Consider the following 65,668-nt stretch of genomic DNA (forward strand, 5'->3'; position numbering starts at 1 on the left):
CCCCGTTTTCAGAAAACAGAAGCAAAAATGCATCACAGCACACCTCTAGAAATATACTTTCTTTAAGTGAACAAATAGAAAGCTTGCCCCCCTCCACCCCAACCCTGTGCCCAAAATGCATCCATGGTTACTACCTGCCCTTTTGGTTTTTGGGTTTCTTTTTTTTTTGGCTTTTTGGGTAACACCCAATGATGCTTGGGGGTTACTCCTGGTTCTGCACTCAGGAATTACTCCTGGTGGTGCTTGGGGGACCATATAGGGTGCTGGGGATTGAACCTGGATTGGCTGCGTGAAAGGCAAATGCCCTACCTGCTGTGCTATGGCTCTGGCCCCATTACCCTTTGGATCTTTTCAGCAGCATCCCCTCCCGGCCCCACCAAATCTGGGAGATATCGCCCACATTGGGAAACACTGGTTTACTTCTGCATTTCTCAACTGTAGGTCCCCAGGACATTCTAGATAGACAGACCATAGATGGAAATTTCATAAATAGGAAGCCACTGCATGAGACTAAGGACCAACGGTTAGTACAGAGAGGTGACAGAGAGGAAACAAGGTCAGAGGGCGTGATGGTGGGGAAAAAAAAGTTGAGAAACCCAATTTAGCCAGCACTCTCTCCTCCACTGTTGCTTGGGCACCTCTCACTGTGCACTTTCCTCAGTGTCCCCTCGGCACCTTCCTTCCCTTCCTATGACTGGAAACCTCCACTCCTCACAGGAACAAATGAATGAATGAAAAGTGAATCAATCAAATGTCTAAACCAAGTTATTTGGAATCTGTAGATTCTAGATAAGTAATATCAATGGTTTTTAAACATTTATGGAAGATTTTAAAATTGAAAACCTTTTCTTCATAGTCACTGGCATTTTGACCCAGAAAAGGTGACTGCCAAACTAAGTGCCTATGGGAAAAGGATCCTTTAAGTGAAAAGGGACTGAGAATGAACTCATCACATTGTGGGCAATGGAATGTGTTGGACATGGATAATTTGAAAGAAAACACTGGGCCAGAAATTTGTTTGTTTATTTATTTACTGGGTGGCTAGAGAAAGAGTCATCAACTTGGCAAACAAGTTGGCAGTCTCGTGTCCTCAAACAACCATACTCTGTGCACAGTCACAGGAAGTAATTTTTTAAAAGGTGGTTCTTCATTTTTTAATTTTTTGGCTTTTTGGGTCACATCTAGTGATGCACAGGGGCTACTCCTGGCTTTGCACTTGGGAATTACTCCTGGTGGTGGTCAGGGGACCATATGGGATCCTGAGAATCGAACTTGGGTCAGCCGCATGCAAGGCAAATACCCTACCTGCTGTGCTATCGCTCCATCCTCTAAAGGAGTTTCTTTGAAGGATAGGACAAACTTTCCAGCACGTGGCACTCAATATGGCACTCACTCATGGTGTTTACAAGTGCTCTCCACTAGATTAGAGTGACCTCTACTAGAAAGATATTTTATTTATTTATTTATTTATTTATTTATTTATTATTATTAGTGAAGCACCATGAGGTACAGTTGTAGATTTACAAATCTTTGTGCTTGGGTTTCGGTCATACAATGATCAAATACCCATCCCTCCACCAGTGCCCATTTTCCACCACCATGGATAATATCGCCCCCACCCCCCCTCCCACCCTGCCTCTGTGGCAGGGCATTCCCCTTTGTTCTCTCTCTCCTTTTGGGTGTTGTGGTCTGCAAAAGAGGCATTGAGTGGCAAACATGTTCAGTCCATAGTCTACTTTCAACATGCATTTCCCCTCCTGGGAGGATCCTCCAAACACCCTTTATTTGGTGCTCCCTTCTCTGTCTGAACTGCCCTTTCCCCTAGAATACCCGGCTGGCCTCTAAGCTATGGAGTAATCCTCCTGGTGTTGATCTCAGCTATTCTTAGGTATTAATCTCATATTTTGTTGCTTTATATCCCCCAGATGAATGCAATCTAGAAAGATATTTTAAAGCTTGCTATGGGATCTTACATATTTCCAATAATGAATTAATATATCATATATATAGAATGTTCTATGTCTGATCAAGTTTTTTACATCCATTGAGATAATTATAATCTTTAGCTTTTTAACACAGTTAAATAGTATCTATAATATTTTTCTAATATTCTCTTCTTAGGATAAAACATGTTATATCTTATAGACCTGTTCAGATTTCCCCTTTAAATCTTCTTAATTATCTTCTAAAATTTACATTTGTAGGATTTACAGATTTCGTAAAGGTAAAGGTAAAGGTAAAGGTAAAGGCCCTCCCGTTGATCATCGATTTGCTCGAGCGGGCCCAGTAACGTCTCCATTGGAGACTTTGTTGTTACTGTGTCTGGCATATCCAATACTCTCGGTAGCTTGCCGGGCTCTCCGAGAGGGGCGGAGGAATCGAACTCGGGTCGGCCATGTTGGCCACGTGCAAGGCGAACGCCCTACCCGCTGTGCTATCGCTCCAGCCCGTGTAAATGCTAAAATGTATTAGCACAGAATTGTCTATAATATATTCTTTTGCAAGGGGGGGCGGGGGCGGGCACATTTAGCAATGCTCAGGGGTTACTCCTGGCTCTGCACTTACTGTCAGTGCTCAAGGACCCATATGGGATGCTCGGGATTAAAATCCAGTTCGGTCATATGCAAGGCATGAGCCCTACTGTACTATGTCTCCAGCCCAAATTCTTTAAATGTGTATACCTATTTAAAAAAAAGATTTAATCTTTTTTAAAAAGTGTTCTTTATCAACCTGTCATTGATTTTCAATTTGGTAGAATTTCAGGAGATTAGCTCTATTCATTTATTTATTATTTTAAATTTTATTTTATTTTTATAAAGTTGTTCACAATAATTGATTACATTCAATGTTCAAACACCAATTCCACCACCAATACACCTTCCTACCACCATATTTAGAATATTTCCATCCCAAACCCCAGACCCTGCCCCCAAAGTAGAACCGAAGTAATTTATTTTGTATTGCTTGTTATGAATTGCTCTATTCATTTATTATATATGTGGGTGTCACCACTTCCACAAAAGAAAGAAATTAAAAACAGGAAACAGAGAAAGAAAGAAAGAAAGAAAGAAAGAAAGAAAGAGAAAAAAGAAAATGAAAGAAATCTCTTAAACATGGTAGGAGAACAACAAATGGTCAAAGTTATAGGGACTGATGATTTTGTCAGTAGAACTGAACATACATGGGGATACAGGGAATGTGAATTGGGGGGTGGGGTGGTCCTTGGGCACTTGTGGAGGGAAGCGAGCTCTCTGGTGATGGGTCTGTTTGTTGCATAGAAAAGTGTGATTAGCAGTATTGTAAATCCCAGTACCTCAATAAAAATGGTTTTTAAGAAAGAACAAAATAAGACTATAGTTTCTGTAAGGAAGTGGTCCTGGAATATTCAGAAAAGGAAGGAATCTCACTATTCATGGCTCCCCTGCTCCCTAACCAACTGGGATTAAACCAAGACAATTGCTGTTCCTTTCCATTAGATACAATGACTCATAAGGGAACAAAAACAATAGTTTAAATAAATAACACATCTGGGAAAGACATCAACATTTTTACTGTTGGAGTTGGTTTTTACTAAAATATTTATGAGGCACATAAGACATAAAAGGCTCATTGGTAGGTATAATGTCAGTGAAAGGTAAATATAACTGTCCACCCAATCTTCAACCAATAAACTTTAGTCTAGAATTGGGTCAGGGTTTTCTAGAGACACAGAACCAGTAAGGTGTGTGTGTGTGTGTGTGTGTGTGTGTGTGTGTGTGTGTGAGAGAGAGAGAGAGAGAGAGAGAGAGAAAGGTTTATGAGGTTTATTTTAAGAAACTGGGGTCCATGTGGGGATTGTGGACTAGAAAATCTGAAATCTGCAGGGCAGCCTCATAGACTGACATCCAACGAGGAAAGAGTTGGTACTGAAGCTGAAATCTTAAGGTCACTAGAGGCAGAATCCTCTCCTCTTTAGGGGATCTTAGCCTTTTCCTCTTAAGGCCATCAATTGATTGGATGACACACACTCAAATTATGGAGAATAGTAAGATTTACTCAGTATCCATTGGTTGAATATTAATCTCAACTGAAAAAGTACCCTCACCAATATCTAAACTAGGAATAGCCAATTAAATATCTGGGTACCATGACCTATCCAAGTTGACATATAAAATAAGGCATACCTTATTTTATTGCATTTCACTTTATTGCACTTTGCAGATATTGTGAGTTGTACAAATAAAAAATCACGGCACCCCTGCATAGTAAAAGTGCAAAAAATATATCACATACTTTTTCTTAATTTTTAATTTTTTTTTGCAGTAAGGGCATACCCAGTAGCCCTCGGGGCTTACTCCCAGCTCTGTGCTTAGGGATTACTTTTGGTGGAGACCATGTGGGGTGCTGGGGATCGTACCCAGGCTGGCCATATGCAAAGCAAGTGCCTTACACATTGCATTATCACTTCAACCCCTATCACATCATTTTTCTAATAAGTTTATGCTCACTTGTACCTCCCACTTTTTGACAATGTAAATATTTTAAACTTTCATATCAGCTTTATATCGGTACTCAATGTTCAGCGATCTTTGATGTTACTATTGTAATTATTTTGGAACACCACAAACTACTTGGGTCAGTGAACTTAACTGACAAATGTGACTAATCTGATTGCTCCACTGACAGCTGTTCGCCGTCTCCGCCCCTTAAAGCTTCCCTATTCCCTAGACACATCAACACTAAAATTCAACCAACTAATAACCCTGCAATGGTCTCTAAGAGTTCACACGAAAGAAGTCAAAGATCTCACTTAAATCAAAAGCTAAAAATGACGAGGCTAAGTGAGGAGGGCAAGTTGAGAGAGACTGAAAGCTAGGCCACTTGTGGACACCACTTAACCAAGAAGCCAATCAAAGGAAAATTCTTGAAGGAAATTTAAAGCGCTACTACTCCAGTGCAGCGGTAGGGCATTTGCCTTGCGCGCAGCCGGCCTGGCTGAGCCGGGTTCGATTCCTCCGCCCCTCTCGGAGAGCGCAGCAAGCTACCAAGAGTATCTCGCCCGCCCGGCAAAACCTGGCAAGCTACCCGTGACGAATTCAATATGCCAAACACAGTAACAACAAGTCTCACGATGGAGACGTTACTGGGCCTGCTCAAGCAAATCGATGAATAATGCGAGGATCGTGATCGTGACCGTGACTACTCCAGTGAACATACAAATGATAAGAAAATTGAAACCCAAGCACAAAAATTTGTAAGTCTACAACTGTACCTCATGGTGTCTCACTAATAAAAAAAAAAAAAAGTGAAACAGCATTAGTGCTTAAGTGGAGAGTTTCGGCAGTTTGGACAGAAGAACAAAGGAGTCATAAGATTCTCTGAAGCCTAAGCCTAACCCAGACAAGGCCCTGATTGCTTCCACTCAGTGGAGACTGAGGTTAGGAAGCTGTGGAAAAAATATTTGAAGCCACTAGAAATTGACTCGTGATGTTAAGGAAAGACGCTGTTTTCATTGTCTAAAAGGGAAAGGTGAAGAAGAAAATGCTGATTGAGATCCAGTAGCAACTTCTCCAGAAGATCTAGCTAAAATCATCATGAAAGTGACTACACCAAACAACAGATTTCCAATGTGTACGATGCTAGTTAGGACTTCTGAAGCTCATGAGATGCCAATGCCTGGGTTCAAAGCTTCAAAGGGTGGACTGTCTCTCTTCCTAGGCCTGATACAGCTTGTTACTCTAGCTGAAGCTGGTGCTTATTTACCATTCCCCAAATCTAAAGATTCTTAAGAATCATGGTAAATCTAGCCTGCCTATGTTCTATAAATGGAACAACAAAATCAGGATGACAGCCCATCTGTATACAAAATGGTTCACTGAATATTTTAAGCCCACTACTTGTACTTACTGCTAAAGAAAAAGATCCCTTTCATAATAATTCTGCTTATTAACAATGTACCTGATCACCAAGAGCTGATGGAAGTGGATAATTAGATTAATATTGTTTTCATGCCTGCTAACACAAAATTCATTCTGCAGCTGCTAAATCAAGAAGTAGATTCAGGGGCAAGAAAGATAGTACACTAAGATATTTACCTTGCATATGGCTGCCCCAGGTTTAATCCTGATCATCCCAAATCATCTGAGCACCACCAGGAGTAATTTCTGAGTGAAGAGCCAGGAGTAAGCCCTGAGCATCATTGGGTGTATAACACCACACACACCATAGCAAAAGAAGCCGGGGCCCAGGGGTAAAAAGAAAAGTAGGTTCAACACTCAAATCTTACTAAAAACTAAATTCATAAGACTATCATTGTATTAGATAATGAATCCTCTACTGGGTCTGGGTAGTATGCTGAAAACCTTAAGAAGGATTAATCATTCTAGCTGTCCATTTTCATGAATCATGGGACATGATCAAAATAACAACATCAACAGGAACTGGGAAGAAGTTGATTCCAGCCTTGATGACAATGACTTTAAGGGCTTTAGGACTTCAGTGGAGAAAGTAACTACAGATGTGGTGGAAATAACCAAGAAAACTAGAATGAGAAGTGAAGCCTGAATATAGGACTAAATTGCACAATCTCATGATACAACTTGAGTATATGAGGAGCTGCTTCTTATGTATGAGCAAAAGAAGTGGATTCTTGAGACAGAACCTACTTCTGGTGAAGATGGTGTGAATGCTGCTGAAATGACAACCCAGGCTTTAGAACACGACATAAATTGAGTAGACAATACATGTCTTCTCTTTCCATGTTTGAGAGGATTAACCTAACTCGGAAAGAACTTCAACTCTGAACAAAAATGTTATCACACCATTGTGTGCCACAGAGAAATCTGGAAGAGTCACCAACGCAGTAAATGTCTCTGTTTTTGTATTTTAAGATATAGTCACAGCCACCCCAACCTTCAGCCACCACTGTCTCATCAGCCACTAACAGACATTCAGGCAAGACCAACAAAAAGATTACTACTTGCTGAAAATTCAGATGAGGGTTAGCATTTTCAGCAATTAAGCAATTTTAAAATAAGATATACATACTTTTTAAAGAGATGGTTATTTCATATACTTTATGAAACTACAGTACAGAATATAGTATGTATAACACATGCACAGGAAAACCAAAAGTTTTGCATGACTCACTTTTTTTGCAGTATTTGCGTTATCACGGCAGCTGAACAGAACCCAGTGTCTCCGAGGTGTGTGTGTCACACAGCTTAAGTGGGAGTATGCTTGATGATTTTAGTGTCCTCAAGACTCATCCAGGCAGAGGCATTGCGTCCTCTCATTCTTTCCAGACAGCTCCAAGTCACGCTTTTCCTGCCTCCAAAGCACCCGACAAGGACCCCCATCTCCTGACAGAGAGATCCTGGCTCACAGCACTCTGACCTGTTAGCATTGCATCTTACTCCTGGGCTCCGGGTTCTTTTGCTATGAAGGGGAAACCCAGATATCCCTGGCTGGCAGAGCTGCCATGAGCACTAATGACATTATGTTTGGAAGGTGCCCGGCACTACTTTAGCACTGTCACTGAGCTGTCATGAAGTGCTAGTCTGCTCCCAAAGGGCAGGTGGAAAGGGTCCCTCTGGGGCAGACAGTGCAGGCTGTTGCCCCCAGGAGAAAGGCCCAATCTCAGGTATAAGTTTAACAAACAGGAAAGCAAAGAATCCCATCCTGGAGTTTTCAACTGAGTTTCTCTCCTTTTGAAAAAACGTGCTCTTTCCAAAGTTCCCCAAAATTTCAGAGCCCCAAGTCTAAGTCCCCCTTCTTGATCCACCCCTTCTCCAAAGGTGACAATGATTAATTCCTTGAAGCAAATCATTTCTCATTTGCTATTTTTCAAAAATTTGTTTGTTTCTTGGCCACACCCAGTGGTGCTCCTGACTTTGTTCTGAGGGATTAGTCCCGGCAGTGCTCAGGGAACCATATGTTGTGTCAGGGATCAAAACAAGACCACCACCTTTATCCCTATATTATCTTTCTGTGCCCTCCTCCTCCCCCAACAGGCAGAGGATTCAACTCTAGTTTTGTGATTTTGTTAACTTAGAATTTTGTTAACTTATGTTATGTCAAAATTTTACATTTTGCATAGCTTTTCCCAATTGACTTAAATAAAAAACACATAACTAAGGAAACTAAATAAATAAAATGCGATAGATATACATTGTTTACCCCCCTTCTCACTGGGAAGAGCCTGGCCTTCCTAACATAGGTGTTACCTTTGCTCTCCCAGACCCAATATGTGCCCAAGTCCCAACATCTCCCCACCCCCCCTCCCTGTCCCTACCCTTTCCTGTACCATTCTGTCCTGCCTTTCTCCTTCACTGGCTCTGTTCAGAGGTTCTAGCACCAAGACACAGCTATTGGCCCCCTGCCTCCCAAAACAAGCATTAAATGTCAGAGAAAGTGGTAACAGAGTGGACACAAATAATTAGGTTATTGTTTCTTAACCAAACCTCCCAAACAGGCGAGCAAGAAGACTGAGGGAATTAAACAAATGTATACTTTGGAGACCCCTCACTTTCAAGGTCTGATATTATCTTTGCAGGGACTTTTGCTGTGCAAACACCAGAAATTCTCATCTTTATCTCTAGTGAGCAGCTTCCTCCCCAGTTGTTATTAGGGGAGATATCAGTCACCAAGGCCTTGGTTGGATCCCTGAAAACAGACCTTGCAATACTCCACATCACAAAAGCTCAGGCCTTGGCCCCCTGTGTTCTCACTGGAAAGCTCCAAGCTGGGTCAGGGCTTGGGGTAGTGACTCATCTTCCTGATCCCGAGTGGGGGCAGCCCCATGGTTGGTGAACACGGAGTCTGTCAGCAGTTGGTATCCTGTGGGCCAGGAAAGCCAGGCCCCTTCTGCAGGAAAAGCTTTGTCTGCAGCTGGACAGAAGCATCTGCACATGGAGGCCACCGAGTCATGGAAGAATACCAGACTGAACTCAAGGCTGCTGTGTTTGCAGAGATGCTCTTTCCCTGGCCCACCCTATGACCCAAATGCATAAACAAGCCGCTGAAGGTCTTATGCCTACTGTTATAAGGACATCAACAACGGTAGCAGACGTGATGAACACCAAGAATGGCATACAGCCATGATTTTTTTTTTTTTTTTTTTTTTTTTTTTTTTTTTTTTTTTACTTTTTGAGTCACACATGGTGATGCTCAAGGGTTACTCCTGGCTCTGCACTCAGGAATTACTCCTGGAAGCGCTTGAGGAACCAACCATATGGGATGCTGGGAATTGAACCTGAATCAGCTGCGTGCAAGGCAAACACCCTACCCGCTGTACTATTGCTCCAGCCCCAATCACGATTTCAAAGAAGCACACTGGTGGCTTCCAGTCAGCTCTCCCTGTTCTAATTCATCAGAACCCTCTACTATCCGTCCCATGACTCCTTCACCCTCCTTTCTTCCAGCCCCTTAAGGTCTCTTAATGTTTACTTTGCTCAGTACTTCCTCCTTTCTTTGCTCCTTTAAAAAAAAAATCGAGAAAGCTTATAAAAGTACACAGAATAAAAGATGGACAAGTGACCAAGATAAGCAACAAAGAAGACAAGAAAAATAATGAATAGAGCCAGCAATAAAATGAGTAAATGGAAAGGCAGATCATGTGATGTTGTTCAGCCACCCAGTTGGCTGCAGATTTGGAACTAAGAGCCCTAAAAGCCAACAAAAGAGAAAAACAACGAGGCAGAAGGTACACATGGTGGAGCCGGGAAAGGGTTTATCTCGCTAGTGCAGAGACCAGAGGGAGGTGGGGATCATGGTGCTTGTTGCTGAGTCTGTACTGAATGCCCTTCGAACATTTTCTTTTTTGATCATGACGATCGTGAGCATACTATTGTGATGCTCATAAGAAAACTAAGAATTTGAGTGTAGGTTGGCAACTTCCCCCTTAGTATGAAACTCAGTGCTGGTGGTACGGTTTGTGGTAGAGCACGTGCCTTTCATATGTGAGGCCCTAGGTTCAATCCCAGGCACTGCTTCCCTCCCTGCTGCCACCCCCAATCTCCTAGTATTACCTGTGTAGCCCTGGTCACCCTGAAGCTATTAGGCCTGATATTCTTTTTATTACACAAAAGAGAAATGAGAAGGAATAAGATCCAAACAAAGCACTCGGGCATCCTGTCCAGAATAGGACACATGGAGGCCAACTAAATATTGAACCAGGTAGTTCATTCTGCAGGTCAGTGGGGGCACAATGGGATAGCTCTGCAGCCCATGTGATAGCAGTGTCGTTTCTCTTCTTTCAGGCAATCTCTAATACAGGCCCCAAAGTATAAACTCAGTTGAAATTCAGTGAAATCAATTCTTGACTTGAACTAAGAACTTTGAACTAAGGTTTTGAACCAAGCCCATGAGCTTGGTTTTTTCCTGAAAAAAAAAAAAATTTTTTTTCCTGTGTAGCTACATAAATAATGCAAATTCTACCAAATAGATCAAGAGATATTTTTCTGGCCAGTCAGAATGACTGGTCAGTCATTCCAATGCATTCTCAATCCATTCCAGTGTGATTTACTTACACCCTATGACAAACCTGAAACCGACGTCTCCCAGGCCTATCTATTTCTACACAAAAAACAGTCACTAAACTTCAGAACAATGAAACACACAAAAAGAACCCTCATTAAGAACACTTGAATGATAACTTTGCCTTTTGCTTTTCTTCCAACCCTTTCTTTGTGAAATATTTCAGGAATTGGGCATTGCCTCTATTCATGACCTTAAGCCATTCAGGCAAAATTTCTTAAACTGTTGGCATTTATAAGCTACATTCAGCTAATGCAGACTACATTAGCTGAAAATGAAATATTAAATATTTAGATTTAGGTAGATATTTTACCATGATTTTTAATTTAAAAAATTTAATTCTTAAAAAATTCTTTTAAAAAAATTGTTTCAAAAAATTTTTATCTTGGAGAAACCCAAAGACATATAAAACTAGAACAGTATAATGAATCTCTACAGATCCCTTGACTCAGTTTCCACAACTATTGAGTTATGGCCAATCTTGTTTCAACACTACCCCAATTCACCTCCTCTTTTTGATATTATCCTAATGCAGGTCCCAGATGACTCCACCCAGAAATATTTCAGTACGCATCTCTAAAAGATTCAAACTGTCTTTTAACAAGACTAATGTGACATCTAAAAGAAGGCAAAGGAGTTCCTAATTATCACCAAATAACAAATTTTCAATTGCCTTTTACATGTTTCATTTTTTGGGTGAGAATCAGAATTTATAAAGGCTCCACATTCATATTAGATAGAACATTATTTTAAATAATAATGATCATTCTGCTTATAAGGTGTTTGCTCTCTTCCTGACATGTCTATTCTATGTCATATTTCTGTGCTACGTACCCCATCCATTTCTTTCTTTCCCCTTTATTTTTACTAAATTAAAATTTTGCTAAATTCCAACTAAAATTATAGGTCACTGGAAACATGAAATGTCTTTTTCGTCTTTCCAGTGGCCACACATGTTGATATGATTCCTTACTGAAAACACTTTTGGTGCAGTTGTAAGACACACTTGAAATCTGGATGAACATATGCTTTCACTGAGAGATGGGGGCAAATTTGTTCCTCTCATCCACATGGACTCTCCCCAGCATTTCTCCAACATTACAAAGCGCTCTAAACCATGCCCACTAACATACTACACTCATGATCCGAAAGTGAAGACAAACATCAGGTACTAGGAATAACTCCACTCGACAGTTTGGACTTCAGTTTGTCTTGTGAAAACAATCTGATTACTCAACTAACTTCATCTGAAGGGCTGAGTTTATCCTTTGGATCCTACAGGCCGTTGCCCCAATTACAAGGAACTGAATGAATCACCAGTTAACTTTTTACGACAAAGTTCTCATCCAAAGTTGAAGAGAGGGTCTGAGAATTGCTGGGCTGGGCATGCATAGCAAGGGTTATTTCAGCACAAAATTACCTTCATCCTAAAAGTGGCAGAACTCATTACTGGAACTGTTCACAGCTTGACACTTAGTTTGGCTCAGCTTAGATCCGTTGTTTGGGGTGAGAGAAGTGACCCGACCTTCAGAATTCAAAGCTCCCTATAGGGAAAGAGGTTGGCATGCGGAGCCTGGCAGGAAGCCAGGAAAGAAGGAAACGAGGTGTCCAGAGCACGCACTTCTCCTCTGGCTGGGGAAGGCAGTGCTGCCCATGCCTTTGTAGGTCACAAGAGATCCTGATCAAATGCGGATGCCTGGGCCCCACTGCCAGCATCAGATCTAATGTGTGGTTTAGGAGTCAACATTTTCACAGACACAGGTGACCCTGTCAGGGTTCATGGCATACACCCCTAGCAAATCCAAGAGGCCAGAGGAACAGAAACCAGGGTTCCCCTTAGGGGACACATACCGAGTTTCATGTCAAGCCAGGCTCTGTAGAGGTCTGACTAGCCAGCACTTAGGGTGTGTCCTGCAGCTGTATCAGACATGACCTCCCTGCACCTTAGCCCCCAAGCCCCCGGACACACATGGGCACTAGGGGGCCTTCATGGAAAAGAAGTAGACCTGCCTCAAGTTTTCTTTGTGTAAGAGAAGGTAGAAGGAAAGCAGGAAGGACCCTGGGCTCACTCATTTCATTTCCAACAAAAGGGAGACAGCTGTTTTCCTGGGCTGCAGTGACAGTGGGGACCTGGGAAGCTTCTGGTCCTGTTGAGAACTTCCATGTCACAGTGTATTTCAAAGTAAGAACCCTTTGGAGAAACGCCAGTGTCACATGTTAGAAAAACAAGTTCCTGGGTCCCAGGACAGATTAGACAAATCAGACCCTTTGGGTACGGGGGCTCCCCTATGTCCCAGTAATACTCCAGGTGATTCTGACCGGACTCATGCTGGAGAAGCTCTGCATAGGATAATCCTCCACCTCTCCTGGCTGAAGCTCTTTCCCACCCTGCAGGGAGAGGAAGCTGTTCCCCAGCCCCGCTCCTGCTCTCACCTAGTTATTGGGGACATGCTGAGTGACAAAGAGACAAAAGGAAGCGAGGTTCCGGGCAGCTGCCATCTGCCTGGCAGGCTGCTCTCCCAGCTTTGTTTTGCTTTTTCTCTAAGTCCAGAGAGGGGTGCGGGAGGGGCTGTTCCCAGAAATGAAGGGGACTCGGGTGTCTAATCCCCCAAAGCAATGTCATGCCCTTGGGTCTGCTTTCCCATCCTCCCAAAGGCCAGAAATAGGGCTCAGAGAGGCTCAGGACCTAAGTCCACTCTCCATCTGGGCCAGGAGCTCTCCCTCCTCTGGTGGGAGGAAGAGGCAAACACAATGTTTCTGGAGGTGGCTTTGATTAGTGGAGCAGCTACTGATACCCAGACAAAGCCCTTCTCAGGAGGAGCATTGATGCTGGTATCGCCCCCCCCCCCCCCCCCTTTGAAAACCAGGCTGGCACTGGCGAGTCAGCAGTGCAGGCTGCTCTCAAAGAACTGTTTCAGGGCAGCTGACTTCAACATCGGGTGTGTGTGTGTGTGTGTGTGTGTGTGTGTGTGTGTGTGTGTGTCTTGGTTGTGGGAACATAGAAGACAGGCTGATTTGGAGCCGGAGACAGGGTGAGGACCAGTCCAATGTGACAAAATGAGTTACTCAGCTCTTTCTTCTTCAGCCCCAACTTTGGCCCTACGCCAAGCATTCTGACCAAAGAACATGGCCGGCCTGCTCTTGAAGAGGGAGGGAGTCATCGGGCTCGGGAATAATCCAGCCCTGCCTGAGGATTCACTGCTGTCTCTAATCATGTTATGAGAAGAGTCCGCAACTTTGAAGCAAAAGTTTGATGGACTAACTTGTGTTAAATTAAAAGCACAATTTCATATTTTCTTGTCAAACATCTTGAGGCAACAAATGAAACATAATTTAATTCAACAGGAAATATCACACTTGGAAGGAAAACACAGAAGGAATTAAAAAAAAGAAAAGAAAAGAAAAGAAAAACACACAGCCCTTAAATTAAAGCCAAACATTCTTTCCAAGGCACAGCACTGACATTTCCAGATTGACAGCAGAATGACTTTGTTTCCATGAAACAAAATCATGAGTCCAAAATCTGCCTTTGAAACAGTTTCCCACGTCATCTCCATTTCTTAAGGTTCAGGGAACGATGCTTGTGGCTTTTCTCAGGGCCAGGTAGCCAGTGACGACGTCCGATGGCAGCCTCCGAATATAGGAAAACTCTTCAATGGTGCTGAACCGCAGCTTGCTCTGGGGGTCGGTATAGTTGGCCTGGGTGGGAAATGAACACAGAGGAGAAAGTTGCTGGTGTTGGTGGTGATATTTTAAAATCAACTTTAAAGGTGGTTTTCTATTTTGCTGAGAGTGAAATATATCTTTATTATGTCTTACTCTGTCACCAAGAACACTAAATTGCTCAATTTGGCTATACCTCATTTATCTTCCTAGGTTTAAGAAATTCCTCAGGGTATGAACAGGAGGAAGAGAAATAACCACATCTTAGTCTATTCTTCTTGGTGCCTCAAGAGCTGCAATAGAGCCAAGATGAATTTATGATAACCATCCGTCCTTGGCTTCAAACTCCCACCTGCCTCAGAAATGTTCCAGCCACACCTTTGTAGGTACGGGACATACCCCTTTCTCCCGATTACCCCACCTGCACCAAGGGCACACACTCCTCTCTATGGCACTCATATGGGTCACTGGCTACACTGCAGAGCTAGACTGGGCAACTGGGCAATCACACCCCATTTCCACTGAAGGGCTGGCCACACCACAGTGGCATTTGTAAGGCTATATGCAATTCATCATGCCAGACACAGCATGTCTCACTGGCAAGTCCCTCATTCTGTTTACAAACTATGCTGGTTCTGGGTCCATCCTGCCCTGGCCCACTTCGATCAGTAGTCACCTGTTCATCCCCAAAGTCATATCCTTAAGGAGGTCTTCTTTACCTCTCTTCAAAGGATGTTAGGACCTTATTCTCACTTTTCTGTTACGACAGTACTTCCTGTGCATTGTGTATCTCTTATGTGCATAAGCTGCACGACTCTCTGATTAAGGCATAAGCCATATGTTCCATGACCCAGAAATTCTCCAGTCTTCATCTTCTTAGCACTATGCCCTCCCTCCTACTGCAATGCAGAGCACACAGCAGCCCTTCAGTCAGCGATAGCGTTGGTACAACGAACAATGCATGAAGGAATGCAGCAAATGGATGACCAAGACCACCACACAAATGACAACCTGCTTCCCACTGACATATCAAAATCTTCTTTTGATCTGTTTTCCCTACACAAGGCAGAGAAAACAATTCACTTATTATATGTTTCATGCCACCGGATTCCTCAGATTTCTGAGACAGAAAACATGAGGGTGAATCACTTTGAGCATCTTTAAAAACCATTAAAGTCTAGACAGATAATGTCCAATTACTTGAGTGTGGACTGTCTGCTCCAACGCGGTTCATCTCCATTTTTGTGGAGCCAGACTCCCAACAATGGTGTGGTCTAACAGGGAGGGGAGGCTCAGCGAACAGGCACTAAGCGGGCAGAACTTACTCATAGGTTTCTCATCCCCCACCCCCGCCCCAGTCTTCAATTCTGCTACTGGGAACTCCCTAAGGTACTTAACTTCTATGTCAGGAAAACGAAAATGTCCCTAAAAGCCAATGAAAGCCCCCTATGATATAAAACTTTAATCTATGTGCTTAATCTTGAGCTTGCTTTTTTATGCCGTTCCCTTTAATGATAGTAATACAAAGGAAAAGCAGCAAGTCCCTTTTGTGGACTGTTGGCCATGAGGCATGTAGACAAACTTACTGGCAGGGAAGGCTGGAGAGCAGGCAAGCACATCTGGGTTTGATCTGATGGTCTTCATATACTACCCAGCCTGCTCCTGGCACTATTTCTATAGTTGCCTCATCCCCACCAACAAACTGTGCTGAACTGATCCACCCAAGTGGAGTGGATTTATTTATTCCATTTACTCCAGTGCCAACAGACCGCTGAATAAAATAATGTGGACCACAGTGATACTGTAACACTGGGCGGTGGGGGGGGGGGGGGGGGGGGAGTAGTCACCAACAAAGACTTGCAGACCCTGTAGCTGACCTAGTACTCTGAGTCAAAAAGGCGCAAGTGACATCCAGAGCTGAACTGCATCCTCTACCTTAATGAAATGGAGGTCACCATGCCATAGTGCTGGCAGCAAAAAGTTTAAGGTATTCCTTGCTACAGGTTTCACAGAGTTCACTGCATCTGCCCTACCCCCCAGTACAATACTTTTTGTAGTTTTATTTCGGGGCTAAACACAGGTGCATTAGAGAAAAAGTCATATGGCTGGCTGGGAACAGGTGGGGCACTGCAAACATAGCTTGACTTATCTGTTCATTATGTAACCTTAAATTATACAAGTAACAGATGAACAAATTTTTCTTCAAAGAAAAAAAGAGAAAGAAAATATGGGCTGGAGCATAGGGTAGGGAATTTGCCTTGCATGCTGCCAACCCGGATTTGATCCCTGGCATCCAATATGGTCCTTTGAGCACTGTCAGTAGTAATTCCTGAGTGCAGAGCCAGAAGTAACCCTAAGCATTGCCAGGTGTGAGAAAGAAAGGAAGAAAGAAAGAAAAGAAAACATTATGAACAAGACTTAAGTTCCTTTTTGACTTTCCCTGAGGAAATCACTGCTAGGTGGGCACCATCCAGACCCTGTTTATAAACATTCTTATATAAAACACAGCACAGCAGCAATTGCCCAAGATTTTTTTTTAGTATGCTAATGCTTATTTTCATATTACCATATGTTCAAGCTGCCCTCCCCTTTCGGTAAACAATATTTCTAGTATGTTTACCCATGTTTTACCACTGAGCTCACAGAACAGCATGAAAGCACTATTGATTAACCTCTTTGTTTCCAATATTCTCCCCAAACAAACAGTCTTTCATTCTGCATGACAGGAATATAAAGGAAAAGCAGAAAGCATTCCTTGGGCATACACACTCTTTCTCTTGGGAGCTGTCTAGCTTGAAAGCAAATTTGCTGGGTCACAGGCATTTGCTTTTTCGTCTCAACAGTGTCAAACCATTCTTCAAAGAAGCTTTACCAAGCTACCTTTCCACCGTAAGACAGCAGCCTAAGAGACTGCTTCACTGTGATGACACTGTATATAACCAAATGGTTTAATTCTCTCCCATTGATTAGTGTTTTTCCTATCAGTCAGGTTGAATATCTATTTACTGGTCATCTGTACTTTCTCCCTGTAACCGTTGATGTATGCTCTTTCAGCTGATTCTTCTGTGGGATTATCTTTCAGTGATTTATTCTTTATATATTTAGAGTATCTTAATACTAAATTTCTTAAAGTGCATATAAATACAGTGGGGGAAGGGTTTTAGGTTATGTATAACATGGTTAAGTCCTGTGCAAGTGGGTTGAACACACCAGATCTATTCTCACAACAATTCTGGAAGATAGAAGTTCAAAATAGTTACACTATATTGACCAGGCTGTCTTCTTTCTAGGTTCTCGGGGAATTGGTTCCCTTACTTTTTCTAGCTTATTTAAGCTATGCACATTCTTTCCACATATGCTGAGTTTTTCTTCCTTCATATTCAAAGTAACACTGTATTTCTTTGTCAATGTACTTCTTCCTTTTCCACTTTTAAGAAGACTTGTGATTCACCTCAGAGACTGGCCCACATTCAAAAGAACAAAAGCAACCGATGCTGGCGTGGATGTGGCGAGAAGGGGACACTCCTTCACTGTTGGTGGGAATGTCCACTGGTTCAGCCCTTCTGGAAAACAGTATGGACGATTCTCAAAAAATTAGAAATTGAGCTCCCATTTGACCCAGCAATACCACTCCTGGGAATATATCCCAGAGAGGCAAAAATGTATAGTCGAAGTGACATCTGCACTTGTTTGTTCATTGCAGCCCTCTTTACAATAGCCAGGAACTGGAAGAAACCTGAATGCCCAAGAACAGATGACTGGTTAAAGAAACTTTGGTACATCTACACAATGGAGTACTATGTAGCTCTTAGAAAAGATGAAGTCATGAAATTTACATACAAGTGGTACAATATGGAAAGTATCATGCTAAGCGAAATGAGTCAGAAAGAGAGGGATAGACATAGAAAGATTGCATTCATCTGGGGGATATAAAGTAACGAAGTATGAGATTAATACCCAAGAATAGCTGAGATCAGCACCAGGAGGATTACTCCATAACTTAGAGGCCAGCCGGGTATCCTAGAGGAAAGGGCTATTCAGATAGAGAAGGGAGCACCAAATAAAGGATGTTTGGAGGATCCTCCCAGGAGGGGAGATGCATGTCGAAAGTAGACTATGGACTGAACATGTTTGCCACTCAATGCCTCTTTTGCAGACCACAACACCCAAAAGGAGAGAGAGAACACAGGGGATTGCCCTGCCACAGAGACGGGGGGATGGGGGGATGGGGGTGGGAGGGATATTATCCATGGTGGTGGAAAATGGGCACTGGTGGAGGGATGGGTATCTGATCATTGTATAATTGAAACCAAAGCACAAAAAATTGTAAATCTACAACTTTAAAAAAAATAAAATAAAATAAAGGGGGAAAAAAAAAAAAAAAAAAAAAAAAAAAGAAGACTTGTGATTATCTGAGACCCATCTAAATGACCCACAAAACCACTTAATTCTTATCCACCTAAATTAGCAACTTTTTATTTCTATCTGCAATCAAAACGCCTTTGACATGTAACATATTCCAGGGACTAGGAGCTGAACATCTTTCGGGTCCTCACTGCCTACCACAGTGCCATATAAAGATCTGAAAAATTTAAAAGACTTAAATATATTTGGACTAGCACAGAATTAAAAGAGAAATCAATAACAGAATACCTTAAAATCCTAAAATATGTATTTATTAGCTGAAAATAACCCATGGGTTAAAAAGTAGTAAACCCAGTAAAAATAAAGAGTAAATGGAGCCAGTGAAATAGTAAGCACAAGGGTTAAAGTAACTTGCCTGGCATGCCACTGAACCCAGTTCAAATCTCTGGTGCCAGATATGGTCTCCCAAGTACAACTCCAGATCATTCCTGGCAAAGAGCCAGGAATAACCCCTGAGCTCGGCCAGGTGTGACTAGAAGGAGAAAAAAAAAACCCACAAACTTTGTGAGAGAATTAAAGCTGTACTTACTGGAGAATTCTGTAGCATCACATTAGGAAATCTGTAGCTCACATTAGAAAGAAAGTGAGGAGATCTTGCCAGCAGAGAAACAGCCTAGCATAACATCTCCAAAAGGGCATGATACTGCCGAGTCTTCTCAGGCAGCATGTCCAGGCTGAGAACTTTGGGACCTTCTTGAAATGGAGGTGGACACATTCCCCTTTCTGCCTGAAGGCACAGAAGAAGCCCACAGCCATATGTGACACCCTATGACTTGGAAATGGCCCAGCTCCACAACTGAACCTTATTAAAATCCCAAGCTACCAAATCGTTCCAGATCTATAGTGTGTGGACTGTGTGCTCTTATACCTCAAAATTTCATAGCCCTGTAGGATCACAGCAAATGAGATTAGAAAGTTGCATAGAATACCACCAATCTCAGTGAGTCTAAACAATTACACAGAAGGATCAACTAAGCATTCACCAGCTCAATAGATCCTCATACAATGACTTTAATAAGATCATTGTGAGATATAACAATTATCACAAATTGACTCCTATTGGTACAAGTCTTGATTTGCCTTTGTATTATAAGAAACAATATGAAGAACATTTATTTGTGCTTGCAAGAAGGCAGGCCTGGATAGTGGAAACTGGAGTTATTGGTGGAAGAATGGTCACAATGGTGGTGAAATTGGTGTTGGAACACTTTATGCCGAAACAACTCTATTAGGAACTGTAGTGCTGTCCTCCCATTGTTCGTCGGTTTGCTTGAGCGGACCCAGTAACGTCTCCATTGTGAGACTTTGTTGTTACTGTGTTTGGCATATCGAATACTCCACGGGCATCTTGCCAGGCTTTGCCACGGAGGTGAGATATTCTCAGTAGCTTGCCGGGCTCTCCGAGAGGGGTGGAGGAATCGAACCCAGCTTGGCTGGGCTGGCTGCATGCAAGGCAAACGTCCTACCACTGTGCTATCGCTCCAGTCCGTATTAGGAAGAACTTGGTAAATTATGGTGTTATAATTAAAACAATTTTACAAAAGAAAGGAAGTGATAACTTTAAGTAACCTAAGTTTGTACATTACCAAAGTAGATAAAGAAAAGTAAATTTAAATAAAGGAAGCAAAAGAAGAAAACAACAAAGACATAAAAAGTAAAACTGGAGCTAGAAAAAGAGCCCAATAGGCTGGAGAATATACTTTGCAAGTTAGACACCCAGGATTGATGCCTGGTACCGCATGGTCCTCTGAGCACTTGGAAATCATTCCAAGCACTCAGTAACTCCAGAGCACCTTGAATGTGACCCAAAAACCAAAAAGAAAAAGAAAACAAATGGAGACTAGAGAGTAGGCAGGGTACTTGTCTTGCATGTGGCTGATCTGGGTTTAATCCCCGACAATCCATATGGTCCCACATGCACTACCAGAAGTGAGCACAGAGCCAAAATTAAGTCAGACACTGACCTTTGTGGCCCCTAAACAAAAAACAAAAACAAAAGCATAAAAATCAGTAAAATAGAAAGTTCTCTCTTTGAAAAGGTAAAACCCTTAGCTTTATTATAGGGATTAAGGCACTTACCTTGCATATTAAGGGCTACTCCTGGCTGACCATGGTTGATCCCCTATACAAATACGTCCCAACTTCTGCCCCCCACCCCTGCAGCACAGGAGTAGCCCGAGCTTCACCAGGTGTGACCCCCAAAGAAAAATAATAAAATTAAGGTAGTGCATTACTACTAATCCTTAGAGAATGCAAATAATAGGAAAATACCCCAAATAGTTCTCTACTCAGAAGTTCAACAGCTGGAAATGAATTCCCAGAAAGATACAAATGACTGAAGCTCAATCAGAAGAAATAGATAACATAGTATTATTAGAGTGCTTAAAGAAACTGCCTTTTTTTTTTTTTGCTCTTTGGGTCACACCCAGCTGATGCTCAGGGGTTACTCCTGGCTCTGCACTCAGGAATCACTCCTGGCAGTGCTTGGGGGACCATATGGGGTGCTGGGAATCAAACCCAGGTTGGCCGCATGCAAGGCAAACGCCCTACCTGCTGTGCTATTGCTCCAGCCCCAAAACTGACCATATTTTAACCTTTCAAAAAAAGAAAACTCTTGGTCTGAACAATGCACTGAAGAATTCCCCCAAATATCTTATCATAAGCAAAGAGGAGGGAACGTTTCCCAGACCATCATATGAGCCAGCATTTTATTATTGCAAAATTCAAACATTATAATTTTTTAAATAAAATAAATTGGCAGTCAATATCTATGACCACTGATATAAAGTCTGCAACAAGATATTAGAAAATCAAGTCCAGCAACATACAAAAAGGATAATATGATATCACCCTGGGGGTTTATCCCAGGAATGCAATGACTAATCATCTAAATTCACTCAAAATAATTCTGCTTTTTAACAGACAAACTAAGAAATCTCATATAACCATCTCAATAAGTGTAGTAAAAAGCATGAATATAAAATAAAACAGGGAAATACCACTGCATACCTATTAAAAGGGGAAAACCAGAAAACCACAACATTAAAGGCTGGCAAGGAAGCAGAGAAACAAACTGTTATTCATTGCCGGTGGCAATGGAAAATGGTGCAGCACATTGAGAGGGCATTTTCGATTCCTCCAAGTCAAAGGTATACTCACCCTATGACCCAGAAATCTCATACTGAGGAATTTACCCAAATGAATTAAGAACTTATGTTCAGAAAAAAAACTTGTATAAGAGGTTTATAGCAGAGCTTTATCAAACTCACCCCAAACTGGTAATAACCCAGATGTCTTTCTACAAGTGAGTGAATAAAATGTGGCAAATTATAAAATGGAATAATACATTAACAACATTAACATAAACAAAAACATTAATAATAAGGGAACAATTGATTCATAAACAGCACAAACTAATCTTGAATATGTTTTTCTAAGTGAAAGCCCCCAACGGCTACACATGGAATGATTGTCTTAATACCACATTTTGAGGGGCGGGAGCGATAGCATATCAGGTAGGGCATTTGCCTTGCACGCGGCCAACCTGGGTTCGATTCCCAGCATCCCATATGGTCCCCCAAGCACTGCCAGGAATAAGTCCTGAGTGCAGAACCAGGAGAAACCCCTGAACATCGCTGGGTGTGACCCAAAAAGAAAAAACAAAAACAAAACAAAACAAAACAAAATAAACCAATACATTTTGAAAATGGTAAAAATACAGGGGCAAAAACCAAGTCTGTGACTATTAGGTGCTTGGGATGAGGTAGTCTGTAAAGCGGCTATACAACAACATTTTTAGAGTGATTGACTAGTTCTGTATAGCACTATGGTGGTAAGATACATGACTGCATATTTTGAAAAACCCACAGAATTGTTAATCACAGAATGAGCTTTACCACAGGCAAATGTTAAAGAAAAACCACCCAGGGGACGGGAATTTAGCACGGACTGCTGACTGTGATAAAAGAAGACAGCATTTACAGAGGCATGGTACAAATTCTGAAGGAGGTAAAAGAAAATGGAGTCTCACAAGTGCCTTTTTTTTTTTGTTTTTAAGCCACACCCAGCAATGCTTAGGGCTTACTCCTGGCTCAGCGCTTAGGGCCTGGAATTACTCTTGGTGGTGCCTGCAGGGATCATATGGGGTATCGAGGATTGAACTCAGGTTGACCATGTGAAAGGCCAGCTCCCGACCAGCTGTACTATCATTCTGGCCCCTGCACAAGTATCTTTACAAAACACTATTTTTATAGAGGCCATGCCCAATAGTACTTTGCTCTGAGGCTCCAGGGACCACCCACCATGACATTGGTTCTATTTGTGTAGGCCTGATGACTCAGTGCTCAGGTTGGGTGCAGTGCTGGGGAGTCACCCAGGGCCATACCCAATGGTGCTGAGAGGTCAGGTGGTGTGAGGAATGGACTCAAGGTCCTCATCCTCTTAAGCCATATTCCAGGCCCCTCATTTCATTGAGCTTTTCCCACCTGCCTTGTTGTAGTTCAGCATCACTTTAACTCATGAACTTACGGGTCTATGTAAAAAATTTTGTGGTAAATTCTAAATCAGTGTGTGCTCCCTGTAGGAAAAAAACAAAACATACAACTAATTTGGAGAGTGTAACTAGTATTATTTAAAAATATATATAAGAGCTCAAATTTCCTCAATGTAAAAAATAAGTGTTTTTCTTGATCATTTTTTGTTACAGATATTGGGGACATCAATTTTCATACAGATATGAAGCATTTAATGGGTGTATATGAATTTTTAAAAGTGAGATGATGGGGTTGGAGTGATAGCACAGCGGGTAGAGCACTTGCCTTGCACGCGGCCGACCCAGGTTCGGTTCCAAGCATCCCATATGGTCCCCCGAGCACTACCAGGAGTAACTCCTGAGTGCAGAGCCAGGACTAATCCCTGTGCATCACCAGGTGTGACCCAAAAAGCAAAAAATAAATAAATAAAAATAAAAGTGAAGTGATGCACAATCTCTAAAGACAGAAGAAAAAGTTCATCTATAAAATTTACTAATGATGAAACAAGAGTAAGGCGAGCTGAAAGGGTCTTTACAGGGTCCATATTTCTTTTCCACTCTGAAGAGAAGAAAACAGGGCATGCATGCCAGTTCACAGCCTTCGGGCCCAGCTATGCTAGTGGTTTTGAAACTGCTCCCCAGAAGCACTTTGGAGCTCATTATAGAAAGCACTAAATAGGCCAGAGGACCAGACCATAGGGGGGTTAGAGAGAAGTTAGTTGAACTCAGAAATTTTATAAAATTTTTCACTGGAAAAAAAATTTTTTTTTTTAAGCTTTTTTGGTTCACAACAGGCGATGAACAGGGGTTACTCCTGGCTTTGCTCAGGACTTACTCCTGCCGGTGCTCAGGGGACCATATGGAATGCTGGAAATTGAACCCAAATCAGCTGCATGCAAGGCAAACATCCTACCCACTGTACTATCACTCCAGCCCGGGAAAAGGTTTCAATGCTTAAAAGTAGGTTTCAAAAGCACTACCTTTACCATAGTACCATTTTAGAGAAAATTTTAAAAATGTTTCAAATACACCTTCAAATACACCTACAGGACAATGTCAACAGAGAAAGAGTCCTTTCTTTCATGTTATTTCATGTGATTGACAAGCAAAGGATGGGGAAAGGATACTCGGATCCCAACCTGCTGGAGCAATCCTCCCCGGAAGGGCCTAGATGGATAGATACCCAGGTAGCAGGCACATATGGGTCAAACGCTGTAAAGTGCCAACACAAACCCAACTCATCATATACAGGTTCCAGAAGGATCAGTGGTAACAAACATCCCACACCGTCCTAAATAGACATTGCTGAGAAATTTTTTTCAATTCCACGTTAGAAGATAAAGACACAGTTATACTCACAAGGAGACCTGAAACATCAGAATACTTCTTGGCTGGTTTAAAGGATGGCGGTGCATCAATACTAAAGTCTGGAGGGGAAGGGGGGAGGAAAAAAGAAAAGTACAGAACTTAGCTGGCTTTAAAACATTCAAATGCCTTTTCCTCCTTATCTAAAAGACTGACAGTATTCCCGAAATTTTACTTGGTGGTTAAATCCTCAGGCTTCTCTGGGGAAATGATGCACATGCTCCAGAGCAAGCAGCCCCAGATCCGGCTCTGCCCTCTCCCTAGGGGCTCCCTGCCCCTGCAGAACCACCAGAAACCTCATTTGCCCACAAGTTACTCTGGGCTCAGGCTGCTTGGGCTGACGGTGATGAGATGTCAAACAAGCAATTAATTACATCTCCGCTTCGAGTTACAAGAATGCCCACACCCAGAACTCTTTGGTTCATATGTCACCGTCTGAGTCACCCATAAAAGGTGTACAGTGGGAAAGGAAATGGTGAAAGCTCTGAACCTCTCCTTTCTAATGAAGCTGAACAGAACACATAATATATTTGTATAATACAATTCTTTGTATAATCATATACAAATTAATTATTTGTAAAAAAAAAAAGCATGAAGCACTTACTCTAAAAAGCACTAGTTCAGAATAAAACAGTTGGCATTTAAGTTGATTTTCAGAAACCCTCCTAAATCTTAGGAAATCTTGTCTTGGAAACAAAACTGAAAAGCAAACTTTTTAATAAGAAGTAAGGGACTGAAGTGATAGTATAGAAGGTAGGGTACTTGCTTTATACGCAAAGGACCCCGGGTTCGATCCCCAGCACCACATATAGTCTCCCAAGCCCCACCATCTCCTAAGTGCAGTCAGGAATAAGCCCTGAGCATTTCCAGGTGTGGCCTCAAGACAAAAACAAACCTTTTTCTTTTCTTTTCTTTTCTTTTCTTTTTTCTTTCCTGAGCTGGGGATATGACTCAGGTGGTAAAGCAGATATCTAGCAATTGTGAGGCCCTGAACTCAATCCCTGGCACCACACATCCCCCTGCGTGGTATGGTCCAGGGTCTCAAAGTACTGCTTGGTGTGACTCCTATAAAATGAGGCCAGGGACAAAACTCAAGAAGTAGAGCTTATGCACAGCATGTGTTAAATCCCTGGCACTGTATGCCCTCCCTGCCCCTGCCCAGACCCTCCAGCTGTAGCCCTGGTGACTCCCAAGCATGGCTGGGTTAGAGGATGACAGGCATGGCCCCAAAGGCCAAAGCGACCCCTAATTTTAAAAAAGGGGCTGGGGGTAGAGTGATAATACAGCTAGCAGGGCATTTGCCTTGTGAGTGGCTGTCTCAGGTTAGGTTCCCAGCACACTGAATGGGTGCTCTGAGCACCGTCAAGTGTGATTCCTGAGTACGGAGCCACGAGTAAGCCCTGAGTACAACCGGTGTGGCCAAAACCAAAAATGTTTATCTAACAGAAACACGAATATTTCTCCAAATTAAAATGTTAAAAGATACTGAAAAGCCCACATCCATGACAATAAGCAGACTCAACAAAGACACACTTGCAAAGCACACATAAACTCCCCATATTGATGTCACTATAAAATTCCCAAGCTAAAAAGTTTCCTATAATAATGCAAACATAATAAAGCAATGTAGGCTTATTTAAAAAAAAGTGCTTGGTTTGAACATTATAAACACAGAGCTCACAGTTAGGATCGTTCAGTTGCCATGGCAATGCCCTTTCAGAAGCAAGGATTTGTTTCAGGTTCTTCCAGGTTCTATTCTTCTTGCCAGCTACTGCACCACCATGGCCAGAGTGCTTGAATTAAAAGCATGGATCAGAAAGAACAAAAAATCAGTGGAGACAGCCACTTCAGAAGTTTATATTTATGCTTATTCATAACTGTAAGATGCCACTTATTCTGTCAGCAAGCATTTGCACTCCTGACTTTTTAAGTATTACACATTTTAACTTTCTTTTTAAAAAAAAAAAAAACCTTTTGTATTGTCAAACCCTGAGTTAGTTGGTCATGAAGTGGAAATAAAAGGCTATTTTATAGATGCACATAAAATTCCACACTCTTTCCTGGATCTAACATTGTAGAAATCACTCAATTGTAGAATTTCCCATAACTATTAAATTAATTTACTACAAAGTTAGATTGTAACCTATGACCCTATCTTTAAACTCCTTTTTGAAGGCAAATCTCTGCCTTATAAACTGCAAGTAATCCCAGAATACCCAAGGAAGTCTAAATCATGGCATGGCAAGCCTTCTGGAAACCTTATTTTTCTTCCTTTTTTGTACTATGAAGGTTACAAAGTGGAAAATAATACCAAAATCTGTCTCAGACATTGGCAATAAAACCAATTAATGAAAAATAAACATTTTATGGTAATTAGAATTGCTATAATTTATTATTTTTCTTGAGAATAAAAGGAAGAAAGAGTAGTTTAATTTCTACTTAAAGTACAATCATTGAGATTTACTTAAACTAACTGGAAACTTTCCTCTTTAGTTATTTCAAATATCATCTACAACATAAAGAAAGCAAAATGCATATCATGGAAATGACCCACTCTCAAAGTAAACTTTTATTTAAACCAAAATCTTTGGGACCTGGTTCTAGGACATCCATAGAAAGGCTCATCCACCTTCCCCTCCCACTCTGAGGAAGAGGTGGCACGAAATGGGTTGATGAATAGATGCTTACCACAAAGTTGGGGTCCTTAAATGGCAACGGTTTTGCAGCTTTTTCCACTGGTCCTGTGCCAAAATCAGAGGACACCATTTTGTTCTCACTCATGGCTTCCATGCTGATACCCTTAAATCATAGGAAGAATTGTCTGAAGTTAGTTTGTTTGTGGGGGGGCGGGGGGTGTTGTAACTCAGCTCTCAACAAGATCCTCTACAATGTAGAGGAAAGGTGTTGTACCGAGAGGCGCAGCAGACAGCCTAAGCCTGAGGATGACGCACTAGGCTGGGAGCAACACTGTTGTGCAGAAACCAGACATGAGACAGCCAGGTGCCCATCCGCCATGCCTCCTAGCACCCTGTCCTCACCTCATAAGCTAACACAGAGAAGGATGTTCTACCCAAGCTGGTTCACTTAGCTCCTAAAACCAGCATGGGGGCTGGAGTAATGGCAGAGCAAAAGCTATCACTTTGCTTGCAGCTGACCTGCGTTCAATCCCTGACACTTCATTTGGTCCACCAAGCCCTGCCACGAATGATCACTAAGCACAAACACAGGAGTAAGCTCTACTGAGGGTGGCCCCCAAACCACAAATCACGATCACGACCACCCTGTTGTTCGTCGATTGCTCGAGCAGGTGCCAGTAATGTCTTCTTCGTCCTAGCCCTGAGATTTTTTTTTTTTAAAGTGCCATATTCAAGGCTTTTTCAGGGTTAGGAGAATGAGACCCATCATTGTTACTGGTATTTGGCATATTGGGTATACCACGGGGAGTTTGCCAGACTCTGCCGTGTGGGCATGTTACAAACCACAAAAATAAATAAAAATAAAAATAAAACTACATAAGGTAGGTGTAAACATACCCAGTTTACAGAAAACAAAACGGAGGCTCTGGGGAACAGGTTCAAGGCCACATAATGGTAGGCATCTGACTTGAAACTGGTCAGGGTGAGATCTAAAGCCCCCACCACCTCATGACAGATGGTCCCTATTCCTGCCAATCTAATGAAACTGATTCCAAACACAGAGATCCAACACCTGGATTAAGGGCCTCATCATCTGAGGAACCCCAGGAAGGTTCAGTATTCTCAAGCACATTATGGGAAAGGAAACAGAGGGAGAGGAGGTTTGAGAGCCCTGAGTCAGCTGGCAGGGACGAGAGTGCCCTGATAAGCAGGCTGATATGTATGAAGACAAAAAAAACCCTTTAAGCTAGTGATCACAAAATAAAAGTGAGTTAAAGACAAAAACACTTCCAAGTTTCCAGTTTTCCAAATTCCAATCTTCCTGGACTGCAATAAAAATTCTTTATATATATATGTGTGTGTGTGTGTGTGTGTGTGTGTGTGTGTGTATGCACACACATACAAGTATATATTACATACAGTAAAACGCATAGATGCTAAATGTAGGTCTCATGAATTTTGCTGAATGTTTACATTGTGTAACCCATGTCTTCATTAAGATATAAAACATTTCCTCACCCCTGAAAGTTCTCACATATCCCTTTCCTAGTCAATAACTTCCACACAGAACAGGGACAGCCACTGTTCTTATTTTAACCACACCACTTTCCCATGTTCTACAACTCTTATGACTGGAATCGGATGCCATATGTTTTTGGATTTGATTTCTTTAGCTTAGTTTGTGAGGCTTGAATCAGTAGTTTGTTTCTCAATCTGAAACAAACTGTATACTCAGCCTGTATACTCTCTGCAGAGCAGTATGCCACCACACTGATAAATCATAATTTGTTTTACCATTTTCCTGTTGATGGACATGTGGGTTGTTTTCAATCTTTAGTTAATATTAATAAAGCTGCCGTTAACTTTCTGTGCAAGTCTTTGTGTGGACATGTGTTTTTACTTCTCTTGGGTAAATAGGAATGGAAGGGTTGGGTTAAATTTATGTTTAACTTGATAAGAAATGGCAAAATAATTTTCTTAAATGGCTACATTCTTTAACTCTCCCAGTAGCAGTGTGCAAGAATTCTAACGGCAGAGGCTGGAGACTGAGTACAAGAGGTAAGGCACTTGAATAGAATACTGCTGGCTCTGTTACCGATTTACCAATCCCCAACACTGCATATAGCCTGGAATAGACCCTGAGCACTACAGAGTGTGAATCAACCCTCTCCCCAAAAAGAGTTCTGACTGAAGACACAGCCACTCCCCAAAATATAATGTCAGGGATGGCAGGGAAGGGGAGTAAGAGATAGAGGGATCATTTCATCTGCTACAGTAGTTCTCTTAATGGATGTCTTCTCAAACATCTCAGACTCTTTTTCAGTTCTTTCTCTCCATCGTCTGGGAAACTTCTTCTCTGTTCACATCAACACTTTTGTGTAGACTGCTCCCCACCCTTGTAGTCTTTCATAACATTTCTGACCAAGGCCAAACTCAAAAGCCAATTATCTAGCAACTAGGAAGCCTCCAATTTCCCATCCATTTCCCACCACCAATAGCCCAAAGAGATATAACTTCCGCCCACCCCTGTCCCTGTTCCCAACTTCCCATAGCCTGTTCCATCATCTGGCACCTTCCTCAGCCCTCACTTGAAAGGAGCCTGTTGTGCATACTTTGCCCACTCCATTCACAGCACAAATCTGAGGCACCTTCAAAAGCAAGCTTGGGTCAGGTCTATTAGCGCAACAGGCTGGGCACATGTTTCATATGTGAAGAGATGTGTGTTCGATCCCTGAGCACTGCTGGGAATGATTCCTGAACAGACCACCAGGAAAAGCCCCTGCACATTGCTGCAAGTAGTCCTAAAAAAAAAAAAAGAAAGAAAGAAACAACCACAAAACCAAAAATGGAAGCTTCATGTCACTCCCCACTTCTGGTTAGTCAGCAGTTCCCCAGAGGACTGCCCTTGGGATTAGAAACACATCCTGGTGGCCCCACCGGCTCTGCCTCTTGCCTCCTTCCTGTATTTTGTATTTCCTGGTACAAAATACATCAGTCTCATTCTATATAGCACAAATATTTTCCGATTTCTCCATTTTCAGTTATGCTCCACTAAAACAATTTTCACCAGGATAATTTCACCCTGTCAGTTTTGATTTTGTCACAAAGACTAGAATGAGAATTTTGGACATGACTTTACTGCCTGCGTGATTTTTCCTTCACGGTCATAGCAGTTCTGCCAGGTATATCTGTCCCGGGGGACTCAATTTGATGAGGAAAATTTGATTTTCCCATCACATTTAATCAATAACCAATGTCACCTTGTGTGGTTTAAGCTAGCTGTGAATATTATTTTGTGTAGATTATCGGTAAGAGTGACACAGATTACAAACTGAATATAAAATCGATACTTTGTTTTTAAAATGTAGTCAATGAAAAAATAGCTGCTTAGTGAAACTAAGAAATACAACAGAAGAAAGACAAAGGAGATAGGCAAATGGATGAGGATGGGGAGTTTCAAGAGTAAGCATGAATCAAAACATCCTGCGTTAATAAATGGCTCAGTCTTTGAGTATCTGACCCAGTTCTTGGCTCCAGGTAATGATAGATGTGATTGGGTCCAGTTTCCTACTGGCAGACGTGAATAAGATGAGAGGGACGAAGAGATGCAGAAAGAAGACAAAGAGGTAAAAATTTCCAAGTATAGATTTTTATAGTAGGGCTTTGATTTTTTTGGTTTGGGGCCACACTCAACATTGCTCAGGTATTAGATTACAGTTCTGAGCATTTTAGGTTTAACATTGGATTGTCCTTATTCCTCCCACAGGGAGTTTAGGTTTATTGAATTACTCCCACCACAGTGCTCCTGAGGCACACCCAATTCCATCAGGACACTCCCAATCCTGTGTTTATCTTTAACCTCTTCTTTGTGCCCTTCTTCCCTTATCTATCATAAATATCCCCAAATCAGACACTGTAACCTGTAAAGTCAAATCTTCCAAGGGCTCTGGACTTTGTATATCAGTGAAATACTACTTTTCTCTTTTCTTTCTTTGTACAGTTAATTTTAGAGAAATGTCCTTTTTGTATAGACAAAGGAAGACAGTAAATGCCATCTTAGTCAGGGAGTTTACTGGCTCTGACAATATCTACTCCTCAGCATCCATCATTTTTACTTGACTCAAGACTCAGTTCCCTACGAAAACAGGATGAGAACGCTATTCAGGTCTCTCAAAGAGGAATCGAAAGACATATGCTTGGAGCATCAAGTTTCACTCAAATGAAAGAAAGAATCCAGAGTTCCGACCACCTCCGTCGATGGTCAAGAATCAGGGACGCTGTCTCTTCTGCCAAGGCTTCGAAAATCAGACGGGCTGGACACGTAATGAGATTTGGAGACAACCGCTGGACTAGAGCTGTTACCAACTAAATTCCACGGGATGTCAAAAGACCTCGTGGCCGCCCGCCCACCTACCAGATGGTCAGACTTCTTCGTCAAGACCCTGAACGATCGGTTTGCGGCTCTTCGTGTTCCTAGAACGAACAAACGCCATTGGGCTACACTAGCACGCGACAGGGACAAATGGAGACATTACTGGTGCCCGCTTGAGCAAATCGATGATTAACGGGAAGGCAAGTGATCAAGTGAAGACTCAGTTACATAAGTTCCTAACACCCCACAAAAGGGGCATGCTGAGGGGCTGGAGCAATAGCACAGTGGGTAGAATGTTTGCCTTGCACACAGCCAACCCGGGTTCGATTCCTTGCATCTCATATGGTCCCAGGTAAGTGTCCTACCGGCTGTACTCTGGTCCCAGATTTAGATTGTCTGAACCTTGTTAAAGTCTAACATAACCACCACTAAGATAGGGTCTAACTACCATCATCAAGGATAGGGCAGCTACAGAGAAAGATGGAGAGAAGAGATAAATAAAATGGAATGAGTTAAAAACAAAACAACTTGACTATATTTTTAATGAATATAACATAAGTGCACTGAAAGGAAGAGAGAAATAATGTTGGCGATTTTGAACATAGTATTGTTAGCAATATAGCCTAAATTAAAGGCAAAAGAAATTATAAACAATTGTTAGGTTTGTCACAAAGGTACATAGTAATAATTCTGCAATTACCTTTTGTGTATTTTAATATAGAGCAAATGAAGCATGAGAAAAGGCTAGAATGAACAAGTGGATTGAAATCACAGATTTTCAATATGAACTCAGTTTTTAATATATTCACAGGTAGATTAAACACAGTGACAGATGGAGCTATATATGAGAACTGAGGGGTACAAACACAGAGAGCTATATTTCCTATCTCCACTAAAAGAATTAGAGGGGAATAGAATACCAAGGTTCAGATCCTGGTTTCTAAATATTGTTCTTCAAGAACAGGTGATCTTAGAAGAGACGGCTCATTCTTTAGTCACTGAAGAAAGGGCTGGGGCAAGAAACTTCAAGATAAACAATATGGTTCCAGAAAGTAAGAAAACACTGGTGTCAGTCTGCTATAACTGTTATACCACCCACTAGGGGTTTAACAACAGAAATTAATTTGTTCACAGTTCTTGAAATGAGACATTTAAGGGCAAGGCCTCAGCTTTCTACTGAGATCTATCTCCTTGGAGTGCAGATATCTTTCCTTCAATGTATCCTCCGTGGCCGATCAGATCAGTACATGCACTTCCCCCACAGATTGTCTTCTTAAGGACACCAGACATACTGAATTAGGGATTCACCATTACAATTTTATTTAATGTGAATTAACTCTTTTAATGCCCTATCTTCAAATACAGTAATATTGAGGTGTGTTACAGTTAACTTTTCAGTATATGGAATCATGGCAAGATATAATTCAGTCTACAACCAAAAAAAAATTATGGAGGCAAAATGAAGGACAAAGGAATCAATTTATAGCAGTTATCATTTTCACTGATTCTAGATAATTTAAGTCAACAAATAATGTTAAGCTATAATATATAAACAACACAAATAATTCTATTTTTAAAGGACAGAATAATTCAATAAACAGTTCTTCAGAAACAACACATAAATATCTAGTAAGAGCATGAAAAGAGGCTCAACATCATCAGTCATCATGAAAATGTAAATCAAAACCACAATGACATATAAGTTTACCCCCTTTAGAATAAACAAAGACGCAATAATATGTGCTGAGAAAACTACAAACCTCATACATAGCTTATAGTATAGAACGGTTCAGTCACTTTGAAAGATAACTTAGTGATTTCTTAAGCTGTTAAAACATAGAATTAACATATAGTCCAAGAGGGGAAAGAGTGATAGTACTGCGGGAAGGGTGTTTGCCTTGCATATGGCCAATCTGACTTTGATTTCTGGCATCACATATGGTTCCCCAAGCATTACAAGGAGTAATTCTTGAGTGTAGAGCCAGGAGTAACCCCTGAACACTGACAGGTATGGCCCCCATTTTTTGAAGTCCAAAAATTACCTCCAATGTATAACCAAGAGAACCAAAATATATCCATGCAAAAACTTGTACATATTCACCTGTCACTGTCACTGTCATCCCATTGTTTATCGATTTGTTCAAGCAGGCACCAGTAACATCTCCATCGTGAGACTTGTTGTTACTGTTTTTGGCATATCGGATACATGGGGAGCTTGCCAGGCTCTGTTGTGCAGGTGGGATACTCTCGGTAGCTTACCGGGCTCTCCGAAAGGGATGGAGGAATCAAACCTGGGTCAGCCACATGCAAGGCAAACGCCCTACCTGCTGTGCTATCGCTCCAGCCCATATTTGTAGAAACATTACTCAAAATAGTCTTTAAAATCAACCTAAATATCCATCAAAACTATACACTGAGCAAAGAAGAAATCCGAATGGCAAAAAGGCACATGAGAAAATGCTCTACATCATTAATCATCAGGGAGATGCAGATCAAAACAACAATGAGATATCATTTCACACCACAGAGACTGGCCCACATCCACAAGAACAAAAGCAACAGGTGCTGGCGCAGATGTGGCGAGAAAGGGACCCTCCTTCACTGCTGGTGGGAATGCCGGCTGGTCCAACCCTTTTGGAAAACAGTTTGGACGATTCTCAAAAAATTAGAATTTGATCTCCCATTTGACCCAGCTATAGCACTCCTGGGAATATATCCCAGAGAGGCAAAAAGGTATAGTCGAAGTGACATCTGCAATTGTTTGTTCATTGCAGCACTCTTTACGATAGCCAGAATCTGGAAAAAACCTGAGTGCCCGAGAACAGATGACTGGTTAAAGAAACTTTGGTACATTTACACAATGGAGTACTATGTAGCTGTTAGAAAAGATGAAGTTATGAAATTTACATACTAGTGGTACTACATGGAAAGTATCATGTTAAGCGAAATGAGTCAGAAAGAGTGGGATAGACACAGAAAGACTGCATTCATCTGGGGAACATAAAGCAACAAAACGGGTGACTAACACCCAGGAATGGCTGAGATTAGTACCAGGAATTTTGCTCCATGACTTGAAGGCCAGCCCCATGTGCTAGGTGAAAAGGAAGCTCAGATAGAGAAGAGAGCACCAAATAAAGGGTGTTGTGAAGACCCTCCCAGGGTGGGAGAGACATGCTAAAAGTAGTCTATAGACCAAACATGATTGCCACTCAATGCCTCTCTGGCAAAACACAGTACCCAAAAGAAGAGAGAGAGAACAAGGGGGAATGCCCTGCCACAGCGGCAGGGTGAGATGGGGGGATGGGGGGTGGGAGGGATGCTGGGACCCGTGGTGGGGGAGGATGGGCACTGGTGGAGGGATGGGTACTTGATCATTGTATAACTGAAACCCAAGCACAAAAATTTATAAGTCTATAAAAAATAAATAAATAAAACTACACTGAATGTGATACCGTCAGAAACCATATTCAACTATAAAAAAGAATAAATGCTAGAACATGAATAAAACTTGAAAGTATGATAACTGAGAAAAAGAAAAAAGGCCACATACTATGTAATTCTATTTATATGAGGCAAGTAGTCAAATTTATAGATACAAGAAAGAAGACTCTGGTTACCAAAGACTTCAAAGAAGATGGAAAGGAGAGTGAGTTCAATAGGTAATTTTTGTTTGTTTTTTGTGGGGATCATATAAATATCTAAAATGAGACAGTGATCATTGCATTAACTTTGAATCTACTTTAAACCACTTTAAAGAGGCAAATCTTTACAGCATATGAACTATATCTCAATAAAGCTGTTATAATTTTTTAAAGGATAAATAAAGCTAGAAATGGATTATAACCCACAGAGTGATATAAGAGCCTATGATATAAACACTGAATTCTTTAAATGAGTAAATCAAAAATTAACAATTTAAAAAACGAGAAATGAGTAAGTAAATGAGAAAAGAAAGTTCTTAAAGTAGGAATACAATAAACATAAAAGAATTTAAATAACCACTATTTGACAACCACAATAATAATAATTCCAAGCAAAAAAATATCAATGGATACTAAAAATGGTTGGTAGAATTTTAAGAATATTTCAATAGTTTTAAAGTACTTTCCCATAAGGTACTTCAATACAAATAGAGAAACAACTTCATAGTGTAGAAAGCTGGCAGACACCCCCCCCCCCCACCTCCCCTAACTAGCTCAGAGCTCAGAGCTAGTTTCACCATTAAGGGAACATAGTGACATCATGTGCTGAGATATGATACACTCTTAAGGAAATAGCATCACTTCACCATTCTTAACAATAGTGTATTACCCAAATCTAATATAAAGCAGTGTCAGACAAACCCAAGATGAGTAACCTTCAACAAAGTAAGTGCTTTTCAAAAGCAGCAAAATGATAAGGACTAAGATACTCAGATATTTAGAGGACAAAACACAAGAATTAAAAAATCAGTGGTCAAATTAAAGCCTCTCCCCAGTGCACACTTGAAATTAATCTGGCAGTAAATATGCTAAGAGGTCCCCAGAAACTACAGAGGAAAGTGTAGCTAGCTGAGTTGGTTACTGCCTCTTTCAAGTGCTGGTGGTGGTGGGTGGTCTAAGTGACAAAGGAGAAAGCCCAGGCCCGCTGAAAGAAAGGGGCCATTCTCCTGAGGGATCTAACAGGACACAACAGTACTGGTCAGTAAGGAACAGGTCAGGCTGGTGGACATGGGCTGTCAGAAGGCTGAGTTTTATGAGGATCCAAATGAAGTGAGAAAAGTAGAGAAAACCCTCCCTAAGAATTACCTAATGAGCATCAAGTCAGAATAGAAAAACCAAGACAAATTGGGATGGCTCAGGGAAAAACACACAGAATGAAAAGGTTTCCTGGGGCCAGTTACACTTGAGTTTCAACCTGTGTTAGTTGAATTTTTCAAAAAGAAAATGACTACTTACATAATGTTTCCATCTGGGAGAAAAAACAAACTGCTAAAACAGCAACAAGAGGCACTAACGGGAAACAAAAAAAAAAAAAAAATCAGACTCCAAGACCTCCATAGTTATTACAGAACATTGTGCAGAACATGCCTAGCTCACAGGGTCCATCCGCAGGATGGTTGCCTGTTTTCCTTCCTCAACAGACAGGCTGAGAGACTTCGCCTCTCTCCATCCATGTATGTTCCTTCATCCCTGGAAGGGAAGCTCAAGGCACAATCTACACAGTGAGACCTGGGAAGAAATGCAGGGCAGTGTTTTCAATCCTGTTCTGACAGTGGACCCCTTCTAACTTTGTTTTCTTCCTGAGGGCCTCCATCCTACTGGTTGACTCCCTAGTCTCTCTCAGACTAGGGCCCCCATGGAATCCCAAGGGTTTCAGAGGTAGCCATATGGCTACTGGCTGAGAAATACTACTTTTAGACTTAAAACTGTTTGTTCGAAGGCCCCAGGGAATCCCAAGAGGGCACTGAAAGGCAGAAAAGCCTCCCTGAGACTCAGGCAGGTGGCACTGGCCAAGACCACGAAGAACAATAGGCACCTCAGTAAGTCTGTTTGGGTTGGAAGGTCTGGGAGTATTACCATTGGGAAGGATGGGCCTCTAAGCAGGTGCGCCTGTTAAGCAGAAGGGGAAGTGATGGGCAGAGAGGGTGGGAAGTCTACATCTCCACTCTGGGCAGCAAGTAAAGTCAAGAAAGAAATGGACTACACAATGAAATACTATGCAGCTGTTAAAAAAGATGAAATCATGAAATTTGCATATAAATGGATGGACATGGAAAATATCATGCTAAGTGAAATGAGTCAGAAAGAGAGGGACAGACATAGAAGTAACATAATGGGAGACTAACACCCAAGGATAGTAGAGATAAGGATAGCTCCATGGTTTGGAAGTCAGTCTCACATGCTGGGGGGGGGGGTGGGGGGTGCGCAGGAAAGGAAGCTAGAATAGAGAAGGGACTACTAAGTAAATGATGCTTGGAGGGCTCTCCCGGGATGGGAGATGTGTGCTGAAAGTAGACTATGAACCAAACATGATGGTCACTTAGTACCTATATTGCAAACCATAACACCAAAATGGAGAGAGAGAGAGAGAGAGAGAGAGAGAGAAAGGGAATGTGCCTGCCACAGAAGCAGGGGGGTAATTGGGGTGTGGGTGGCAGGAGGGATACTGGGAACATCGGTGGTGGAGAATGGGCACTGGTGGACAGATGGGTACTCAATCATTGTATGACTGAAACATAATCACGAAAGTTTGTAAGTCTGTAACTATATCTCATGGTGATTCAAAGAAAAGAAAAAGAAAGAAAGGAAGGAAGGAAGGAAGGAAGGAAGGAAGGAAGGAAGGAAGGAGAGAGAGACAGAGACAGAGACAGAGAGAGAGAGAGAGAGAGAGAGAGAGAGAGAGAGAGAGAGAGACGGAGATGATGAACAAAAACTCTGGTATTCCAAGGATGTGGCCATCGAGCCATGAACTGAGCCACATCTTTCCAGTGCTGCATCCTGCCTCTCAAACATGGAGCCTCTTTAAGATGATCCAACTCCAAGTGCTTCTTTTCTTCTAATCCCTCCCTCCATGTTAACCAGTCCTCAGTCTTCCTGTCAAGGAGCTAGGAAGGCTGAGACCCTTTGTCTATCAATGACAGAATACGAGGGAGTGACTGAATGACACTTTCAGTCCAAGAAAGGATCAAGTCCATGAGGCTGGGTTAAAGTAAAATTCTAAAAATTACCCACAATTTCCATATTACTAAACCGCTACTAACACTAAAGGCTTTCAGAATGAGCTGTACCACCAGGAGACTTGAAGCCCTAAGGTGAGGAAAGGCAGGCCTACCACAGAGAGCTGGCCTCTCTTTGCAGAACTAAAAGAGCTGATGTAAGTTCAGAGAAAAGAAACCTGGCATGCTCTCATGCTGGCCAGAACCGTGACTGGAGTCAGCAAGACCTGGGGTCCCTTGGCCCAGCTCTTCGCCCAATATATCGCTTCATCTCTGCAGACAGCAGCCTGCAGGACTCTCGCCTCAGTCAGGCCTACAGATAACTTGGGCATTCTGCCTGTGATTACACAGAAGTTCTTTCTCTTCTGGAAAAAAAAAATGCTCCCTTATAAGAAACAGTAGAGCTGACTCACCCCAAAAACTGCAACGATACTTGAAATAGAAAATATGTGAGATGCAACCTAAATATTCAATTAAGTCAACAAGAGCATTTGATTTTGTAAGACACTGTACATATAGAAAACTTTGTAAAAGAAATATTAAATGAAAAGCAATATAAAAGAATGTGGACTCTATAGTACAGTGGGTAGGATACTTGCTTTACATGCAGCTGACCTGGGCTCAATCCTGGTCCCCAAATAGTCCCCCAATGATCTCTAAGCACAGACCCAAGAGTAAATTCTGAGCACTGCTGGGTGTGATGCCCCCCTCCCCAAAAAACTGATAAAAGCAAACACAACTAGAAGTAAAACTTTTGTGCAAATTTTGCAGATGTGATTAAGGTCTCAGATCAGTATATCTTAAATAAGACATATTCCAGGTGAGCATGATCTAATCACAGACTTTTAAAAAATTCTTTATTTTTTAACTTACTGCCTTGCATGCAGCCGACCTGAGTTCAATTTCTCCGTCCCTCTTAGAGAGCCCGGGAAGATATTGAGAGTATCTCACCTGCACGGCAAAGCCTGGCAAGCTACCTGTGACATATTCGATATGCCAAACACAGTAACAAGTCTCACAATGGAGAAGTTACTGAACCCATTCGAGCAAATCGATGAACAACAGGAGGACAGTGCTACAGTGATCGCCACCAGTGTCAACTTCCCTCCACAAATGCTCCCAGGTTCCATACCCTTCCCCCGCCTCCCGGCCCACCCTAATCCTCAATCCCCCTCCAGTCTGCTCTCTTGACAGGCACATTTCTAAGTTTGGTTGGTAAAGTTTGGGTCTCCTGATTTCAGTGTTGTTAATTCTGTGGTTTGGATATTTGGCACTATCATTCTATAAACCCACCTCTATACCTGAATCCCATGGCCTGGTTCCCGCTGTTTTTCATCTGTCTCTTATTCCCCTCCACTCCACTCCTTCTTTTCTTCTCCTCCCTCTACTCTGGAGCCAAGGTTGGTCTGGGCAACCTCCCTTTAAACCACTGCATTCCCTCATCCAGTTATTCTAAATACCACAAATAAGTGATAGCATCCTGTAGTCATATCAATTTTTAAAATCTGGGCCCAGATGTCAAGAACGAGAGGTCAGAGCTCTACAAAGCATGGGAGAAACTGGACACAAGAGAGCTTCTCCACTCTTTACTGACTGTTAAGACAAAAAAAAAAAAAAGGCCATGTGACATAGAATGTGGACAGTAACTAAGAGGCTACAAAGAGACAGAAACTTCAGTCCTATAGCTGCAGAGAACTGAATCCCAGAACCTTGAATGAATCTAAAGAGAGATTTCCCTCAGAGCCTCCAAATAAGGATTAAGCCTCGCCACCACTTTGATTTCAGCTTTATGATTTCAGACAACCAAACCAGTCAGTAGTGCCAGGACTTCTGACATATGGAATCATGAGCTAATAAAGAGTCGTTATTTAAATCATTAAGTTTGTGGTAATCTGTTATGAAAGCAATAGATAATACACAATCTATTTAAATCATTAAGTTTGTGGTAATCTGCACATTTTCTCTTGCAAGGTTTCTGGGGGTGTAGAGATGAGCTGTAATTCTTTGAAATGTCTTAAGGATATTTGTGGAAATAAAACAGAAATACAAAAATACAATACAATGAATTCTTGCTGATTGAAATGAACTGAAACAGAACAGAAAGGCTGAGTAGAGGACACAGAGATGGGTCACTACAGAAAAATACCAGGCAGCCCTCAAGTTAACACTGTTTTAATCTCTGCATTTGCTGTGGAACAGGGAACTAGAATGGAAAGCTAGTTAGAGCAGTAAAACAATCCAATCCAAACCTCCTTGTGGAAGCAGAAACCAAATGTTTTGCTACTTCATGGGATGCTGAGTATAGGAATGGGGTAGCTGTTTATATACCCTGTTATTAAACAGAGTCTGGGAAGTAGAAAGCATTTTAAAGAACCATTCCATAGAATGCCCTATTTTTTCCAACTTCAGGGTTTGTTGCAGCTACTGAAATGGAGGAGACTTGGGAAAGTGAGAGTTCTAACCCTATCGGAGTTGTGACTTCTGTTCAAGCTGGGTTATTGGAATTTCCAGCATTCAACATAATGTCTACTCTCTGAAGCTTTCTGTTGTGGGAGATGCTATCCTCCAGGGTCAAAAAACAATCATTCCAAGCCAGAGCGATAGTATAGCAGGTAGAGCACTTGCCTTGCACCCTATATGGTGTCTGGAGCACTACCAGGATTAATTCTTGAATGCAGAGCCAGGAGTAACCCCTGAGCATCACTGGGTGTGGCCCCAAAAACAAACAAACAATCATCCCTCCCAATGTGGACTGGTTGCATTTGTCTATTGCAGCACAGCTGTATGTAAAAATCCATATCCTGGAAACAAGATTCAGTAACAACAATCCTGGTAGGGGATTCAAACAAAAAAGAACTCCTACATATTCATTACTTCTTGGAAAAATTAATTTATGTAGGAGAACACAGGCACTTCACAAAAGATATCAGAATGGACAGCACTCATAAAATGGCAACTGGTAGCATGAGTAACCAGAGAAACAAACATTAAAACACTGCACTAGACTTGACTCATTGAATGGCCTACCGATATTGGTAAGGATCTGAAGCTACTGGAATTCCTCTGGTTTACTAGTGAAAATACATAAGTTGGTAACTACTTTGGCAAATGGTGTCTAATGAGTTTTAATAAAGGGGTGCCTTCTTCGGGATCCTGCAATTCTACTACATTCCATTTTCCAAAGAAAAATGAAAATACTTATGTAAAAAGACTTAAAACAAAAATATTTAGAGCAGCTTACATATAAAAGTAAAAAACAAAACCTGTAAACAACTAAAAAGTCTATGTATACTCCCCAAAGCATTATACAGATTCAGTGCTGTCCCTATAAGGATAACCCATGACAGTTATTCAAAGAAATTGATCAATACTCCTGAAATTCATATAGAACAATAAACCCCCACAAATAGCTAACTCAATCCTTGGAAAAAAGATGGGAGGCATCACCTTCCTCAGCTTCAAACTGTACTACATAGAGTTAGTAAATAAAACAGCATGGAATTGGAATAAAGACAGACCCTACCACTGAAATAAAGGTGAATATCCTGACACAGACCCTCAAATATTTGATCACCTAGTCTTTGATAAGAAAGCAAGACAAATGAAGTGGAGCAAAGAAAGTCTCTTCAACAAATGGTGCTGGAAAAAATGGACAGTTATATGTAAAAAAAAAATAAACTCTGACCTCTGTCTAATGCCATGCACAAAAGTCAGGTCAAAATGAATTAAAGACCTCAACATCAGACCTGAATCCATAAGGTACCTGGAAGAAAACGTAGGTAAAATCCTCCATGTCATTGCAGCGAAAGGTATCTTCAAAGATGAAACACCACTGACCAAGCAAGTGAAAGCAAAGGTAAATAATTGGGACTATAATAAACTAGAAGTTTCTGCAAGAGACTTTAGTTTCTTCAAGAGAAACCAAATGACCAAGATACAAAGAAAGCCTACAGAATGGGAAAGTTTATTCACCCAATACCCTTCTGCTAAGGGGATAATATCAAAGATATACAACGCACTGGAAGAACTTTACAAGAAAAAAACATCCAACCCCATCAACAAATGGAGAGAAGAAATGAACAGAAACTTCCTCAAAGAAGAAATACAAATGGCCAAAAGGCACATGAAAAAAATATTCTTCATCACTAATCATTTGATTTGATGCAAATCAAAACAACAATAGATATCATCTCATATCACAGAGACTGGCACACAGCCAAAAGAATAAGAACAACCAGTGCTGGCGTGGATGTGGGGAGAAAGGGGCTCTCTTTCACTGTTGGTGGGAATGCCCACTGGTCCAGTCCTCTTGGAAAATAATAAGGCCATTCCTCAAAAAGCTAGAAATTGAACTCCCATTTGACTCAGCAATACCACTTCTGGGAATATACTCTGGAGGCCCCAAAACACGCAGCAGAAACACTATCTGCAGAAACTCCAACTGTACTTCTACGTTCATTGCAGCACTATTCACAATAATCAGAATCTGGAAACAGCCTGAGTGCCTGTGAACAGATGAATAGATAATGAAACTATGGTACATCTATACAATGGAATATTATGCAGTGATAAGGAAAAATGAAGTCATGAAATTTGATTATAAATGGATGAACATGGAGAGTATCATGCTGAATTAAATTAGTGAGAAGGGGAGAGACAGATACAGAATAACTTCATTCATTTGCGGTATATAATAGTAGAAGACTAATATCCAAAGCCAGGGAAAACAAGGGCTAGGAGGACTAGTCAATGGTTAGAATCTACCACAAGTGTATGTGGGGTAGAGGGTAGGTAAGACAGAGAAGGGACCAATATGACGATAATAGTTGGAAATGATAACAATGGAAAAGAACTGTTAAAAAGTAGGCGTGGGATATACATGACAACCTTTCAGTATCTGTATTGCAAACCACAATATCCAAAGGGAGGGAGGGAGGAAGAGAGAGAGAGAGAGAGAGAGAGGTGATAGGAAGAGAGAGAGAGAGAGAGAGAGAGAGAGAGAGAGGTGATGGGAGGGAAACTGGGGACACTGGTGCTGGGAAATGTACACTGGTAGAGGGATGGGGGTTGGACCACTGTATGACTAAAATTTAATCATGAACAGCTTTGTAAGGTTCTATTTCACAGTGATTCAATTAAAAAAATCTTGGGGAAAAAAGTATACATATTATACATATGTATATACATATATGTATATATATATAGAATGTACCAGGTTTTCTGACTAATAGTATGATTAACTGTCAAAAACAGTTTCACAGAGAAACACAGACAAAGACAAAAGAATACCCTCTGGAACATTCCACTTGTGTTATGTTCCAGAACACAAAGTCAACTTCAAAGAAATGTCGGATGTCAGAATAGGTTTCCTCTAACAGGGAAGGGAAGTCACGAGGGAATTTTTCAGTTATTTTCCTGAACCGACTCTTAGCAGTTTCAGGTGGTGGCCACAAAGGTAGAGACTACGCACATGCCGAGCCACCACCCTTGTTAAGAATTACACATTTTATTGTATGTAATCCTAGTGCCAAAAGGCAATGCTCAATTAAGTACTTACAAAGGAAAAAGGAAAACATTTTACCGGGGCTGGAAAGACAGTACAGCAGATAGGGCGTTCGGCCAAACCGGGTTCAATCCCCTGCACCCGATATAGTCACCCAAGCCCACCAGGAACGGTCCCTGAGCACAGAGCCAGGAGTAAGCCCTGAGCATCATCAGGGTGAGGCCCAAAAACAAACAAACAACAACAAAAAAAACAACAAAAAAGCACTACCAAACTCCCCTAGGAGGAAGCAGCGCCAATATCTCCAAGCCACGTTCAAGGCAAAGGTGCAGGATAGGACAGAGTCACAAGGAACAAACTCGCACCTTTGCCCTCTGAGGGCTCTGAGGAAACGCTGGCAACGTGGAGCCGCGCTGCTCACGCGCCACGAAGACCGCGCCAGGTGCGACGCCCAAGGCTTGACGACCACCAGGAAGCTGATAACATCTCCTAACAACTCCACGAGGAAAACTCAAGCCCACACTGGGACTGAGAAATTGTCGTGAAAGAGGCCTTCCGTATCGGCCCAACGGGCGGTGAAGGAGTCCATCCCTATCAGACCCTCCGCGCCTGAAGACACTTGCTAAAAGTCTGTATACGAGATAAGTTATCATGTCCCTTTTAAAATTTGCTCTAATGTCCCTTTTACAACTTGCTAACTCCCGCTTGACCGAAACTCAGAAAAAAAAAATGAAAAAAAAAAAGGGTCCTGAGCCTCGCTAGGAACTAAAGGCAACCTAGAACGGGAGATTCTCCTCAGGAATCACGTCCTCACCTCAGCTGGGACCCCGCCTAAGGGAGGTTTGGTTTAACCACTTAGCCAAACTGAGCAAAAACCAAACGAGGTTCCCTGGCACCTCTAGCCCGCATCGACCACAAGGTCCCCGGCGCCAGGCTCCCGCGCCGCCCTTCGAGTCCTCGCTCCGCCCCCGCGCGCGGCCCGGCGCACGCGCTTTCGCTCCGCCCACGGCGGGCCCCGTGCACGCGGCTTCGAGCCCCGCGCGGCACTGCGCACGCGCCCTCGCTCCGCCCCGCGCGGCTCTGCGCACGCGCGGGCGCGGCTGCTGGCCAACGTACCTGGGGCAAGCCGGAGGCGGACACTTTCTTCTTCTTACTGGCGCTGTAGAGCCCGGAACCGCTGCCGTTGTGAGAAGGGCTGGCTGGCCTCTTCTTGCTGTTCCGGGCGATTCCCGGGGTGGATGAGGCGGCCACAATTGGTATTTGGGCCGCCATGCCTAGCTGGTTTCCCTCCTCCCCCACCCCCCTCGCTCCCGAGCTGGCCCGGCAACTTCCGGATCGCCCCTACTTCCGCCTTGAAAACCCGGCCTGGACTCTGAGCGTTCGCTGAAGTCCTCGGCCCAATCTAAAAGGCGGAGCCCGGAGCCGTCTGTGCTGCAGGGGGCGGGGATGGGCGTGCGAGGCGGCATCCCGCTGCTCCTGGAGATCAGGCCCACGCCTGGAAATCCCCAGTGTTTGTGCACTAGAAAGCTTCCTTTCTCCTTTTTCTTTTCTGTCTTTCCCTTAAATCGTCAGAAGACCATTGAATCACCTCTCCCACTCAAGATTAGTCACTTGGGATATTTAACAGTAGGTTGCTAGCTTTCCTCCTCCTGTGGAAGAAGCCTGCCTATGGGAAGTGTCAAGTGTGCTTGACTTTCAAGTCACATAACCCCAGGAACCTGTTAGGTAGCTCCCCCGACCTCCCCACCCCGTACTCCGGATGTCTGCAGAGAATATTGGTAAGAGAAATGGGTGCAAAATGGAGTCCTTTATGCCAAGTCTCACGCAGGTTTAATACACAACCTATTTTCCGTTCCGATGTCTTCCAGAGGTGAACATTTTAAGCACCTTCCCCTCCTGCTGACCCCTATGGGAAGATCTTTACCAGGGCCCATCTTTTGCTAATGACCTTGACCTGACCCTTCCCTCCCCGCACTTCTTTCTAGAGTAAGCCCTTGCACTGTGGACGGTCTTCAGAGCACCCCTTGGATAACTAGGTGGGATATTTTCTGGCTCGTGAATCTTTAATTGAGATGAGTTTTGTTTAACAAGATCGAAGGAGTGAAAGTTTAACTTGAGGTTACAGGCAGTTTATAAATTTGCTAAAAGTTATTTAGAAACGTTGGTGGAAAATTTTCCCCACACCACCAACACTGTCTTGTTATTTGCCACATACTACTCTGTGCTTCCTCAGAGCCATTGTAACATAAGCTGCCTGCTTTATAATTGCTTGTTCAATGAGGGAGAGGCCCTCAATATTTTATTCACCTTTCCCTCAGGTTACAGTACCTTGCAAGTCATTGATACAGTGGGACCAAAGAGATGTGACTCCAGTTTGATCCATGGCACCTCAAAGGGTCCCCAGCACCACCTGGAGTGATCTTTGAGTGTCAGCCCAAAGCCAAAACAACATTAATACAGTATAATAATTTTAAAATAAAAGTGAATGAAATTCTGCAGTAAATAGTGGAAGCTACTACTGTGTCCTAATACAGGAAAGCGGCATAGTTGAATCTGGCCATTTGAAGGAAATCAATTGCAAAATGATGCAAGAGAGAGAACAGTTAGGACTAACAATAACTTTCATTTCTCCTTAGTAGAATGGAGTACCAGAGTTGAAATATACCCTCCCATAGCCCAGTCTCCAGACCTAAGCCTAGTTCTCTTCATTCTTATCTCACTGATACAACCAGTCAGAAACTAGGTTTTAATCCTGGCTTCCTGACCTCACCCTGAGTATTGCACCCAGTCTCCATTCCAGTTAGCCACACCTTCATTATGCTTTTTCTATACTACTACACTGGTGAATACATCAGTCCCCAACTGAATCTGAATCCTATCTTTTCCTAATCTCCCTTGACCCAGAACTGAATTTCACAATCACTGCATCACTGTCTTCCCATTGTTCATAGATTGACTCAAGCGGGCGCCAGTAACGTCTCTATTCTTCCAAGCCCTGAGATTTTAGCAGCCTCATCTTACTTGTCTTTTCCCAATGATTGGAGGCTCTTTCAGGGTCAAGGGAATGAGACCTGTAGTCGTTACTGTTTTTGGCATATCAAGTACACCATGGGGAGCTTGTCAGGCTCTGCTCGTGCAGGCAGGATACTCTCCGTAGCTTGCCGGGCTCTCCTAGAGGCATATATTTATATATTTCTCTCTATGATTTGTTGCCTACTGTCTGAAGCCCATCAAGTATGGTGTGGTAGTTAATGAAAATGGGTAGGAAGTGTCTTATAATGTGTCGCGCGATCACAAAGCAGCTGCGTGGTCCAGAAAGCAGCCTGGAGCATGGCGGCGGTTGGGTAGTAGAGGTCAGGTGCCGGGGCTGGGTCCCTTGGGGCGGGGAGGGCTCTCACCCACCCCACTCTGGGGCACCCTGAGTGAAAACAGTCTGGCGTGGAGAACTTCACAATAATTGACTGAATAAACTTTCTAATTTACAAATCTCATCTTGCTACTTTATTATATTTAGAGCCCTTTTACCTTGATATGGCAGGTCCCTTTAAACAGTTACCAGAATTGTTAAGTACTGGGTGCCAGAGCACTCAATGATAGTCATAGCTTATAGATATCACCAAATGATGGCCAAAAGAATGAGAGAAATATGAATATCTCAGTTAGGGCAAAATGCTTTGACTAGGGAGAAATCTGTTTTGCATTGCCCTTGGTGGTGCCAATCACCACATACATAACTTACAAACTCTGGTATCTATTGCTTCAAGTCATCACCAGTGATTATTGTCACTTGTTGAAATAAAGTCTGTGCCTCTCCTAGGTTCTCTCCCCAGTTATTCCTGAGAACCTGAAGGACATGTCTCATCTCTGCCGTGACCCAAACTCTCTCACATGCTGCCCCTCTGGCCTCTTCACTGGCACCTGCTGTTTCGATGTCTCTCATGAATGCCACACATCCTTTGGGGAAGTTAGCAAAGGACAGCTGTCCTTGCAAAACTGTCCCATATTGTTTCAGACATAAAGACCTACTTTATTGAAGCAAATCTCAGGAAGCACAGTGGCTCTCTGGGATCAGGCTGCTGGATGGAAGTGGGTGTCTATCTTGTGGTAACTGTGTGAGTGTGACAACTGTCACTCTCTGTGTAAACAACAGCTGATCCTGTGAATATGGGACTCCTCTTTGGGAAGAAGCCTTGAAACTACTATCCAGACCCTCAGAATTCCCTGGCTCACACTCACCACAAAAGGATGAACGGTGTGTAGAGAGGAAATGCAGCACAGCATAAAAGACTGCAGAGAAGCCCATGGTATCCCCAGCGATAGCCAGAGACCTACAGAATACGAGGGCAGTTCTTAGTGGTCGTGATGGTGGAGATAACTTCTCTTTCCTTGGATATCACTCTCAGGAACGCCTCTGATCTCTGTTCTCACTTTTTTAAGCCATGTTCCTCAAGGAGGCTCTCACAGAAGCCTGTTTCCTTCAGCACACACCACATCATATAGGTACGTGCCTGTGGTTTGTAAGGGTGTTTGAGCAGAGGTGGGTTCTCCTTTGCCACTGTTTCCTGAACATTGCAGGGCCTTGGTGTGATGATCTGCAGAGCTGCCATGTGTTTTACATAACCACTAGCTAGAACAGTGTTACTCAACCTTTTTCTGACTGTGACTCCCTTTTGCCCATGTTCCCTTCTCCTGTCCTGCTCCATCTTACCAGTTGGTCTCCTGATGTTGCACTGTGGGCCCCCATTTACATAGTTTTCACTTGTGGCCCCTACGAAATATTCTGGGAGTCCTTAGGAAAGTAGATGATTCCTAATTGAGAAATGCTGGTCTAGAACAAAAGTTCCCAAATTTAATTATCTTTCCACTCCCTTTTCAGAAAAATCATCACTGCTCCCCCCCCCCCCCCACACACACACCAGTTGCATCTCAGGTTACTATTACCCTCAGACTTGTCCTGGCAACCCAAAGTGGTGGTACAGCCCACCCTGGGGAAAACTGATCTAGAAGGAAAGACCAGGCCAGTAGTGTATACCAGGACCAAAGCCCACAGTGTCCCTGGCAGCAGACATCACCATTTTTGGAGATTCTGGGGTCCCAGCATCCAGGGCATGTTGTAGAAGCAGGGTTGCCCCCAGTGCTAAAGAGTAGGATCAGAAGAGGGCCATCCTGGGTAGGTTAGGGACTCCCCTGGTTACTGGGGTTCGAGTCCTCAGGAAGGATCAGATGAGGCGAGTGAATGAAATCTGGGGTAGTCCATTTTACCTGGAAATGGGGGAGCATGAGAGGGAAAGTGGAGATGAGCTAGCAGGAAGTTGTGGCTTCCATTTTGCAGCCCAGGTTTCCTCAGTGAAGGGGATATAGAAGCTACGGGAAGAGGGAGAAGGCGAAGGAAATTTTGGGAAAGTCGATGTTCAACAGACAGGGCTGAGAAGAATCTGTAAGAATCTGGAGGTGCCAGAGTTCTGCCATGTGCACTTAAGCAGAGCATTACTCAGCTCCAGGATGCACTGTCTGCCTCGACTGAGTGGCAACCCCTTCAGCTGGGCCTTACCCCTTTTCCACAGCCACACCTATCATCCCCATGCTCATGCCATCTCTTCTCTAAAATTTGATCTTAAAGGTTGATCTTACTCTGCAAAGTCTCGCTAAGAGAAAATTGCATTAGAGCCCCTTTGCTTGCTGGGATTACATCTTAAATTATGCATGTGATGTAAACACTAATTTAACATTACAAATATGTCCCCAAAAGACTGACATTTGTCTTTCCAAATAGTGGGATATCACTCTTAATTTCTGAAAGCCAGAATCAGGTGTTCCAGCTGGTATTTTCTCCATCCTTGTTTCCCACCCTCTGACAGCCCCTCTGAACACTGGTCCTTTCTCCTCTCTCACCAGAGGCCCCACCCATTACTCAAGATGAATTATTATTTTAACACTTACTCTGTGCATACCATAAAGAAAATAAAAAACAAATGTAATTACTATAATTCTTCCATCTCTGAGATTTTGTCCTGATTTTGCTCTCCCCAAACCTCAAATTTGCTAATCTCCAGGTGTGACAACACCTGCTTTCTTAAACTGTCAGCCTGCTTTGATTTTTTCCCCTATATCATGGTTCCAGCCCTGCTGCTATGCTGCTATGTTGATATGACTTTTTGTTGTCCTCAGCAGTGCTTGCCCTTGAAGATAATTCAGAGAAAATCAGTCCCCAAACAATGGGGCAGAGTTGGTGAAATAGCACAGTGGTAGATGCATATGTCTACCCATGCATTACACAGTGCTACATGCCCCGCCACCCCTCACGCCCCTCCGCCAGCATATTTTGGAGTAGCCCAAGTGCCACCATACAGCACTCCAGGGTGTGGCCTTCATGGCCCCCAGCACTAAATTCCCATGGCTGAGCATGAAATGTCACCAACTTGGGACCATCAGCAGGAGTGACCTTGCCCCTTCCCACCAGCACTGCTGGTGTCACCCCTGTTTTTTAGAAAATGCTCTGGGCAAGTTGTTTATGGAATGAAATGGGTGAATGAATGATATAGAGGCTGAGATTATTAATTTTTTTTAGGAGGGAGGGGTGTGCATACCTGGCTATGCTCAGGACTTACTCCTAGCTCTGTGCTCAGGAATCATTCCTGGTGGAACTTGAGGGATCATATGGGGTGCTGAGGATCAAACCCGGATCTGCACTTGCAAAGCAGTGCCTTAACCCCCTACCTTCTCTCCTATCACTCTGCCCTGACATGTTCATATTTTAATCTGGAAAAGAAATCTTCAAAAGGCTGAGAAATTGAGCTTTCCAGAGTGCCAATCACCTAGATACCCTTGCCCTAGGCAAGGAATCCAACCAGGACAGTTCTAAGAGTGTGCCCAGCCCTAGGGACACCAGGCAGGGCTAGAAGATTAGGAGGCCTGGTAAGCAAGGGAGAAAGACCTGTTCTGAGTGAGGGACAGTGTTAGCTACCTTATTGCCCAGTAGGAAAGAGGCAGGGGAAGACAGAGGTCTATGGGACACAGAAGTCCATAGCAACCTCTTGGTTTCCTGAGGATCTATCTTACTGTTGTTTGGAAGAGCAAAAAATGAAATGGATGTCTTTGCTCTCAGTATTTTAGAAAGCCATTCATCATTCATGCTATAAAACTGCTATTGTGCCCTACGACCCATCTCCTTTGCTTTTTAACTCACGAACACTTAATTGCTAAATGGTTAGTTTCTGAATAAATCCAGCTGTCATGCCCTCCTCTGCCCTGCATCTCACTTTTCCCCAGAGGTCTTAGATGGGCACACACACACACACACACACACACACACACACACACACACACACCCTACACCCCAGCTTAGCCTTAGCAATGCTGCAGCAATATTAGGCGTAATCCATGGACCTGTATGGAGGATGAGTTCTGGCATCCTCCTTAGCCCATGTTCACTTCTGCAATTTCCTCATCCTGTTGTGGGACTCTTTCTGAAATGTTCTATGAGTTTGCCATAAAGAGACATACTTTTTGAAGGTTGGTGAATCAGTGTGAATTAAACACATGAACATCTGTACTCTTAATATAAGGAAGTTCTTATGAGGTATAGCTGCTGTGTTTTGTTTTGGGTTTGTTTGTTTGTTTTGGTTTGGTTTTGGAGACATGCCTTGCATTGCTCAGGCTTGCTCTTGGCTCTGTGCTCAGGGATCACTCCGATGGGACTTGGTAGACTAAATGTGGTACTGGGGGGCGAACCCCAGTCAAGTACATGCAAGGAAAGAGCTTTACTCCCTATATTATCTCTTCAGTCTTATTGGTAGTGGTGAAAGCATTAAATTAATGCTCCTCTATTAAATGACCCTCCATTTTAATATGCAGTTTTAGTCTGACTCGTTTCTTCTATTGAAGGGTTGGATGTATACATCTTTTCTGGCACAACCATATACTTAGCATATTTTCTGTTTTTAATGTGCCATAAACTTAAGTGACAGATTTCAAAGGGTGTTAGAAGTATGTCTAAAATCATCACAATTCTATGAGTAAGGCCCTATTGCAGACAATGGGTGTCTAGGAATCAAGTGCTTCAGTGTGTGAACTTTAGAAAATTTATTTGGTTGGTCAGTGACTTTTTTTTGTCTTATTTTGTTCTGTTTTTTAATCTTTCCCAGATGTGCCCAGGGATTTCTCCTGGTTCTGTGCTCAGGAATCACTCCTGTTGGCCTCGGGAGATCATATGTGGTGCCAGGGATGGAACCCAGGTCACCTGCATGCAAGTACCCTTCCTCCTGCTGTACTATCACTTTGGCCAACCAAGGGTGTTTTTTTTTTTTTAAATCCTTCTAATATTTGGCACAGTTTCCTCACCTAAGATGTATTGGCCAATCTGATTTACTTGAAATTTTTTTAGAACAAGCATTTTTATTAAAACATAACTCAGACACAGAAATCTCACAAATTATAGTGCATAGTCTGATGACTTTTTATTTTTTTTATAAAGTGAACATTCTTGGTAATTCAGGTCAAGAAAGAACATTATTGGCTCCTGAAAAGCCTCTATTTTATGTCCAGTGTTTATCCCTTCTACATCCTAGAGCTTACCATTATTTTGAATTTCAAAACCAGGCATTCCTTCTGAATATTTTATAATTACAATACACACATTGTTTTTCTTTTATGTGCCTATTCTGTGGTGATATTCATCTTTATTTTAGGGGCTGCTTCCCCTTCAGTGCTATGGGGACACAGGGGTAACCACAGGAAATACTTAGCCTAGTCTTACGGGCTTGACGTTTAGTGCTTAGATCCAGTGATATAGGGCTCTTCGAACTCAGCAGCACCCAAAGCCACCAGCGATACATCTGATGGTACTGGGGGAGGGAAGGGACATGCAGTGTTGGAGATTGAACTCAGGGCCTCTTGCATAGTAGATATGTAATCCATTTAAGTAATATCCCCAACCCAAAGCCTCATCTTTGAATTATGTAGCAGTGCTTCATTTTCGTTGCTGTAGTTTTTCCATGTGAGAATGCATACAACTTATCTATTCTTCTGGTTTTTGGGTCATACCTGGCTGTGCTCAGGGATTTCTCCTGGTTCTGTACTTAGGGATCATTCCTTCAGATGCTCAGGAGTGTTGTGGATCAAACTCATGTTGGCCAGGTAATGGCAAGCACCTTGCCCACTACTGTGTTTCCAGTTCTTACATATATCTTTCATTCCAACACACATAAACATATTTCTTTTGGGTTATGCCAAGAATGAAATTGCTGGGTCATAGCTTTGGATTAAAACCTCCAACCAGTTTTAGTAAGTGATCATACAAATGTGCCTTTGCATTACCAACAAGTGAGACTTTCAATTATTCAAGACTATAAAGGCATTGTTTTTATTGAACTTTATAATGAATAGCTATGTTTGCCAGTAAGTCCCACTGGCAAAAGAAGAGGCAGTTCAATATGACAGAAATAACACTGAAGTGAATCTTCAAGCAATGCATGCAATTGTTCTGGACCATTAAATTATTTATGAAGCGGTGCTGATCTCCATGAAAGTCTTGGCTTGTTTTTTGATTTTCCACGAGAAATTCTTCATTCATTATATACTTTCTGGTTCCTCTCTGTCTAGATTCACATAAGGTCTTTGAATGAGTAGGTAGGAAATGAGCAAAAGAAATTTTCAGAAAGAGTCAATGTACCAGAGTGGTGTTAAATTTGTTCCTGGTAGCAAGGTTGAACTGGCAGAACAATTGGAATCCAGAGGGAACAAGGACAAGGTTGTGCCTAGCCAGTGTGGGGAGACATGTCCCAACCCTGCCATCTCTGCTGTTTTCTTCCTCATTCAAGTCTGGACTGGAGCACAGGATAGTGACGCTTGTGGTAACACTCAAGTCCTCACTGCAAGAAAATCTTGTTGCATGAGGACCTGACATTTTCATCTGCTGAGGAAAGAGAGCGCCAAGCCCAAGAAGGGGTTCAGATGGAGGATCACCGTGGCTATGGTTACTGATGATAATAAGAGAAGAGGCAATTGCTAGTTTTTCATCTTTCCTAGTTATTTTATTTTAATAACCACTAAGAGCATGAACCGATAAGATAGAACAGTAAGTAATTCACTTTCTTTGCATGCAACTTACTTGATTCACTTCCTAGCACCCATGTGGTCCCTTGAACCCCAGCAGGAGTAATCTTTGAGTGTAGGGCCAGGAATAAACCCTGAGCACCACTGGTGTAGCCCCAAAACAGAAAAACAAAAAACAGCTAAAGAACCTCAAAAACACTTTTATTAGATTCTACGATACAGCATCCAGGACCCAAACGTAGATCTGCCTCCCCTCCTCTCCCGACTCCCACCCAAGGACATGTCTATCTTATTTTCAGAAGTGACACAGCTTCCCAAAACCATGCAAGGTATGAAGAAGGACTGACTAATTGAGTGGTAGAGGGTCAGGCCCCTATAGTTCCATTATCCAAAGTTCTATCTAACAGGACAACTATTTGTTCCCAGTCCTGGAATGTAATGGTTCATGACTCCTCAGTTAAAGACTAAAATGCATCCATCCGGAGACCTCACAGGTATGCATTTTGAAAGTAATGGAAATCTGCTTGCCCACACCTTCCCATTAACACTGACACGTGTCACAGATACACTCAGTGTCATCTTCCTTATCCCCTCAATCCTGCTGCTCCCCTGTGACTGACTAGACCAGCTGGCTTTTGTATCACTGAGCCCTCCTGGCCAGTGAGGGGCCCACTGTGAAACTCCCATGCCTGCCTCCCTCACCCCTGCCTCATGTTGCCCCTCAGTATAATCTCCCACAAGGTTGCTTCCTTCTCTTATGATTCTTTCATCCTCTACATCCGCTACAGGACAGACAGTGTGGGAGGAGGGATTCAGGGCAGAAGAACATGGATAGAAGCTTCAAACTCCTGATCATTTTCCTCTGAAAAGGAATCTTTAGGACAGTGCAGAGCTCCCAAAGGTCATCCAAGGAAGCAGAATAATAAGATCTGATCCAGTGTCCTGTCTCTTTTTTCCCAAGAACAACCATGCCCAGTACTGCCTCCCACAAGGGAAGAAGTGGGGGCTCAACACCAACCAAACTGGCTGCAAACACAACATGCACTGGTCTGATGTTGGTCCTGCTACAACACAGAAGTTGCAGAGTTACATATTTAACTAAAAGGCAAATCCTTCCTATACTGTATCTTGCTCCTCAGATTCCATTCCCTCAGGCCTACCTGTTGACCTTCTCAGCAGGTCACATTATCTCCCTCAACATGAATGTGGAAAAACCAGATGCTGGGATGGCCCTTTACCACTGACAAGCTCTTCCTCAACTATATTGATTCCATTCCGGCTCTGGCTCCACCACAAGCTTGCTTTCCCAAACGTCCCATCTCTTAGGAAACTGTCTTCTAAGAAAACTAAAAATAGAATGAAATTATGATTTTCTTCCCCAAGAAAGAGAATACTTGAAAGTTGCATAGCTACCTGGTGGTTAACCTGGATTGCATCAGCAGCTTATCTGACTTTAGCTCAGATGCCGAGGAACAGCTGAGGTGTTTTTCCAGGAGGGCCTTGACTCCTTCTCAGGTCAAGCTGAGCCCCTCAAAACTTTGCTCCTTCTTCCTCACTTTTTATACTAACCAGAATCTCCAGTATAATGTTGGAGGGTAGGAGAAGTGAAACCAAATGATCCTATTATGTTCCAGATCCTAGAAAAAAGCATTCCTCTTTGACCACTAAGTATGATGTTGGCTGTGGGTTTTTCATAAATGCCGTTCAGCAGAGTGAGGAAGTTCCCTTCTATTCCTAGTTTACTGAGAGTTTTTAATTAGGAAGGGAGGTAGAATTTTGTTAAATGTTCACTCTGAATAAGAGCTGAGTGTTGAAAGGAGGTAAAGGGATATACATGAAAACCCTTCAGTACCTGTAGTGCAAACCATAGTGCTCAAGAGGAGAGAGAGAGAGAGAGAGAGAGAGAGAGAGAGAGAGAGAGAGAGAGAGAGAGAGAGAGAATGTCATAGAGGCAGGATGTGGGGGTGATGGTGGGATGGAAATTTGGGACATTGGTGGAGGGAAATGATGTACACTGGTGAAAGGATGGTATTGGAACATTGAACGACTGAAACCCAATCATGAACAGCTTTGTAACTCTATCTCACAGTGACTGAAGAAAAAATGTGCTCAGGGCTGGAGTGATACCACAGCCCAAAAAGAAAAAAAAAGTGGTCATATTTTTTCTGCATCTATTATTAAGATAATATAGTTTCCTTTTCAGTCTGTATATGTGGTTAATTAGATTGAATGTTTTTTTTTACCATTTCCCCCATTATTTTTTAATTTAAATTTTGTTAAGGGAGCCATACCTCACATTGCTCAGGGCTTATTCTTAGGTATGTGCTCAAGATTCATTCCTGCTGGTGCTTGGGGAACCAGATGTGATATAAAGCCAAGGAAATAAAGCCAAGGTCTGCTGTGTGCAGGACCAGAGCCTCAACTCCGGTATTATCTCTTTGGCCCTATCTTAAATTTTTATTGTGGTGTAGAAAATATGGCTCCATTAGTATTGACATTTATAGTTTTGAAGTGCAAAATTATTTGACCTTCTCCACCACCAGAGTGTTCAAGATCTTCTACCACAATCCTTATGTCACTTCTAGTCTGTCTATTCTGCCCTTCTCTCCCTGCTGCTTTAGATTGTGTGGGTTTTGAAAGTTAAACCAACTCTGAATTTCTGGGGGTAGATCCCACTTGGCTCTAATGGCATTCATTTCTTTTTATTATATTATTGAACTTTATTTGCTAAATCATGTGTCTAAATTTGGGTATCTCTGTTCAAGAGATAATAGTCTGACATTTCTCTTCTTGTGGTACCTTTGGTTTTGATGTGAGGGTAACACTTGGCCTCATAGATAAACTCAAAATTACTTCCTCTGTAATTCTGAGGAAAACTATGTATCATTTCTTTCACAAATATTTGGTTGAGTTCACTAGTAAAGCTTTTCATGGTTATCCTGAGGCTCCTTGGCTGTGATTTTTTTAATTAAAAATTTTTTTTCTTTATTAAAAAACTGTGAGTTACAAAGTTGCTGATAGTTGAATTTTAGGCATATTATATTTCAACACCAATCCTACCACCAGTGCCAACTTCCCTCCACCAGGTGCCCATATTCCCTCCTCACCCCAAACCCCAACCATATCCCCGCTTATGATTTTTTCCTATTTAAATACAGGAAAAGTCAACTGACAAGCCCGGGTGCTCTTATCAGCATCAGCATCCTTACTAGCCCTAAGCAGCAGGTATCGTCATCATTGGTTATCCTCCTGCTGGCTCTCAAGCAGCTAGAACTGGCATCTGATCAAAGCACTTGTGGGGTTGAATTCATGAGTTTCTCTTTTACTGTACCCGGATATTCCAGAACCAATGGCTTCTGCAAATTGCCACTTAATCGAATTAGAATTAGATTCTGAGAATCTTCCCAGTGGCTTGATGGTGTTTTCAGATCTCACTGTTTCTCCAGCTGCCTCAGGCAGGACCTTCAGTCAGCCCAGTTGGTTTGCATTTCTCACTCTGTCCCAGGGTCTCATTGCCTTCACCCCTCACCCAGCTTATCCTTTCCATCATTTCAGGCCTAGCTTCTGTTGGTTCCAACTTCCCTGAGAACCTGTCAACACCATGGGGGGGCTGTCTCTGAATTCCTGTCACCCTGTCAGCCAGCCCTTTGTTGAATTCTTCCAGTGTTATTTTCTTCCTGATTTTTTTTGGGGTGGAGGCTTTTTGGGTTACACCCAGCGGTGCAAAGGGGTTACTCCTGGCTCATGCACTCAGGAATTACTCCTGTCGGTGCTCAGGGGACCATATAGGATGCTGGAAATCGAACCCAAGTCGGCTGCGTGCAAGGCAAACGCTCTACCCGCTGTGCTATCGCTCCAGCCCCTTCTCCCTTATTTTTATATATGTGTTTCTCTTAATTACAAATGACCTGGCTTATATTGCCTCAAAACACCTGAAGGTGAGGTGGATTAATTTAAGAGCAGTCATTAGAGCATAGGACAAAAGAATTTCTAATTTCCTGGTGCCTGATCATTCAGAGGTCCCCACTCCAAAACAAATAACAAGAAAAATGTCCTGTCGGGGCTGGAGCAATACAACAGCGGTAGGGCATTTGCCTTGCGCTCAGCCAGCCCAGCCGTGCCGGGTTCGATTCCTCTGCCCCTCTCGGAGAGCCCAGCAAGCTACCGAGAGTATCTCACCCCCAAGGCAAAGCCTGGCAAGCTACCCATGATGTATTCAATATGCCAAACACAGTAACAACAAGTCTCAAAATGGAGACGTTACTGGGCCTACTCAAGCAAAATCGATGAACAACAGGAGGACACTGCTAATGTCCTGTCATAAACAACTTTCTCTCACAAATGGTTGCCTATGTTAAATGTTGGATCTGGGTACCTCCTAAACATTACTTGGTTTTCTTTTTTTTTTCCTTTTTTTATTTTATAAAGTAGCTCACAATATTTGATTACATTTAATATTTGAACACCAATCCTGCCACCATACACCTTCCCACCACCATACTTCGAATGTTTCCATCCTGAACCCCAACCTCTGCCCCAAAGCAGAACCGAAATAATTTAATTTGTATTGTTTGTTATGATAAACCACTGAAAATGCTCCAAACAAGTTTCCTTAGAGGAAAGAGTGTGAAGATTGTTGCATTTCACCCAGGAGCCATTAAGCCCTACTATTGCTTGGTTTTCTTTTGTTCCTCTTCTTCTCCCTTCCCTCTGTCACTATTACTGTTGAAGTCATGCACATGTAGTTGTATCCACACACTTGAGTCACACTCAAATATCCACACATTTGAGTCACACACCTAGCTGTGGTGCTCGCACATGTGCTTATGCTGATTACGCCAAGTTGCTCCTGCATGTTCTGGCTATAGCACTCGCAGTGGGTAAGTGATGCTGTTGCACTCGCAGTGGGCAAGTGATGCTCACACACAGAACCCTGGCTATCATACCTGCCTCTGTGCTGGAGATCTCACACTGTGTGGTTCTGGGGCTCCCACACAGCAGAGTCACAGTGACCATTCTCAGTACAGATAGGTGGCACCAGGAACCAAACACACCATCTCACACTTGCAAGGATACCCTTTACCAATGAGTCATCTGAGCTTGTTTTTCTTTTCTCTTATCCTTTTATTATTGTTTTCCTAGGGGCTCTATTCATCAGTTCTTGGGGGCCCCTGGGCCCTCTGGTGCTTAGGAGGCTCACAGGGCAGGGCATTGAACTCAGACTCACATGTCAGATGGACTCCACCCCTCAAACTCCTTCGCTACTTGGCTTTCTTTCTTTTTCCTTTTTTCTCTTTTGCTTTTTGGTCACACCCAGTGATGCATAGGAGTTACTCCTAGCTCTGCACTCAGGAATTACTCCTGGCAGTTCTTGGCGGGCCATAAAGGATGCTGGGAACAAAGCCTGGGTCAGCCACGTGCAAGGTAAATGCCCTACCCGCTGTGCTACTGCTCCAGCCCCAGCTTGGCTTTCTTTTTATTTATTTATTTATTTATTTATTTATTGCTTTTTGGGTCACACCCAGTGATGCACAGAGGTTACTCCTGGCTCATGCACTCAGGAGTTATTCCTGGTGGTGCTCGGGGGACGATATGGGATGCTGGGAATCCAACCTGGTTGGCCATGTGCAAGCAAACATCCTGCCCGCTGTGCTATTGCTTCAGTCCAGCTTGGCTTTCTTATCGACAAAATAACTGACCTGTTTTTAAAATTTTACTGATTATAGTTTGAATCATTTTCTTCCAATAGTGTCGACACCTGTTTGTTTTGTTTGTTTGTTTTCTGCTTTACTGGGGCCACACTTAACTGTTTTCAGTGATTATTCTTGGCTCTGCTTTCAGAGATCACTCCTGGCTGTGCTCAGGGGACCATAAGGGATGCTGGGAATCGAACTTGAGTCAGATGCATGCAAGGCAAGTGCCTTACCTGCAGTACTATCTCTCCAGCCCCAAAACCTGTATTTTGATGTACATAGTAACCTCACCTCTAAACCACCAATATTTTCCTTCTATCATTGTGAATCTGCCTCCTCATTCCCTGCTCCTCTCTGTGCTTTTCTTCCTTTGGCATTCTCACTTCTGTAATGCAGGGCCAAGGGTTGCCATCATTTGATGCATTTTAATCCCTTGTTACTCTGTATACCACAGATAAGGGAGAACATCTAATTTTTGTTCTCTTCCTTCTGACTTACTTCAATTAACATGGCACCCTGTAATTCTATTCAGGTGAGGCAAACTGCATGATTTCACCCTTTCTTATGGCCGACTAAGTATTACATTGTAAATATATATAGACTGCAACCACAACCTCTTTATCCATTGTAGGTGGTTGGACATTTCCATTGTTTCCATATCCTGGCTATTGTAATAAGCCCTGCAATGAACATAGGTGTGCATATGTCTTTAAAATATTAATATTTTGGGGCCAGAGCAATAGCACAGCGGGTAGGGCATTTGCCTTGCACGCGGCCGACCCAAGTCCAATCCCTGGCATCCCATATGGTCTCCCAAGTACCGCCAGGAGTAATTCCTGAGTGCAAAGCCAGGAATAACCCCTGAGCATTGCTGGGTGTGACCCAAAAAGCAAAACAAAACAAAACAAAATATTAATATTTTGGAGGTGCTAGAGCAACAGTACAGTAGGTAAGGCATTGCACACACCTGACCCGGGTTCAATCCTTGGCATCTCATATGGTCCCCTGAAAACTGCCATTAGTAGTTCCTGAGTGCAGAGCCAGGAGTAACTCCTTGAATCATCGGGTGTGAGCCAGAAATAAAACACAAAAAATTAATTTTTTTTTTGGCAGAGAAGGGATAGATGCCAAGAAATATGATCGGTTTAAAGGGAAAACTCAAAGTATATATGACAACAAACAATACAAAATAAAGTATTTCTATTCTGCTTTGGGGCAGGGGTTGGGGTTCAGGATGGACACACCCAAAATATGGTGGTGGGAAGGTGTAATGTTGGTAGGTTGGTGTTCGAATATTAAATGTAATCAAATATTGTTAACTACTTAGCAGAGTGGGCCGGAGCGATAACACAGCAGATAGGGCATTTACCTTGCACAGGGTCAACCCGGGTTCAATTCCTCCTTCCTTCTCGGAGAGCCTGGCAAGCTACTGAGAATATCCCGCCTGCATGGCAGCGCCTGGCAAGCTCTCCGTGGCGTATTTGATATGCCAAAAGCAGTAACAGCAAGTCCCACAATGGAGATGTTATTTGTGCCCACTCAAGCAAATCGATAAACAACGGGAGGACAGTGCTACTTTATAAAAATAAAAATTAAAAAAGTATATATGACAAAAATTAGTATATCATTATACGCGATTCATTTGGGTCTAAATTCATAATATTCCCCGTGAGGTGGAGAGAGCAAGACTCATGTTGAAACTTAATAGTTAGCCACTGTGTGCTTTCTCTCTGCTCGCTCAGTCTCTCATTCCCCGCTGTGTCCCCTCCAGCTCCTGCTGTTCCAGTCCCCGAGTCTCATGCCGATCTCTGGACCTGAAAGGAAGGTCTCTTGTCAAGCCAATGCTGGTAGCCCACAGCCCTAAACTGAATGAATTGTCCAACTACATGTTTTTATAATCATACTTTAATTTGTTTCACTACACATATATTTAATCTTTAAAATCACCTAATAAAGTACTTTTATTTTATAAGTACATTGAAAGTCAAGTCATTTGTCATTTCTATTATTAGAGAATTAGTCACTATTTCAAAGGGCAGTGAGCATTTGTTCTGATGGCCCAAATTCAAGCTATCAGCAGTTGTCAAAATAAACATGCTTGCCATCCAAACCCACAGAATCTCCAAAATATTGTCTTTCTGATTTCCTCATCCTATTTCTCCTATATACAATCGTGAGTATTTCTTTTTATCTTTTCCTGGTTGTTGCCTGACTAGTATTTGATTTCTCTTCCCCTTTTCTGCCTTTTGTGACCTTCCTAATTCTTTCGCTGCTGTCATAATTTGGGTTGACTCAGTGTTAGGTCACTGGTTCTTGGCACTCTGGAATGACCAATTCCCGGGGAGCACAAGTGATGTCACAAAAGCATCTCAAATTTATCACTTGTTTCATACAAAGGTCCCACAAATTATTTTAAACAATATTATAACTAATATTACAAAGGAAACAAAATGCCCAAAATAGTCATCTGGGACAAGTTGCTCCAAGACCTGACCTAAGTGCAGGCAGTTTCAGCCTTTCCCTAAAGTGGAATTTTAAACCAATTAATCTGGAGTTTCCGGTCAGCACTAACAGATCAACAGTATGCTAAGACCTCCCTGCCTTAGCTAAGGGAAGGAGACTAGCTCCGGAAGTAATCTTTCTTTTGTTTTGCTAGTAACCTTCATACCCTACCGCCCCAACCCCCACCTTTCTCTAAAAGTCTTTTATTTTGTGCGGTTCCTCAGAACACTGTTGGAGCTAGGTGGTAAGTTCCCTGATTCAAAGTTAATATTGCCAATTTGATTTTTAAATTTATTCAAATTGATTTTGTGTTTTAATGCAGGAAATCCCATACTGGGATTGGTTTTAGGAGTGTAAAATTATTTGAAAAAGAATAAATTACTAAGTTACTTTGACGCATGTTTTTAAAGTCTATTTATTTGGAGGGCTGGAGAAATAGTACTTGCCTAGCATGTGTCCAACCTGGGTTGGCTCCCTGGCACCACACTTGGTCCCCCGAGACCTCAGTACATAGCTAGGAGTACCAGCAAGGTATGGCCTTGAAGTCAAAACCAAAAACCTATTTAAGATATAGATTAGATATGTATGTATGTATGTGTGTATGTGGTTCAATTAATTTTGGAACCCAAACTGAAAATTAAAAAAAAAAGTTTATTTGTTCACAGATATAGATAACACTGTCCTCCCGTTGTTCATCGATTTTGCTCGAGTGGACCCAGTAACATCTCCATAGATATATAAGTGAAATGTGTGTGTGTGTGTGTGTGTGTGTCTGTCTGTCTGTCTGTGAAGTAACTTTAGTTTATATCTGAAAGGCCTTTTAAGTTACTCCTGAAATACGAAATTCTTCAAATTTCTTATGCCATCCTTCTTATGCCATTTCCATCCTCCCTGAAGGATGGGGGGAAGAGAGGGGAAGTCATGTTATGGTTTTCTGCCACTCTGCTCAGCTGTCTACTTAAATTTAAATGAACTAAATGCAGCCTGAGAACTAAGCCTGCAAACATCCGCAAGGGTTTCGTGTCCTCAGCACATCCTTCTTTCGGGACTCTGTGCCAAACATATTATGTGCATTGTCCTGTCCATCCTCATCTCAGGCCTGGCCCTGGGGCCTTAGAGCTGCATGTAATACTGGGTCTTCTCCCGACCTGCTCTCAGAACTGCTGTGCTTTGGGGTCCCCAGTTTCATGATGCAAGCAGGTTACATCAGGAAGGAGACTACCCTTCCCTGGAAAAGAGACAAGTACAGAACACTACCAACAACTCCTATAGGCATTCCCACGGGTCTCCTCACCTTGATGTGGACAGGAGATAGGGAAAGGCCCTTGGTAATGAGACTCAGGTCAACAAAACTTCTGGGAGGAAAACTCTAAGGCCAATCCACCTTACTATATCCCATCTTGGGATATAGTAAGACCTTGAGCAGCAGAACCTGAAAAGATTGGACCCTACCCACCCACCCATGAAGAAAATTCCTTGAATACCCTAACTTTGGTGATTCAGCCCAGAGAAGACTCCAGAATGTTCCAGACCAAGACAACCCGAGAAGAACCTATAAAAGCTGCCCCAAAGCCCATTCATTCAAAGCTCTCTCTGCCCTTGGAGAAGCCCGCATTTTCTCTTTTGCAAGTTACTCTCTCTTACTCTCTCCCCCTCCACACCTTCAAATCCTCCAAATAAAATCTGTTTACTTCAATGCTTATCTACTCCTGAAATTCTTTTCTGCGAGTGAAACAAGAACCCAAAAACCCTGGTAAGGCCTGGGACTGGTTTCCTCCTTTCCTGCAAAGAGCAAATCCTCACTCCAGCCTCAGTCCGTGGCTCACTGAGAAATTGGGTGGTGGGATCAACTCCCATGCCTGGCAGACCAAGCGGATGTCAAGTGTGGTCTCACGGCCACCTGGTGGGACTGGTGGGGCTCAGGTTCGAGGTCAGGGGCTCATCTCAGACTTTACCAGTCCAGTCTTCTCAGTGGGACCCAGGTGGCAGAGGTGGAGTGGGAGAAGGTGACCGTCTTTCTCTCCTCCCAGCTCATGTGAGCCACCCGTGGGGTCCACTGACATCAACCTGATCAAGGTGGTAAAATGATGGACCTAGTACTGCTGTGGCTTACTTTCTGCACAGCACCTCCCTTTCAATGACCCAAACACCCCATCTGTTGTGTGACTCTTGATAATTCATGGAGCAACTGGGAAGTCAATTCTTAGCGTCTTTCACACATCAAGGGACTCTGGACTCCCACTATTATAGTCAATTATGTTGATCCCACAGACGCTCTCTGAGCTCTCTGCTCCTCCCTGGCCTTACTGCCACTCTCCACACCCAGTCCCTTGGCAAGGTGTGGAGAATATTAACCCTTCTGACCCAGGAATGCCCCCTGCATTAACCTGAACCAGGTTCAACATAGTTGTTTCTTGTCTATACCAACCACCCTGGTTATTTTCTCATAATTTGACCCTCTATTTTTACAAACACTGAATTTTGGAGAGAATCCCCACCCTTGGCATTATGTCAGGTTTTACTTTGTGAGCATTTACTGTAAGTCTGAAACTTTCAGACAATCTCCCAATGAATTGGAGCAAAGCAGAGGTTTGAATAGTCCCAATGTTCCTTTGCCACATTCATGGTTGTTTCCATGTGTGTGTGTGTTGGGGGGTATGTGTGTGCAGATTTCAGTGCTTTATGAGTCCTCCCTCTCTGTCCAGACACTTATGCCCCATGCATTGGAGTTCTTCCAGGTAGTCCCTGTCAGGCTTTCCCACCAATGTCCCTGCTGTGCCTAATGGAATGCTGAGCACTCTGGGTCAGCAAGGCCCAGGCTGTAAGAAGGAGAACTATAAAGTGGACCTCAACCCATCAGGGATACACTCACTGCAGAGAGAAGTGAACAGTTTGCAGAATTCACTGGTCTAATTTCACAAGGCAAGAGGGAACTTGGTTCTATTATCATAACTCCAGTCTTGATTTTGGCCATGATGTGCCACTCACCCCTGCCATCCAGCAGCCTCCTATTTCTGACTCATCACAACCAGCTGTGCTCAGGGTTCTGTGCTCAGGGGTCACTCCTGGTGGTGCTCAGATGACCATATGGGTGCCAGGAATTAAACGCAAGTCAGCTACATGCAAGGCAAGCTCCCAACTCACTTTACTATCTCTCTAGTCCCTCCTGGCTACATTTTTGTTTTGTGCAACTGAGAAGTATTTAGCTTTCAATACCCTGCCTCATTCCTTTGTCTTTTTATCTTATTTTATGTGCATGTACAAATACATTGGCATTCTACACACATGAATACATACACGCACATACAGATCTACCTACATATACATAATATGTATGTACCTATACATGTACATAATTATGCAAAGCATGCACTCTCATCTACCTGTACACTACACACATATACATGTGCTCACTATAACACCCACATACACAATTGTGGTTGTCTCTGTTGCCAGAGCAGAGTAATACCTGTTTGTCTGTTCTTTTTGTTTATTGGTTTGTTTTGGTTTGGGGGCCACACCTGACTATGCTCAGGGCTTACTCCTGGCTCTGAGCTCAGGGTCACTCCTGGTGGGCTCAGGTCACCATATGGGATGGTGGAAATCAAACCGTATGCAAAGCAAGCAACCTACCCATCGTACTACAGTTCTGGCCCAATAGTACCTATTTTTATCCTCTTTATCTCTCCATCTCCTTTTGATAGAAATTGGGG

General features: G+C 42.6%; 1 protein-coding gene across 2 annotated transcripts; it reads right to left on the reverse strand.

Moving 5' to 3' along the window:
• Positions 1–13,824: 13,824 nt before the first annotated feature.
• Positions 13,825–45,041, reverse strand: INO80C (INO80 complex subunit C). 2 transcript variants are annotated; one of them, XM_056138196.1, is made up of 5 exons: positions 44,824–45,041; positions 27,188–27,298; positions 26,181–26,292; positions 24,494–24,561; positions 13,825–14,214 (listed from the first exon to the last, which is right to left on the reverse strand). In XM_056138196.1, the coding sequence occupies exons 1-5, from the start codon at positions 44,977–44,979 to the stop codon at positions 14,083–14,085; spliced, it is 579 nt and encodes a 192-aa protein (XP_055994171.1). In that variant the 5' UTR covers positions 44,980–45,041; the 3' UTR covers positions 13,825–14,082. The 2 variants fall into 2 exon arrangements, with proteins under 2 accessions (XP_055994171.1, XP_055994172.1); XM_056138197.1 differs by lacking the exon at positions 44,824–45,041 and adding an exon at positions 44,621–44,740.
• Positions 45,042–65,668: the final 20,627 nt, after the last annotated feature.

The sequence above is a fragment of the Sorex fumeus genome, unplaced genomic scaffold, assembly GCF_029834395.1.
Source record: "Sorex fumeus unplaced genomic scaffold, SorFum_2.1 ptg000128l, whole genome shotgun sequence".
In the NCBI taxonomy this organism is placed as follows: Eukaryota; Metazoa; Chordata; class Mammalia; order Eulipotyphla; family Soricidae; genus Sorex; species Sorex fumeus.

What these genes read in the sequence shown, in the direction of transcription:
- INO80C (XM_056138196.1), bottom strand. Translation starts at nt 44,979, where the DNA reads ATGGCGGCCCAAATACCAATTGTGGCCGCCTCATCCACCCCGGGAATC. An exon ending in GCAACTGAACGATCCTAACT is followed by an intron (nt 24,562 to 26,180) that starts GTGAGCTCTGTG and finishes CTTCCCCTCCAG; the next exon opens with ACTTTAGTATTGATGCACCG. An exon ending in CTGATGTTTCAGGTCTCCTT is followed by an intron (nt 14,215 to 24,493) that starts GTGAGTATAACT and finishes TTTCCCACCCAG; the next exon opens with GCCAACTATACCGACCCCCA.